Source organism: Anomalospiza imberbis, chromosome 10, assembly GCF_031753505.1.
Source record: "Anomalospiza imberbis isolate Cuckoo-Finch-1a 21T00152 chromosome 10, ASM3175350v1, whole genome shotgun sequence".
Lineage (NCBI taxonomy): Eukaryota > Metazoa > Chordata > Aves > Passeriformes > Viduidae > Anomalospiza > Anomalospiza imberbis.
In genome coordinates this window covers 13,342,996-13,414,666 of record NC_089690.1, presented here as the reverse complement: position 1 = coordinate 13,414,666, position 71,671 = coordinate 13,342,996, and the positions used below count along the sequence as shown (strand labels likewise).

The following is a 71,671-nucleotide window of genomic DNA, read 5'->3' as shown; positions in this document are numbered from 1 at the left end:
GCCTGTCAGAGCCCCACTGGAATCAATGGGTTACTGTATGGGTGTGGATATCAACCAGTTCTGTGCAGTTTGCAGGCTCTTGGCTAAGATGTGAAGCTATCATCACCTTAACCACTGTGCTTGTATGCTATATCACATTTCCCCATCTGGATTCTGTTTTTTTGTCTCTTATACTAGCAGCCTCCTTGGAGCAGGGACTGTCTCTTCTGAATATTTAGCACTTAGCACAATGAAACCTTGATCCCAACTGCAATTTAGAAGAGTAACAATTATTTTTAATGATATAGAGTGCAAAGATTTTCAAAACAAAGCTGAATTTGATCACCAAAAATGCTGGACTGCCCTAATAAAATTTGGGAGGTATTTTAAGAATTCTCTCTTGATATTTACAGACATTCAGCAAATGTCTGTAAGACTTATGTCAAATCCAAAAGTTTCAAAAATTATTTTGGTGGTGTTTGAAAATGCATATGAAAATTTTAATATAATTACTCACTATGATCAAATGATCAGAGTGAAGATCAACTGACCTCCTCTCCTTCAAAAAGGTTTTAGCCAGTCAGTCATGGGGTAGAGATATTGCTGTTTGAATTAGATCTCTTCTCACAGGAAGCCGACGGTGCAGATGACCACTGTAAGCCCACATGCCCCACCTCTTATCACTGGTGCTTATGGTGCCATGAGTGAATGTTTCAAAAAGCCAGAGATGACTTGCAACCCTGCCACTTTTCCCAAAACTGCAAAGAGGGGTTAGTTTTGGGATCTTGAAGATCTCAGGTGACCAAGTTAATATCGATTGAACAAATTTAGGAACAGGCATCTTTGAGCCCTCTCTGTCGGTACAAAGCCACTCACAAGCATCAGTCATTTTGAAAATTTTGGCCCAAGCTTACCACAGGTACTGACAGAATGGGACATACATACAGCTAATTGTAGGAATTTAGATACCTCTGTAGAAATATTTTGTTGGCAATATTGATATTTACAGCACTGTTATACCCTGGACAATGCCACTCTTCTTTGATGCTGAGCATTCCCCATCAGTGTACATCAGAGAACTGAGGTCCTTTTGGAAACTATGGAGATATTTAGTTCAGAGCCATAATGGGTAAAAGAGAGAGCACCTTTTTGACTTTTGAATATAGAGCAGTGAGCTTACATGAGTCCTGAAATTCACATGACTTTCACATCTATTACTACATATTATTCATTTGGAGGTCAACAAGAAATGGTCAACTGAATTAACAGGAAAAAAAATAATTCTTATCACAAAACTATCTCTGCTGCTTTTATGGTTTTACTGAATCCATAAATTTAAATTTAAGAACCAGCAGTTCCTAAGAAAACAGGCATGGAAAGTCCATTCTGAATGATTACAGACCCGATGCTCGCAGAGGCAAGCAGAGTGACCAGGCAGCAGCTCTGTCGAGGAGGTACAATTCTGACTTTCTCTGCCCAGCAGCCATGCTGTTTTGACATACAGCTGTACTAATACTGCCATCACCCCTCAGATCCCTGCAGCTGGAGAAAGGCACAAGCTAGATCTGCTTTGATTTAATACATAAATATCAGTTTTTAAGGTGCTTCATTCACATGGGCACAATACATAATGACTCAACAATGTAAAAATTATCAGATTATGATTTGTGTCATTCAAGACACAGCACACAGGTAATCCTAGAAAGCTGGAGACTGACAAAAAACATATGGGTAACTCTTAAAACTGTTCACTATTAACAAGAGAAACATGGTAAGCCACTGGGGAAACTTGGCTAAATTTACATTTTTGTAGAGTTGTTAAAGATGTGTATCTGGGCATATTGAAGCAAAATCTTACACATACAGCTAGCATATTCACATACACTGGCTAAAATTTTCAAATACCTAGGATTAAAATTTATTCCTAAACTGATATTAAATTTCCTAATTATGCATGGCTGTGGACCCTGTACTCATAATTCTCTGCTGAAGTCAAAGCTTCCAGTTGGGCACTGCCTGTGAATAATCAAGCTATTTGATTTAGAAGCCTAAATTTGGATGTCATAGTTTAATGCTGTAGATAACTACCATGATGTTTGTTTTATTTGCATGTTTCTCTGTTTGAAATGTTAAGTATTCTAATTTATGCTGTGATAATATGGCTTTTACTTTTAAAAAGTCATTTTATTTGGAGAGATCAGTAGAAACATTGGGATTACAAAAAGGTGATTTAAACACTCTGACCAAGCTGGGGTTTACTTACAGGGAGCTGTATTTTTTTTTCCTGACTCAAATCATATGTGAAATAGTACAAGTGGTGATCTACAGTACACCCTGTGCTTCAATTAGTCAAAGACTAATTTGTCTAATGGTAAATAATAGGAGCAAAGTCTTAATGAGTCTACCTACAACTTTGCACATTGACTTCTCAAGGGATTTTCATGGTTAAGTCTCAGGAGCCATGGGCCACACAGGTCAAACCATATCTTGCTGCATATGGGAATCTAAAGCTTCTCTCTTTGTTTTGCTGGAGTTGATTCAAATTCACTGTGGTCCACATATGAAGAGCAGAACTAGATAATAGCTGAGTTGTGACAGGAACCACAGTGAGCTCTGTGAGTGCTAATAGGCACGAGGCAGTGGGGCAGGCCAGAGCATCTGTGTCATCAGCTCTGGGAGAAGGCTGGCCCCTGCTGAAAGTGCCTGGCCACTCGCTGCCTGCACAGCCACCAAACCACTGTCATCATTGCTGAGAGAGCTGTCTGTGGGGGGGATGCTGGAAAATGAAGTTGTTTATATGTTGAAAAAATAAATTCTTGAGAGCAGGTTTATAGAAGGATGTATTATTGCTCTATGAGACCGAACAAGAGAGTCAGGAGAAATGTGGATGGTTCAGTCCTTCTGCAGCAGCTATAGAAGCCTTGTGTGCCTGGGGATGGACTGCCTTAATCAACTGCTGTGTTGGGATGAGAGAAAGGTATTTTTTGCCCTATTCTTTCCTGTTAATTTTCTTTTGTCCCTGTGCAAACCCAGAGTGCTGCTGTGGGCATTGTGGAACAGAAAGGGTGGGTCACAGCTGTGCAGGTGTCAGGGAGAGGGGCACAGACAGCTCCTGTGGCCATGTGCATTTCTGGAGTCAGGGATACCAGTCTCTACCCAGAACACGCTCTATTTTTTCAGAGGTTTACAGAGATGCACAGGGATTTAAAAGGGTGCAAAGCAGGCATGACAATAGCTGCAAGTTGACACTATGAGTAGCAGACCTGACCTGTGCATCACAGAGGCACGAGCCAAGGTTTGTCTAAATGTTGGAGAAGCCCTGTGCTCCCAGCAGCCCATCATCCTCCCTCCTCTGAGGTGTTTTAGCCAGGGTGAATATATTTAAGAGCACCAAGGACACTAATGTGAGCATTTTTTGTGTGAGAGAGCTGATGGGACTGTCTTATTTCTGAAATTTCTGAATTCATGATGATAAACTAAAATCCTCCATTTCTTGCAAAACCAAATCAAGCCCATATACTTTTTCACATTGGATACAGGCAAAATTTTGTAAAATTTAGCTCCCCATTTAATTGTCTAACTCTCCGTATTAAGACATCTTTTTGCCTATTATGCAAACATTCAGGTAGATTTATATTAGGTGCATTATAAAAAGTAGGGATAGGTAGTAAAGATTATATAGATGTACATAAGACAGAAGACAACAACACATGGAGAAAAAAGATATATGACTGGCTGGAAGCATTGCAAGCTAACACTTTGCTAACTTGCCACATGTGTACATCACATAAGCAGCTGAAAATATTTAATAGTGAAGGCTCACACATCTACAGTGCATTCGGTTTGGGGGAAGTGTGTGCAGCTGTTACAGATTTCAGTAGTATTTTCTTTTCCCCTTGGTGACACTGAAGCAAAAAAGTACCTATAACCGAAAGATTATGTTAAAGACAGGCTATAATGAGGCATGACGTGGAAGTAAAAATAAGTATTAAGAAGAGGAAAACTACTGCATTCTCTGAAAGTGCAGACATGGACTTTAAATACAGATAAGCCTCTCTTTTCTCTCTCTCTGGGACTTCCTTTGTTTAAGGACTTGCTTTGAATGACTTTCCAAAATGAGCAACTAAGAAAAAATTTAATTTACACTATTTTGAGGACACAAATGATATTTTGTGTACCAAAACTTTCAAATGTGCTATGTCTATGTTATTTATTTTTAAAATAATGATGGTTAAAGAACAAATGTTGTTGCTTATAATGCTTCCAGTATCCTCAGAGCTTGCTTTCTATAGTCTTTTCATTTCCCATACAATCAGAATCTAGTTTAATTATATAAAAGCATCCTCCATAAAAAGTAGTGCAAAATGCTTTGCAGAGAGAGATAAAGAAAAGAATAAATGTTTTATGCTGATTGCCACAGTGACTCTCAATGAGATGAAAAACAATCTCTGAGGATAGACTACCATGAACATAAGAAAATCAGAAATAAAGAAAAAATAGCAGCAGAATTATTTTTGAAACATAGATCCAGTTTAGGAGCCACAGAAGAAGGAAAAAGGGAAGGGAAAAGAATGGAAAGGAAGTGAGTTGTGTAACAACAAAAAAAGGAAAGGAAATTGGAAAGTTTTCAGATGAGATTTAAGAACAAAGACGTTTCCGGGAGAGGGAGATCGGGCAGCAGCACAAAAAAGGGGAAGAACATCCATGCAGTGTAGGAAATCACAAAAGAGAAGAGTGGCTTAGCTTACAGTCAACCAAGCAAGGATTTGGAAAACCTGGATACTGCTGTCTGGGTGCCTTTTGTCTCTCTGGACTTTTCCTACCTATAAAATGGAAAGCAGGTTAGGTGATGAGGCATGAGGGTCTCAAGAGACTTCTGAGAGAAAAGCCTTGGAGGGGCTATGGAGCAGTTGCATAAAAGTAAGATATGGCCTGTTGATCTTCCCTGGTGAGATACAAATGTTCAAGTGTTCTTTAGAGTTGATAGGCAAATTATTTTGTAGCAAATTACAAGGAGTAGGAAGGAGCTGTGACTAAGCCAACATAGAACAGAGGGGAAAACAAGCAGAGCTGTGATATTCAGTGTAGATATAGTGATAAAAAAGATAGAATTAAGAATAAGAAGGCCTAGGGGGAGAATAGGGAACAATTGATTTTAATGAAGATGAAAACCTCCTCCAAGGAAGCTGGATAGATAACTTTTATTGTAACTGGAGGAAAAGCATACCAGAAACACTGAGCCAAATATAGCCTTGTGTTATGCCAGTTTTTACCATCTTTCTCCACAATATGTATTCCAAAAGTAAGTGAAATCCTCCCACAGAGAAGCTTTGAGAATGAGGTGCCCTGCCGTTGGCCACTGTTGCTGAACCCAGAAGGGTGAAAATGGGAAGGGACCCATCTGAGACAGGCAGAAGTTTTGTTCCTCTTGTCATGAGGAGCAAATGATGAGGAGCAAATGTAGATCAATGATTTGCTCTTTTGCAATTTCCCCTGGAGGTTACTTTCTCCTCCTCCTCTCTGGAGTGCTCAGGAAGGCTTTCCTGCCCCACCTGTCAGTGCCTGCCTTGGCTACATTGACATGTGATTTATGTTTGTGATGTACTTAATAGTGATGCAACCTGTGCCATGTATCTAGTAAGATGAACTGAAGGAAATGGCTTTTTGCCACAAGATCTTAGAATGTGCTGAGGAGATACTGAAACTTCCAAGCAGAGCAGCTAGAGCAGAAGGGCTAAAGCAGGGCTGTTTGACTCAAGAAATAAACATCACCAAGCATTCACAGAAGTGAAGACTCTCTTAAAGCCACTCTTTAACATATACTTCTACTGTACCCACTTGGAATTAATTTTAGTTTGTTGCCCAAAAGCTACACAGTACCATAAAGCCTGCTGTACTAAGATGACATAATTCACAAGCATGGTGGATCTTTCTGGGGACTTTCCAAACTAGCTACTCTGTACTTTGTGAGTTTTTACACACACCTTACTTCTTTTAAAATGATTCTTTTATCTTCTACTTTACATCTTACTATACCTAAAATCTTGAAGGGGATCACATTTAATAGTGGAGTCCATCAAATGTGGAGATGAGAGAAGGAGAAATGGGGCAGTTATCTCTGTGCCACTGCTCCACCCACACTCTTTGAATAAGTCTGCACAATGACACTTGAATGAAAGCCTAAGTAAATTCTGGTTGATAACTGCATGGAACAAATGTGGAACAAAGAAGCTACGCTCTACTCTTTATATGTTGGAAGAATGAACTTGTTGCTGCTTGATCAGTTCCTTGTCCTTCACTAGTACTTGAGTTCCTCTTTTTTGCTGAGAGAGCATGCAACTTAGCAGTGCAGAGATGTGTTATATTTCCTGACCTTTGACACTTCTTTCCCCCCAGAGATTTAAAGGAGTTAATATGGGAAGCAGTTTTTGTCTCACTTTGGCTTTTAAATAGCAGAGTCTATTTATTTCTCATTCAGCAAGCCTCAATTATTTGTTTGTAAAAAATCATTTGGTAACGGGTTTAATTTGTCCTTCATGTAACTACACTGGAAAACAATAACGTTACACAAGAGATGAATTTAACAAATATATAACTCTTTTAGGGACAAAAGGAATTCTTTCTAGAGCTGTGTGAAAGGTTTATTATACATGCCTGATTTAGTGTATTTCTACAAATCTCGACGTTATAGCCCATTTGCCTTTCTTCAAAAGTATTTCATCTGAAGCCAGGCCCAAAAGTTAAACCATCACTTTTGTTTTTTTAGGAAAAAGTGATTTGATTATGCTTGTGCTGAGGTTGTATAATGCTTGCTTGCTCCTGGCAAGTGCTCCATTCAGTGTTTGCAATGCAACACAGAGTTAGGGAAATCCATACAGCTGTACAGCAAGAGGAGAACTCATATCAAGCTGTCTAACTCCAGGTTCTCAAGGGCTGGGTGAAGTGATGGTGTTGGTTGGGAGATGGAGACCGGGCAGGGCTGTGCTCTACCTGTTCTGATATTATGATCGTTACCATAGTGTCTGCCAAGACAATCCACTGATGTGTTAAACAATGTGAATTACCTCTCTAGCATGGTGTTTTTTCTCTCCTCTTCCCTGGAACTGGAGCACACAGAGGCAAACATCTTACTTTTGGAAAAGTTTCTGATTTTTTCAACTGTATGCACCCCCACACACCTGTGACACTATGTACAGTGCACTGTCTACCTAAATTCATGTTGTGTCTGTAAACAAGCTTTGCAGCAAATGTGGTGTGTTTGCTTTGTGTTCTGAGGAGGTTATGCATTTGATTTGTGTTCTGAGGAGGTAATGCCATGCCCTGGAGAGAGCAATAACCCATGACTCAGGACCCAGGATTCCTAATCCTGGCTGTGCTGCCAACCTGCTGCATGGACCTAGGCAAATCACTTGACCCAGATTCCCAAAGAGAGATAAGCACCTAAGATCTTTAAATAGTGACGTCCAGGACTGATTTATCTGGAGTGCTGGATGCAACTTATAAGCAGTTCTACAATGGGCTTCAACTGGGTGACTGGGCAGCTTTCTCTCCTACTTTTAAAGCTGTGTCTGTTCTTCATCTACATTCACTATTTCAGCTCCATCCAATGCTGAGATAATGCATTGTGCAAGGAGCACCAACTTTCTACTGTATATATGGAAAACCATAGAAAAAACTCATCTGTGGTTGGTGGCCTGTAAGCCCTGCAGTGAGAATTTTAAATTAGGTGCTCCACTGCCATGAGAATCTGGAGTTTGAAAGTGTGCCTGTATTCAGAGTATGTGTAAGACAGAGATTTAGGGAAGATGGAGGCAGAGAAGTGGGAGTTACTTGGCTCATTTGGTAGTTCGAAAACCAGCCTGGGGTGGTGAAAATGCAAGTTCAAGTCTCTAATCCAAGCCAGGTATGCTAGGGATGATTTGGCCACAAATCCCAAAAAGTGTCTGAACCAGTAAACTACCAGAAACTCTGAAATACCTTTTTTAATTTTTTGGGAAGTGCAGGGTAGAAGGAAAATGAAGCATGATAACTGAGTTATGGATGAGTTTTTTTTGGCCTAGAGTCCAAGCAGACACCAGAACAGAGCGAACATGCCCAAACCCCATCCTTTAGTCTGGGCATTCCAGGCTGGTGCTCCAGCAGGAACAATAAAAAGTGTCTGTAAGGAGAAGAAAGGCAGCACACAGTAAAAGATGTGATGTCTCTTGTGACTCTGAAGAACCACCTGTGTGTCCTTCTAGGGTCTTCTTTTGTCTCACAAAGGCAAGGGACACTCTCCAGGGCATTATTTGCATGTGTGGAGGTGACCCTGCACACAGCAGAGCATGACCTTGAGCCTTGCTGCCACAACAGCAGGCAACACTTCTACCATTTTTATGGGAAGCTCCAGGAGAGGCAGGGGCATGAGGATGCCAGGCTCCTTGGAAAATCACAGTAAGAACGTATAGATGGTGCACAAAATAAGCATTCATGCCCTTCAGCTCTGGCCATGCTCTGAAGTAAAGTGACAGAATTGTGAGGGGCCTCTGCTTCTCATGATCAAAGGGGTGAAAGTGTTCAGAATTGCTTGATGGCCTGGAGAAGCCTGGTACTGTGCAAGATGGAGTCCAGGTTAAAAAAAACAACTTATTTTATGAGTAGATCTGGAAGCAAAACAGCTGACTGCCTCTTTCAGCCAGGCTTTTATACGTGGTCGTAGGGTATCTGGGAATCCATGAATCCATGCTGACATCTGCACACTGAGAATCATGATGCTGCAGGCCCTAAGTATATATTTAGACTACATCTACAAACCTTGCAGAAAAACATTAAATCAGCAAAATGAAAAAAAAACCCAAACAAAAATGAGACATAAAAATGAGCTGGCTACTCTAAAACACAGATACAGTAATTATTTCAGTCTTTTGCTTAGGGGTGTACCAACTGTTTACAATTTACTGTTTGGCAAGCTGGGTGTTCTCATTTCCCTCATGGTTCAGGAGTCAAAAACATATGCTACCTTTAGTAATGAACTCTTCCAAGATTTGAAACTATCCATATTCATGTCACAAGAAATGTTTACACAAGAGCAAAATGCTCCAACATCAAAATAAATCAGTAACATCTCAGAGTTTATATTTCCATATGCTTCTTTGGCATAATAAAGCAGGCGAAGGGCTGCTGTTGTAAAATGGAGTTTAATTAAAAACAAAAGAAAAAAAAACTTTATCAGAAATCATGGGCATCCAAAAATCGTGTGGAATAATGCACAGATTGAACATATTCTAAAGATTTATCATCTATCAATAGAAACAAGAAAATGCAATATAATCATATCCTCTACACACCTTGCATATTTTCCATATTATGTGCATAAATTATACATTCATTTTCATAATTATGGTAACATTCTAGTTTTCACATAAACTACTATTACTCCTGGGTACCAGTAAGTTTACATCTACCAAGGCTACACGCTAATTACATTTTCTTTTTATAATGTTATCTATTTATCAAGTTTAGTTTCTTAATGGAAATTAATAGACTAGGTCTCTGCAGTAAAAAAAAAAAAAACCAACAGAGGTAACATAGTGTTTTGAATATTTTTTAGCTTTCATGTTATTCAAGTTAGAGGGTTTTGAGTGCTTGATTGGTGATTATGGTGTATGAAATAAGTTATAAATCCAATGTCCAGGACATGGCTGGGAAGGAGTTAATTATTTCCCTTTTGCTAGAGGAGGTCCACAGCTGCCTGAACTGAGTGCAGGGATTTTCAGGGTAGCCAGCTGTGGGGATTTAATTGATTCACCCACCAGTCTATAAAGGGGGGTACCACAGGGTGACTCTAAATCCTGCTGTGATTAAGGGAGGAGGAGGTAATTTAGGGTGGGTATTGTAGCCGTGAGAAGACCCAAGAGGAATGACTAGATGGGTAAATACTGTTATTTTCTTAATGTCAAGGAAAGAAATGAGGATTCTTTTTATTTGTTTGGTCTTTTTTTTTTTTTTTTTACATATGCTTGAGATAAAGTGTGCTCTTTCTATTTTTCTATCTTTTAATGGAGCCCTGTAATATTCTTGCTTGGATCTAAAGTTAGGGCAGCAAGAAAGCTTGAACTGTGGGGACATCAGTGGATGGAAGACGTGCCTCAGCCAATTGCAGCAGATGCAGAAGAGCGGATGGGTGTGGGCAGGAGCAAGGAATAATCCCACAGTGTGTGGGATGCTGGAGGAAATCTCCTTTTCTATATATACAGGAGGGTGAGATCTTAAGAGGTCTTGGCTTTCAGATCTGCACTGTACCTGTTTGCTGTTCAGTTGAGTGCAGTAGAAGGATTGCTTACTTTCCCTGGACACTTGACTGCTTTTAACAACAGGGTTTAGCAAGCCCTGGCTTAGCTCCCGGGTGGGTTTCCCTTTTTCCCTCTCTGAATCAGAGTATTGTCAGAAATCTACAACTTGTTCTACAGGGACAGCAGTGGCACTGTAACACCATCTGCAAGAAGCAGCTTTGGCTCTATTTTGATTTGATCCTCAGCACGTTTTTTTCCTTCCTCACCTGTAGTGAGAGAGGAAGTTTCCTTCCTCACCTCCATCTGCCTTGAGGTTTCCTAGGTTGAAGCATGGCAATTTACCTGAGGAAACAGGCTTTATTCCGGGTAAGAAAGTCTACATAAATGTAAGCCATTAATACCTAGCAGCAATCTGTTTTGGTTATTACAATATGTTTAGATGTAACATATTCTATTTCTAACCTACTTTAGAAATCGTTTATATATTTCAAGCACTATTTCCATCCACTTGCTCCTCTTCTGGCAGTAACTCTGCTGTAGCTGAAGTGTGAATCCAGAGAGAGGATACCACAGGCTTCATTCAGCAACATCTATCTAAAAATAGCATGTTGTATCTGAAGAATAAAAATTAACATTTATATCTAACACCCCATTCTAGCAATTATACACTGCTTATATAGATAGTAAGGGTCTCTGGGATGCTTTGCACAAGTCTAGAAAAGAGCCATGAGCCTGATGTAAGGCATTCAGAAGTTGCTGCATTGTGTCACACTTCCACGGCTTCCAGTTAACACATCCTTTAACATGGCAGGCATGCTCCCAGATCTCACAGGAGAGAAGGCCTGGATGTGTGTGCATCTTCCCTGTGCAACACACAAACTCCAAGACTTTTCTAAGTATTGGTGTATAAAACTTGGCTTTCATTGGTATTTTGAAACCTTTCACAAGGGATTTTTGTAGAGTCCTGCTTCTATAGACACAATGTGTTGACTCAGGATATTGTCATGGTTGAAGTGTTCTCAGACCATTTTCCCCCTAAGATTTGAAAAGCTCACTTATCTTTTGCCCTCATTAAGGTCAGCTACTGCCTATGAAATACCTTATGTATTCAGAATGCTCAGTGAAGTGTTAATCATTGACACAGGAGATGTTCCAAGTGTTGTGAGTGCTGTATGTTAGCCAAAGCCTCATCAGCCCATGAAATCTGCTCCAGATCCTCTGGCTATAATTTATTGCTGGATTATTCTTTATTAATCCCTGATCGGGTGCTCTGCTGTTGTATGCAACAAGAAAGGAGATGGTACTTGTCCACTTAAGCTGCAAACAGAGCACTCAGAAGTGATGTGGCTGTTGATGGCAGCCTATGTTTTTTTTTCATTGGGCAAGATTTTTAAAAGGTCACTGACAGCACTACAGCCTCCCAGGAATGTTTGAGGACACAGGGTAAGCAGAGACTCAGAACCTCCCTCACAGCTCTTCAGCTTTCCCTCAAAGCCAAGGGATTGTTCACCTACATTCAGTGTGTTTCTCAACGATCCCAGGAATAACTTGTCACAAAATTGAGAGCGTGCCAGTCAGCCTTAAACTGTGTAAAACCCAAATTGGATCTAACATACAGGAATGGTTTAGATAAGCAGTCTTGTACATATCAGATTATCTCTAAAATGACTTATATTGTTTGCCTCTTGCTATTAAAATCTCAATCACCCTTGGATCATAGCAGAGCCCAATGAAACATCACCCTCTTTCCTCTCTCCCTTTGTGCTAATGCCTTTTCAAGACATAGCATTGCTTAGAAACATGAAGTGTGTCCTGAGTATTTTTTTCATAATGTTCAGAAACAATTTCATAAGAGCAACTGCAGTAGTTCAGACGAGGGCTTGTCTAATATTACTGTTTTTGTAACAGTGGCCAAAACTGGTTGTCAAGGGAAGATTATACAGCATGCTCAAGGCAAATGTGTAAAATCTGTCCACTGAGGATTTTTCTGGCTTCTAACTATTCTGGCTCAGGGACTTTAAGACCACTGTGGCTTGTCTGTTTACTAACCCTCACCAGCTCTCTTTTCAAGTACTTATTAAGCCTGCCCTTGAACCCAGGAAAGTTTTGTTTCTGCCACATCATTTGGCAAGGATTTACATAATTTTGCTACATATGAATGAAGAACTGCTTGTTTGTTTTGAATTGGGATCAACCGGCTTCCTTTGGCCACCATGTCCTGTACTGAAAAAAGGAAAGAGCAATTCATGCCTATCTCATGGTTTTTGTGGATCTTCATAATTTTTCCCCTAAACTATCTCTTTTCTAGGATGAAAAGTCTTAACTGACTGAGTCATCCCTTGTATAGAACCCATTCACCTTTATTGCTCTTCTCTCTTCTCTGCATATTTTCCACATCTAAGACATTATTTCAAGTGGAGGTCTTATAATTAACACCAGTTTACAAAATGTAGGAGAAGCATGGATTTGTACAGTGAAAAAATACATTACAATGAAAGAATAGATTTTTTTTTTGTTTTCTGTTCCTTATGTGTGATTTACCTTGGTGTTACCAAGTACCTGAGCGATATTTTCATGGTACTATCATAACCTCAAGACTTCCTCTCCGAGTGATGTTGACTACCTCAAAACCAATGTTTTTTTAGACATAGAACAAGCACTCTTTTCCCCAACAAATATTATTTTACCTTAATCTGCATATTAGTAATGCAGCACCCTCAATTATTGGTTTCTTTGTCCTGAAGTATTATCTTGATATTCATTCTCTGACTTTCATTTCAGCATATTTTGTGAGTTCTGTAGTTTCCATGATTGTCTTAAACTATATATCAAACCCAATTTTCACAAACAGACAAAACCCCCAAATATCTTTCTGCAGTATACATTTAAACCTCTTTTATAAGTTTTGAAAAGAAGTATTGTATAGAAATAATTCAGTGGAAAAGACTAGTTGGTGCTCAGGAGCTGGAAGGATTTTCTGTGTAAAAGTGGCAGCATTTAAGAAGAATCATGAGAGAAGGTTATGAAGAAGCATTAGGAAGAGAGGTGTGAGAAGAGCACAGCCAGCAGGAGGTTTACTATAGGAAAGGAGAGCTGACACACAGGAAGGACTGGTAGAGTGTGGTGCCTTGAAGTAAAGATGAAATACTAGAATACGATACAAAAGGTGAAGGGGAAGCCATTGAAGGAACTTGAAAGGGAATTTGTATGCTAAGAAATGGGGAAAGATGATGTAATACCTCTTGATTTCACCAGGAAGGAAACAGAGTCTGGATAATTTTTACGGTATTTTCCCAGTGTTCCAAAGCACGGACAAGAGCATAAAAGTGCAGCACACTAAAGTAGTGCCTCATTGTGTGGGGCCCTTAAGAGCTACTGTGACAATAACTGCTGCTGAAAGGTTTGATGCTTGGCTGTGGAAAACTGATGAGACCTGCAAAATGTCATCTGCTAGAAAACACAGAGATTTTAGAATGTCCTTCCAATAAGCTGGCCACGATTGGAGAGGGCAGAAAACATCTGACTGTTTTTGAGTAGTAGCTAGCTGTCATCTGTACTCCTCATGCTGAGGGTAGATCAGAACCAGGACTCATCCTCATCACTCACAAAGAGAGCCCCATGGAAGATGCTCTCTCTTCCTGTCTTTGCATTCCCCGGGACAGGCTTCCCTGACTTCAATCATCTTCTTTGTGATACTTGGCTCAAATCCTGTATACGTGGACATTGTCTTAGCACTCATCCTCATTTGATGATTCCTACTTATGCTTTCAGTTAGGAAATTTAAAGAGTATTTGAGATTCTCAGCTAGTGTACATTGACGTAGACCTGTAAGCTTGTCATCTTTATCATATCCGCTCCTTGGTTCCTCTATTAGAGGAAGTGGGAATGATGAAACCACCTGTAAAATGCTTTGATGAAAAATGCTTGCAAGAAGTGAGTATTTTATTATTTTGACAACTTTTTCCAGCTGATAATATCCATGAGCATTTCAGTATGTTTCACTTCACCTATTCAAAATGGAGAGAGATCTGGGGTATAAGGAAGGAAGAAGCAATTTATTACTAAATCTGGTCATTCCTACTTAATAATGATATATAAAGGACTGGACTTTTGACAAAGTATAACTGGAGAAAAGACATGTTTTCACCAGATGCATAGAACATAAACCAAGGTATTGTTGAGGTATTTGTCAAGAGATAATTTGGGATACTAAGTGTGCATTTAAGGTGCTTGCTTTTTGTTTGAAGATTTTTTTTTCGCCCTGAGAGGAGAATAAAATATCTTTAGGGACACCTAACTATTTTTAAAAGGATTTCAGACTATTAAGACTGTATTTGAATTATCAAGTTCATACTGCCCCAGGCCTAAATGTTATACCAGGTGGTGAGGCAGGAATCTATAGGAATATAATGTTTTCTATTCACATTTTGATTAAATTTTGGAAGAAAACATTTTTGTTAGAGAATTACTTCAATTTTTTTTAAAATATAAAAGTTTTTTTACAGACAGTATTGTGTTAGAGCTCTCGTATCTGAAATAGCTTGATTTTATTAGCTATTCACTACTCTAAAAATCAAAACCCTTTATTTTGATCTTCTGTAATCTTACTTCTAGAAATGGAACAGAGAAATTACTAGAGCTTTACATTTAACATAAAACATCAACAGATAAAGTGCATGAATAATTGTGAGTGTGGCAAAAAGTGAATCAAGCTGAGGGTTGAGAATATTTCATAAAATATTGAAAGCCTGTAATTCATGCATGCTGCATAACAGTGTATGTAGTTAACTTTCTGTACTGACTGGCACCTCAGACCAAAGTGTTTATATATCTGGCTGCCTTTGGAAAGCATATGAGGCATTAGGTCTTAACCTTATCACAGTTATTTTAATGATGATGTTTTTATGTTTAATTTAACTGTAAATCATGTTAGTGGAGTTTTGACTGCTATGTCAGAGAGCTTAAAAACTGAGCTCAAGTTATTTCAAAAGCTCTGAATTTGTCTAGCCTGTGATGTTTAGTCAATGTGATCCACTCAAGTGTGGAGCTGTCAGAGAGGACACCAGAGGATGGTGCTTAATCTGCTCAGTTTGGAAGGGAAGTCGGACTCTGAGTATGAAGTTAAGTTTTTGATCTGGTTACTGTTAAATAGACAATTTATTGATTTGTTAAGGGCATTAAGGGAGTCACAATGGGCTACAAAACACTGCCATGCCATAGTGCATTTTCTAGTCAGATATCCATGGAGTGTTTACTTTTGCTCTATGGGAAATGATTGTTTCAGTTTAGTTTATTCACTCTGGAGTCTCATACAGTGCTGGGTAAATACTTCAAAAACCACACTGGCAAATGTTGGTTCAGATGAATCCTGCACACCCATGTAAGCTATCATGAGGCTTTCTGTTTGCTTTCTTTTCCACAGGCATTCACACATTCAGTTTCTGTGTAGTCCAAGAAATATAAATTTAGAATGACTCTGTAGTTTTTACTGGAGCATTCTTGTCGATGCAAAGTCACCCTCTGCCTTCATGTCTCTGCTGATGTGCTCTTGATCACCACCCTGCCCGATTCTCCACACAAATTAAAAATAAAAATCTTCCTGGGAAATCCTGAAGAGTTTATGGTCAAGGTGATGACCAGACTGAAGTGAACCTCTGGTAATGTTGTTTACTCTCAGGACTTTCTCACCATGCAAATCACATACTTTCAACAGGAAGATTTTTTTTTTCCCCCTCATAGATCATGAATATGCAAGTCTGTGCAAGAGGCTAGGAAATAAGATCATGTGTAGGACATTGGTGGCATTGCTTGAGCAGGAAAAGCTGTTTAGATGATTGTTTGGGAATGTGTTTTATGTGGGAGAGGTTCAGATTCAAATCAGTTTTCCTGACAAACTATTCATACAATGTTCCAGGAGAAACTGAAGCAAAATCATCATGGTATCTTCAAGAGAAACAAGAAAAAATATGTTCCCTATCTTTTTGTAAAAATTGTTTAAAAGGTCTTGCTTTAAGAATAAATGAGTCAAGAAATGTAATGAGTCTAGATTTGGGTTTTTTTGCTTGATTGGTTGGTTTGCTTCCTTCACCCAACCTGCTCTGAGCCTTTTGAAAACTGCCAGCTCTGAACTCCAAGCTATGGGACAGCAAAACCCCACATAGCAGATTCAAATGGTGTTTTCATCAAATCTTAGTGCTTGTTGAAAGTTTGGTCTGGAAAATATTTTTTCTGAGTTTGGGCAAGCAGTATTTTCACCAGTGAAAGCCATTGGTTTATGGAGCCTAAAAGGACCTCCACCTAGAGCAAACCTTTTGCAAAGGCATACAAGGTTTACTAACCATCCAAGCCACTATCACTAGTTAGAGGTAACGTTACACATGGGGGAATTCAATGGTGGTGCACAGTGCATAAATACAGTGTCTGAAAAATTCTTGCTCCTACCACACCTTGACATAGAAGAGTTTTTACCTGAAAGTAAACAAAATATTTGTTTTAATTTTGATTCATAAAAGTACTTGCAAGATTTTAAAATTACACTTGAATTTGCTGGAAATTGTCCTCTTTCCTGGCCCTGTAACAGTCTTTATTTTTCATTCTTTAAGTTAAATGATACTGTCTAGGAAAAAATTACACACGATCTTAATCTCCAGGCATGTTTTTTCCAGGGAGAAACCAGTAGAACATTTACAGCAATTAAGATACTTCTGTCTTCTCATTTTGTTAATGATATCTCTTTGAAGGCTGTGCAGTAATTACTGTCCACAGAGGTGTGTACTCTGAAATAAATTAAATAAATTAATGACCAATGACCAATAATGATTATAGATGTAATAATCCATTGGGGAATATAGGTTAAAATAGATACTAGGAACAGTTTTGGAAGCAAAAGTAAACTGCCCTGTTAAGCACTGCTAAAATTATTTTAGAAATTGATCAGAAAATTTAGAGTAACTTATTTTCTAATCATATGGTAATTTTACTATTTTTTCAGTTTCTTCAATAGACTGATACAGTAGTAAGTAAAAAGCTAATCTTACACCAGCTATGTTTTTTTGGTGAAACCCATTTTAGAGATATGAGTTTATTGTTAAATGTTCTTATTTGATAGATGAATTTTCAAACCAGATTAGAACTTAAATTTAATTTCATAGAAGCATGAGTTCGAAAATCTCAACCCTTAACTTCTTTTTTGGCAATTTCACTAGTTAAAAAATACTGCAGATGAAAAAAATCTCCTGCCTGTGCCTATTCAATTTTGAACTGATATTTGCATACAGAATTGAAAGGTTTAAAGATGGAGAGTCTCCAATAGACTAATATGTTCTTGCCATTCAAAGAAAGCATAAAACATACACCCAAAGTTTCTTAAAAATTAAAATGTAATACAGCAAGGTCTTGCCTTTTGTTTAAGGCAGCAATTTATTTTTAAAATAGAGTTAAAAAAAAACCCAGTAGCAATTCTTTTAAAACTTCACTGATTGAGAGCATGATTCTTTCTCAAATAGCGTAGTTTAGAAGCCTTGTTGAAATCCAATAATTTGGTTGTTCACCAGTAGGAAATACACATCTTAAACATCTTAAATATTTGACCCTTTGGCCTTGCAAAGCACATTTTCACTTTAGCAAACTTTAATATGCCCAGGGTGGTTTGGATTAACATCTGTAGTGTCCTTACCTCTCTTTAGGCATCTTGAGTTAAAGAAATACAGCTTTAGAAAATAAGCTGACTTGGAGGAGTTCTGTACTTTGCAACATACAGCAATAGGCAGTGTAAAAGTGGCCCTTTTCTTAAATCTTCAGTGTTCTTATCTTTGAAACCATGAATTTTGGAGGTGTGTGTGAAGGAAGAGATGAATACCCATTGAATTTTGACCCGAGACCTTTATGTTCTTAAATTTACCCAAATCAATGGACTTAGCTGCATTTGAGCACTAGTTAAGATACATTATCTTACAGTGAGTTAGATTCTGTTTTTTCTTTCTAAGTTAATGCCAGCATAAATAGAAAACATGCACTGCAAATGAACAATATGGGAGAGGGGGACTCTATAAAATCCAAATGTGCATATGAGCGGCCACAAGTCCATTATCTGAAGTGGTTATGTCATCTTACACCAGCAGAAAACTCAGCCCTTCCACGTTTGATTCCTAAATCTCACCTTACATCAGATGTTCAAAGGTTCAGATGAATAAGATATGTCTCTGTACAGTGTGTTTTAAATTAAAAGCAAGTGAAAAGCATCTCTCTTGATTTCTGGATGACAGTCTTGGAAAATGTGTTTCAACTGGCAGTTGCCCTCTTCCTATTTGCCTCCACCCTCACCTAGAAACCAGCATCCAGCCATGTCAGAGCTGATACACTCCACAAAACCAGTAACCTCTCTTTGCTGCTTCTTCCCTGGTTTGTTCTGGGTGCTGAGAGGTGGCTTTGAAAGGGCAGCATGTACAGGGCAGAAATATTTCTTGAGGGTATGGGAGGTTGTTCTCTCGTTTGAAGGAAACCGAGACTTCCAACTGATTTTAATTTTATTTTTAATGTTCATGGGAACCAGTCTTACATGCCTGACTGAATTCAGAGTTTGGATTTTTGGCAGGTTTTTATTTGAGCCCAGCTTGGCTGTTTTTCAAGATGTCCAGATTGCTCACATTAAATCTGAATAAGCACTACCCACTAGTTTAATCAGAGTCATCTGGTATACCTCTAATTAGCGTTAGTTAAAGTTGAAATTCTTACAAACGCAAAATGCAGCATTCTTGGGATGTATTTTGTAAACTAAGTGTAAAAACTAGGAGAAAAAATATCTTTTGCAGTATTATTCAAAAATTGGAATACATGAATAATGATGACAATAAAAATGGTAACAAAATAAGGGTAAGTTCCCAAAAAAGACCATCTTTATCCATTTAGGCATGCATATACACATACAGTATTTTTTAACACAAATGCATTTATGAACTTTTGTTGTTGTCCCTGCTAATACAATAATTGACTGTAACTGTATATTGTGCACAAATCAGTAAAATGTGTACACATCTGGGAGTATTTCAGCTATTAAATAAGCATGTGACACTGTGGGTTTAGATGTAAATTGTTTCCTGGTCTTAACCCATTGCAATAAATGATATGTAAACAAAATGTTATAAAAGTATCTTTCCGTTTGAATTCAATCTATGTTTTGCCTGAGACAGGAACAGACCATTACTGTGCTACTGTAGGTTGTCAAAAATGAAGCTTGAAAATTATTATATTTGTGCAGTTATTGGCTCCTAAATAATCAAGACCCCCTGCAATTTTTTGTATTATGATCTATACCTATGCGGGTCTTGTTTATGTGGAATTCTTCCCTGAATTCTTGCCTTTGAAGATGTTTTAACTTTTATTATGTGAAGACATCATAAAATTTAAATTAAAACAGCAAGTCCTGCAGTTTGATTGGTTTATTAAAGTGTTCCCCAAATCAGTAATGCCAGATTTAACTTTGATTTTTCAGGTGTCTCTTCTAAATCCTAAAGAACTGGTGAACCACACTCTTATATTTTGTAGATGAGCTATTGTTTTTACATTTGTAATGTAACAATAGTGCAAAAAGCATCTGTTTTCTCAGATTTATGTTTTCAGATGCTCTTGTTTCTCAATCATGCTTCAATTGATATTCTGGACATAGAAATATAATTTGTATTTTTTTTTTTTTTTTGGACACATTTCAGTTTCAATGTTCAAAGATTCAATGGATCGTGATTACAGAGGTGGTTTTTTTTCTTTTTTTCCAAGGGCATCTGTTCTTAGCCACAGCTGAGGATGGGGCCCACTGAGCTGACTGGAAGGATCCACCTAGAATTTGTTGAATTAAGTCCTTGCACCTGGATATAATTGTCATGCTGCTGTGCTGGGGTTTTCTTAAGCTACTGGTAAAACAAATTAGCTCAATTTAAAGTGGCATCCAGTAGGGAAGCAACAACTCACCTCATATAATGTTTTTCAAATAATTATTTTTCTATTGCCAGTTTTGCTTCATGAGTATTTTCCTAAAGGCAGGGTGAATTGTGAGATATTTTTTTAAAAAAAAGTTAAATGCAAGAAACAAAAAAACCCAAAACATTCTATTCTGTGTATCTGCTGAGTTACAAGTATTAGAGTGCTATGTGATTATTGATTTTGTGCGACTGTCTCTTAGATAAATATTTATAAATAATATATAAATATACATTAAAAGGAAGGGAACAGCAGATAAAATGCATTTAAAAATGCAGTATCACAACACCACCTTTACCCTTCCAACACCTCCAAAGCAGTCTCTGCACACACACTTCATGTACTTTTTGCCAGGTTTAGCACTATATTGTTATAACTGCTTCTACGCTTGGGGCAGAGTGATCGCGAAATAATAGAGTTCTCAATAATTGGTGATATCAGCAGGAGCATTAATTAGACTCTTGCATTGGACTTCCGGAGGGCAGACTTTGGCCTGTTTAGGAGACTTATTCAGAGAGTCCCATGGGAAGCAGCCCTTAAAAACAAGGGAGATCAGGAAGGGTGGGCATACTTCAAAACAGAGATCTTGAGGGCACAGGAACAGACTATTCCTGTGTGCCGAAAGATGAGTCGACGAGGTAAACGTCCAGCCTGGATGGGCAAGGAGGTATTGGAGGAACTTAGGAATAAAAAAAGGATGTATCATCTCTGGAAGGACGGTCAGGTTTCTCAGGAAGCATTTAAGAGGGCTGCTAGAGCATGTAGGAAAATAATTAGGGAGGCTAAAGCTCAGCTTGAATTTAAGATGGCGGTTTCTATAAAGGATAATAAAAAATGTTTTTACAAATATGTAAATGGTAAAAGGAAGGGTAAGAACAACCTTTGTTCTTTATTGGATGAGGGAGGGAACTTAGTATCTGCAGATAAGGAGAAGGCAGAAGTACTTAATGCTTTCTTTGCCTCAGTCTTTAGCGGAAAGATGGCTTGTCCTCAGGACAGCTGTCCTCTTGGGTTGGTTAATAGCGTCAGCGAACAGAATGGTCCCCCTGTTATCCAGGAGCAGGCAGTCAGAGATCTGCTGGGATGCTTAGATATTCATAAATCTATGGGACCAGATGGGATCCATCCCAGGGTGATGAGGGAGCTGGCAGATGAGCTTGTGAAGCCACTCTCCATCATTTACCAACAGTCCTGGCTCACTGGTGAGGTTCCAGATGACTGGAAGCCAGCCAATGTGACGCCCATTTACAAAAAGGGTAGGAAGGAGGACCCTGGTAACTATAGGCCAGTTACTGACCTCAGTACCTGGTAAGGTAATGGAACAGCTTGTACTGAGTGTCATCACACAGAATTTACAGGATGGCCAGGGTATCAGACCCAGCCAGCACGGGTTTAGGAGGGGTAGGTCGTGTTTGACCAACCTGATCTCCTTTTATGACCAGGTCACCTGCCTGGCAGATGCAGGAAGGGCTATGGATGTTGTCTGTTTGGACTTCAGCAAGGCCTTTGACACTGTCTCCCACAGCATACTCCTGGAAAAGCTGGCAGCACGTGGCTTGGATAGGAGCACTCTGTGCTGGGTTAGGAACTGGCTGGATGGCTGGGCCCAGAGAGTGGTGGTGAACGGTGCTGCATCCAGCTGGCGGCCAGGCACAAGTGGTGTCCCTCAGGGGTCTGTGCTGGGACCAATTCTGTTCAATATTTTTATTGATGACATGGATGAGGGAATTGAGTCTTTCATTAGTAAATTTGCAGATGACACTAAGCTGGGAGCTTGTGTTGATTTACCGGAAGGAAGAAGGGCTCTGCAGAGAGACCTGGATTGGTTGGATGGATGGGCAGAGTCCAATGGGATGAAATTTACTAAGTCCAAGTGCTGGGTACTGCATTTTGGCCACAATAACCCCCTGCAATGTTATAGGCTGGGGACGGTGTGGCTGGACAGTGTTCAGGTGGAAAGGGACCTGGGGGTGCTGGTTGACAGTCGGCTGAATATGAGCCAGCAGTGTGCCCTGGTGGCCAAGAAGGCCAACGGCATCCTGGCCTGTATCAAGAATAGTGTGGTCAGCAGGAGCAGGGAGGTCATTCTTCCGCTGTACTCTGCGCTGGTGAGGCCACACCTTGAGTACTGTGTCCATTTCTGGGCCCCTCAGTTTAAGATGGACGTTGAGGTGCTTGAGCGGGTTCAGAGGAGGGCAACGAGGCTGGTGAGGGGCTTGGAACACAAGCCATATGAGGAACAACTGAGGGAGCTGGGATTGTTTAGCTTGGAGAACAGGAGACTCAGATGTGATCTTATCACTCTCTACCCCTTCCTGAAGGGTAGTTGTAGTCAGGTGGGGGTTGACCTCTTCCACCAGGCAGCAACTGACAGAACAAGAGGACACAGTCAAGCTGCGTCAAAGGAAATATAGGTTGGATATTAGGAAAAATTTTTTTACAGAAAAGGTGATAAAGTACTGGAATGGACTTCCTGGGGAGGTGGTGGAATCACCGTCCCTGGATGTGTTTAAAAAAAGACTGGATATGGCACTTGATGCCATGATCTAGTTGAGGTGCTAGGGCATGGGTTGGACTCGATGATCTTGAAGGTCTCTTTCAACCCAGACATTCTGTGAATTCTGTGAAAGATTCGTGCAAGTTTGTTTTTTTGTTGAACAGTAGACAAAGGTAGCCGTTTATGTCTGACATGGGAATTTGTATAAATACCATGGGATCTCATTTCCTTATGTATTTTAGAGCTGTTTGAACTTGGCAACAAAATTTACAAGCTTCCTGGAAGGTCCACAAAGGTTCATTGCCTCAGTTGGACTTGCAGTGGCAGGACTTCATATGAATCCCTGGAATGTGTGCATCTGTGCTAGCTTCAGCTTTTCATAATGTTCCCCAAATGCAGACTCTGAGGGGAAAACAATGAAAAATCACCTCTGCAGCTGAACATTTCAGGATGACTTCTGAAATGGAAGAAACAATAGTTTTACTGGTGCTCTAAATATTGCTGTTATTTTATTGGTAGGCGATGTGCTAATTTGGAGAAGAAAGCGATATGTTCACTATGCATGGAGGGTGCTTTTGGATGTGCATCTGGAATAACCCCAGCTTCAGCTGTGACCAAAGATGCTGCTCCTTTGACCTGGTCATGTCACCGTGGATACTAACTTAAATTGCTAGGATGCTTCTCAGTTGGCTAAAAAAGAACATGGACTATAGCTACTTCTTGTTTTTTAAATTTTAAAGTAAATGTAAGAATATAAAAGGAGTCTTGGTCATCCTCGTGGATACTGTGGCAGAAATATAGATGTACATAGTATTATAAACCATCCTCTAAGCTACACTCTCTTTTAATATTGGGAAGACTCAAATGCACCAGGAATGTGAATTAGGAAAGTAGTTCTTTTCTAAAGAATAGCAAAATGCCCAAAGATCAAAAGTCAAATGTAGAAGCTTCTGCCAAGTCCTTCTGCTGTGCTGTGAATCTCAGATTTTGGAGAGTGTATGTACACAGTGGCAGGGCAAGCAGGGATATTTCTGTGGCTCTCAAGAGCAGTTTAACTCATGCAAGCATCAGCTTAGGGTGATCTGTGTGTGTCACCAGTTCTGTTACCTGCAGAGCTGCTGTGTGGCCCCGAGGCCAGTGGGGAAGTGCTAAATGCAGACTGTCCTGCATGAAGGCAACTTTCAAACAGCAGCTGATTCTGAACTCGAGACAGTTTAAGGGTGTAGCACAGTTGGCTGTTTTTAAATTGTCTCTTTTATTAAAATATAATTTGTTTTTTAACTGCTGAGCCTGATTCTTGCTTGCAGTTCAACCTGTTTTGTCCAACCCAGCAGTGTAAAAACCACTTTTCCATGACATGGATTTAGCATTGGTGCTCCAGCTGAAGGCTCTGCACAGACCTGGGGTGCAGAAAATTCACAGAGCACAAGGGGCCAGCACATAGAATAACACTGAGTTATTACCCCCCTTCTGTGGAAGAGCAGGTCATGGGAGACCTTGTGCCGGTGCACACCCAGAGCAAAGTTTTTCTTCCAACTGACACAGCCCTGAATCAACACATACGAGCAGGAAAGCAAGTTGCTTTCATATAATATTCCTTTTTATAATTTCATTTTTCATGAGCTTCAGGGGCAAGAAAAACACCTTCAGTTTTCCCTCAGAGAAGATGTTGTAACAGTTATGGCTGGTGTAAAGGTTGCCTCAATTCTTTCTGTGTTCACTCTCCTGTCCTGGCTTCCAGGGAGGAGAAAGTAAGAAAAAATCAGTAGCAAAATGAGTTTTGTATTTTTTTTTCTTATGTGATGATAATCCTAGGACTGTACTTAGAGAGAAACTTCCAGTGGGAAATTAAACTAAACTGAAAAGCATAACAATACCCAAATGATCTAGACTGCAAGAATTCCTCCAGTGTTTTGTTCTTTAATGCTTATTAATAGAGACAATACCAAACCCTTTTTGTTATAGCATGGATTTTTGTTTAGCAAACTCCATGTTATATCTTCTAATTTAATTATTGAACTCACAATGTGGATAAATGTACAGACATGACTAATAGCATTCTCTTACAATTTCATTATGGAGTAATAGATGTGGTTTTTAAAAACTGATTTTTTTTCTTCTGTTACAGAATGTTTGTAATATTAATGAACTCTCACATCCCATCTTCTTTTTCTCTTTACCCTCTTTTAATTTCTATTTAGATTTGATTCACAGAAAAATGCAAGTGATGGGTGCTACTGATTTAGGTCATCTGCACGCAATTCAAAAGAAAAAGGTGATTTTTTTTTTTTTAATTGCCTATCAAGCAATTGGGAGAGGTATAGAAATAAGTGGATTTATGCATAAACCAGAAAACTTCAGGTGAAAGAATGGACCACTTTTATCATCGTAGAAAGAATCCATCTTCAATAATTAACAGTCAGACTATCCCCACAGTGTTTCCTTGTGATATCTGAGAACTGCTGCACTTCTTGAACCAATAGCTGCTATACAGCAACCAGCATCAATCCTGAATGAAAAAATTGTCCCAACTGCTGGTGAATGGCACTCAGTGGGTTTCCCATTGAACTATGCTGCGAAACAATGATGCACATTGGTAAATCACTGTGTGTGCCTTTCAGTTCTTATGCATATCCCATACTGGACAGCTTCCATTCACTGTGGCACCCACTGCAAACAAATGTAAGTATGCATCAGAGATGAAAGTGAAAATGCATATGTTAAATCCCAAATGGAAGCAGAAGAGTGTAATATATACATAGTTGCTTAGCAACAAACATGTTTTGGCCACAGGAATGGTGACATCAGTCAGAGGAGTGAGAGGGAAGCTGCTCTGCCCTCCTTGTCTCTCTCCCTAGAAGCTTCAGAAAGGTCTTTTCTTATTTCTTTCAGAGCAGAAGGGTGAGGGCCATTTAGACATTTGTTTATGCTATTAATGCCACAGACCGTAGGGCAATTGGGCTGGGAGCAGGGAGATCTGTTTTCCCTCTGGATGTCTGCTGCAATGGCGCAGGCCCTCCTGTGCAGGCAGGTGCTCCCACCCTCGCTGCACGGCTCATGCAGAGCCCATCTCGACCAGAACACTCCAAGAGGAGAAATGAGTTCTGAAAATACAAACTGCTGCAAATAAAATACATTTTTTGTTAATATTCACTTTACCTTTGACCCTATCATGCCTACCATGCTCCTATCAGGGGTCTCCATTGTCACCCTTTCAAGCTCCTAGAAGCTTTTATTTTACTGATATTTCACATTCATCGGGCTCTGAGTTTTTCAGGAAAACAAGAAATGTTGATTTCAGTAAATCACACACTATAACTAGTAGACAGGAATTTATTAATTCCTCTCATTTCAGATTGTTTGGATATCTTTTGTCTCTTTTCTCCCTTCCTGCATTGTCTTGGCCTCTGCAATGGGAGGCAAAGGAGGCAGCTGGTGAATCCTGGTTCCAGCAACGTGCACCCCTCCATGCCAGTGGCTCCTACAGACACAAGTGCCTCACGTTTTCAGCAGCCTGGGTGCTCCCCTGGCCCATCTTGCATGTATAGAGAAATTGCATCTCAGGGATCAAGTCCATCTGCCACTTTGGATTGCTGCAGACACATCCCTGTATGCACTACTATTGAGTGCTTCCTTTTCATTTAAGGTAATTCATGTTTGTTGGATCCCCAGTGGGTGAAAGAACATATCAGGCATGTACTTCCCTTTGCAAAGAAGGCTTTCTTGACCACGTGAGAGATGTGTAGGAATGCAAGATATACTGAAGAACTCAAGTGAAATTAAAATAATAGATGGAAGCAGGCTTAAAGGACAGTTATGGTAAAACAATGTATTTATTTCCATTCATGGAGCTTCTATTGTAGATAGTTTTGCTCTCATTTTTGGTGAATTCATAGAGCCCCCTTTTCACACACTAGCACATCTCAAACTGACAAGGTATAACCAATAATATACCACTTACTATCAGATAAGTTTTGGGAAAAATGTACATCATTCTGAAAATATGACAGAACTTGAGATAAGGTGTGGCAGCGCCTCTGACCAAAAAGGCAAATGAGGTCATTCTGGCAGGGTGGGTCAAAACAGGAGGGAAAGACAAAAGACAGGAAAACAGGAAAAAGTCTTTCATTGATTCTTTCTGGAGAGCTAGAATATTTTCTTCTCTTGAAATGCCAGGAAAAAGCTCCAGGAAGTATATAGTTGATGTCCTCAGCAAACAGCTGAGGTGAATTCTTGTCTTCATTTTCCATCTGTGACTTTAAGCAGTTCTCCTAACATGGCTTTCAGCCTCAGTGGCAGTCCTGAGTGATCCTACAGCAATTGCATTAACATGTGGATCAGAAGTTCATGGCTGGCTCCTCAGTTTCACCAAAGGTGAAACCAGGCTTCCATATCTAAATTTAGTGAAGTTGGCAGCTTCAGCAATGAACTAAAATTGTTTGCCTGAAGTTCCTCCCAAGAAATCTTCCTACCATGCTACAGCACTTTCCCCCTGTATGTAAACTCTTTTTTAATTTGTGAAATGAATGACTGTATAGATGAAAGATAATTAAACTAGAAACCAAAATAGGTGTTTTAGAGGCCTGTTAGATTGCTGGTATTTTAAATGTGAATAATAAAAATTTTTAATGGTAATTGTTGTCATTAAGTAACATGAGATTTTACAATTCATATTAATTACTAAACTCTAATTTATTTTCCAATATGTACATTTTAGTTTATATCTCTGTGACCCTACTCTTTAAACGTAGGCTCAATCAGTTGTCAAGAGTTGGCTTTCTTAGAACTATAATTTATAATTTTCCTAATGGAAAAATAGGACATTTTCCTATTCCTATTTTGTTTTCCTTGTTAAGGAAAGAGTATGACTCTATCCATGCTTTTAGTAGTTGTGTTGTGAAGCTCTAATCAAATGTCTGCAAAACATTCAAAGTTGTTAACAAGTTTGTATCTCTAAGAGAAAAATTAGAGTTTGAAGAGTAATAGTAAGAGAAAGGATGGCATGGAACCATGCAAGTTCAGAATATGAGTCAGTTTTCATGAGTTAATGACACTTTAATTTCACTTGGAGTCATGGGGATGTTCTTAGCAGCTCTGCTGGTCCAGTGACATGACTGGGGAACTTGGCTTTAAGGAAGACTTCTGAGACTGTTTCACTATGCACACAGACCTCATCAAAAATTATTAAATGCCTTATAGAAAAAATTGCAAATACTTCAAACCCCATTTAACCTCTCCCTCTCTTCACAACTCTTGATAAATTAATAAAAAAAAGCTAAGAAAATATAGTTTTGATGAAACCTTCCAAAACAGGGATTTTCCCAGTTGGAAAAATATATTTGGAGATCAGTTATCAATGAGATACTGCTCTAATGGAAATATATCAAGCGGGATCCTGTGCTGTGATCTGTGCTCATGGATTAGTGTCAATAGTGTCTTGGGTGCAAGAACCAATTGTAATCATTACAACCACAAAGACCAGCAGCCTCAGAAAACTGCAGGTATGTTGGAGAGTGGAACTGGAAATCAGACTGGTGAAGTGATTAGAAAAAATGGAGAGAAAATAAAAGATACTTACTGTATATACAGAGGAAAAGTTGGCTGCAGAATGGAGGGTAAAGAGTTGATTGTAAAGAAAACAATAGATATGAGGGGCTCCACCTGCATTTAAGTCTTCAACGATACAATGTTGTGGAAAAGAAAAATGTATTACTGAGATTTTTTTTTAAATGAATGTAACATGCAAGACAGGTGTGTACATCCTTCTGCCTTCCTCAGCATGGGCAAGCTTTGGAAATTACTTTGCAAAAATGACATGAAGGAAAGGAGAGAATCCTGAGCCAAGTGGTCAGAACCAGAGAAGTTAGAAAGATGGGTCTGTTTACAGCATACAGAAGGGAGCTTAAAGATCTTCAAATACTTAAAAAAAGTGCTGGAAAGGAAAGAAATTAATTAACATTTTCCCCCCTGATTTGATAAGAAAATATAAACTTAGATTACTTGAATAAAAATTTAGGTTAGGCATTATAAAAGTCATAATTAAAGAACAGGTCAGATGACATTGGGAAATTGTGTTCATTTCCACCACTGAAGGACTTCACTAAGTGGTTAAATAAACAGCTGTCAAAAATAGCACAGGTACAGTTGATTTTTGACCTTTTAAAATCTGTTTCAGCTCTGCTTTCTATTATTTTCTCAAGTGGATTCTGCCTCTTAGATGTTTGTTGGTAAAGCCAGCAATCAAAATAATAATGTAGAAGCAGAGGCCTGTAAACACAGAGGATCTGGTATGGTTTCCAGTCATGCCAGTCAGCCTCTGGTGGAAAGTGCCAAGATATGTGCTTTGGAAGGCTCGTAGGGCACATAGCTGCATGTCAGCCTATTTCAATTAGCGTGTTGAAATGGCGGATTACACATCTCTATAAAAATTAAATTGGTCTCATCCCTGAAATTATAAAAAGCCTGAGGATCCAATGGAAGAATGAAATCTTGAGCACCTCGATTTCAGGGGCCGCTGGAATGCATTGTGCCACTGTTTCCGTGGCACCCCACTGCCATTGCTTGTCCTCTCTGAATGTCCCCTCTCCCACAGTGTGGGGTCACAGAGACAGGGAAGCATGGATGGAGAGCAGTCCCTAACAGATGGCTTTCTGCTTGGAGTGTGTTAGCTGCTGAGATGTCAGGGAGCCCTGGGAGCCTTAGTTCTGCAGTTTTCTGAAGACAGGCTTGCTCTTTTAAGTGCCTGTATTCAGACTATTTAAATGTGCAGTTTAGATGGATTTTGAGTATTTAATTGTACAACTGTCCTCTCTGCAATATGGAGCTTGTAGCACACTGTAACACACCATCCATTCACTATCATCCAGTGCCCCAGCTAGGAGCTCAGGTGAGCTGCTGGTTTCCCTTGTGTGCTCAGTCACTTTCTTCTTTTTGAGTTTTCTCCTTCCCCCCAACCCGTGTCTCATGCCACCAGCCAACGCATTTGCCTTCCCCATGCTCTCAGGGGATCTATATTGAGATCTATAGGAGACTGAAAAAAACTTCTCCGATTTTCTTTTCTTCATGCCACTTAAGGAGGCTGTCAGTGTCCCTGAAACTTTTGGTCACCACTGGTCCTTCTACCTGTGCTGCAGGTGGGTAGCGGCCCTGGGAAGAGGCAGAGACTCAGCCTTTTGTGTATCCATTCCCAAGGCAGCCAAGTCTTTCCTGGTGGCCCCTCTGTCCCCACTGAGTCTGCAGTGGTGGGTGAGTGGGTCATGGACAGGCTCTGAGAGCCACAGAACTCCACACTGCTGTCCAGAGGGAGAATGACCTCTGACAGACCTTCCCACCCTGTGTTGGGTGGTGACTAATCCTGCGGGGAAAGCAAACGCAGGGAAAAGACTGGGCAAAGTTCACACAGCTTCCCTGGGGAGGGAGCTTAGCCTTCCATGTGTGGATCCATGCTCTGTACATGAATACAGTGACATTTCTATCTCTCTAACGTCTCCTCCTAAAACTGCTCCAGGATGTCTTGCTTGTCGGATGTGGGTGGATCTGGCACTGCATTTCTTGTGGAGCAAGGCACAGAGTTCTTGGGAAATGGTCTCAGGAGTTGTTATTTCCATAACTCTCATTCTCCAGGGACTGGGGGAAGTGGGGACAGGAAGAATTGTGAGACCAGCTATTATAAAAAGAAAAAAACCAAAAAAAAATCCCAAAAACTTTTCTCTGATGCTGCATGCTTGATCTCTAAAAGTACTGTCTTTTAGATGTCTATAAAAGTCACTGACATTACCATGGCACTGAATTTGCTGGCTAGGCTTTTAATTCTTTTTATGGTAAGAAAGACATGAAAGGTGGGGGGACAACTCCAACAGCTTCTACCAGCAGTCCTTAGACCTGGCACACCCTCCCTCCTTCTGCCCCCCTAACCATCCCTCTCAGCCCCAGTGCCACACCAGCCAGCATGGGCAATGCAAAGAGGTTTTGCACAATGCCAAAGTGGCTGCAGTGTCAGGGAGGGCTGCCACACCACAGAGCTCTTCAGATGCAGTTCTAGGTGACAGGTGGGAATCACAAAAGCTGGATCTGCAGGTTGGATTCTCTCTGCTTACCCCTGTGCTGGATTTTGATTGACAGACAAGAAACAAAAAGCAAACATATTTTAGGAGGTGCAAAGGAAGTAGTGGCAGCAGACCTAAGGTTCAGGGGTTTATCTGGACTGCAGTTCAGTTTTCAAGAGAGGAGCAATAGTGGGATGGCAACAGACTGGATTGCCCCCATGCCTGATATTTTTCTTTGCTTTTCTTTGCTCCTTTTTCACCAGGGAGAAATATTTGCAGTGGGTGCTTCTGAAAGGAAAGGCTTGGAGGCCGGTCTTCTAGTCTCCAACAAAATAATTTGTATTTTTAAAAATTTCCTGATAAATGAAACTTCTGCATTACTAAAGACAACATCCATGTTTATGAAACAAAATTAATTTTAAATTGAACTGTTTTGAAATGAAAATGTTCTTTTTAGATAAAGTCAGAATAAAATTCTTTGAAACTTTTCTGTTTGGTTTGGTTCAGGAAGTGCAGTACAGCTGAAATGGACCTATTCCTTCAGGAGTTTTTTATTTTGAAAAAGCAACTTTTTCTACCTGAAAAGCACTGCCCCACCTCCAGTTAGAAGCTTAACAGCCCGGGAGGTTTGTGGTGGGAATTTTCTGAGGTGCATAAATAACTTGGGTAGTTATGAACACTTTACCCAGCACCAGATTTATCATATTTAATGTCTTTAATATTGGTAGAACAACTAGTATTAAATCCTATGTACTATAATTTTTTCCTGATCAATTCCATATTTATAGCATTAATCATTTCTCTGCAGTTAATTAAGAGAATTGATGGCTCTCAGGCTTCCTTAAGCTGATTCTTTAAATAAATATATCAAACAAGATCTCCATTACCCAAATCAGACTCTGTCACAATAGCTGTACAGGGGCCAAAGGGACAGGAGCACAGATCCAGAGAGCATCCACAGGGATTTGACAAACAAAAAAGTGATATTTCAAGCCTGTGTCTCAGTGGAATGGGGAAATAATAGCAATATAATCAAGGGAGTGTTTGTGTAGCCCTTATGGTTTAAAAACCTTTTGCCTCAGCCGTGCTAATACTCTGAAACAAGAATGCTGATTATATGACCAATTGTTTGGCATGTGTTCCTAAACTGGTTTATAATTACCAAATTAATCTCTCTGAGGTATTAAAAGCCTATTTGCACAATCTTTGTAAAACTAAAAGGGAAGTGAAGCACTTTACCTGTGTTGATACAGAGCCCTGCAAATAGCAACTATTTGTTTTTGTAGCTGTTGTGGCTCTGGGAACAAGTAAATATAAACAGCAGGAAACACAAATACAGAGGCAGTGCAATTGGAGGCTGTCAGGAAGCAGTATGGTGGCTTCAGGAGCTGAATTCGGCTTGAAATAAGCTTTGTCTCAGTATGCGTAAGAGGCTTTGGCACTGTATCAGACCTCTGGGGAAGCCACTCAGCAGGGTGGGGATTACTATAGTTTGTGCTTCCCAATTCACAGCAAACTTGCTTCTCTGTCATACCCGTGCATTAACTCTCTCTGTCCCACCTCGGCGCTTTTTGTGGGGGTTGGTTTGCTTTCGAGCAAGCAGCCTGACATCTGCTCAGGGGAGCGGGAGCCGCCCGGCGCACGGGGCTGAGCGGCTGCACAGCGCTCTCCTCGCCGCCGAGGGAGGCAGGCGGGCGGGGAGGGAAGGAGGCACAAAGATGGCTAATTTTGCCAGGCTGGATGGTTCTCCTCCGCAATGCATGTGCTGTAGTTGCTCTGACAATACCATCTAAAATGCAAATGAGTTATGCCTGCGTGGAAGAGCTGGCAGTGAGGGCTGTGTAGACCTGCTGCTGGCATAAACTTCCCCCTAACGGGGTTTTTTCTCTCTCTCTCTGTGTGAACACATGGACTCCACTCTCTCTTTTGAGGTTTCACAAGGGTTAATTCTCTCTTAGCTGTGGGAATATTTTTCGTTAGGAGCAACTCGATGGTTATTCCTAACACATGACTATCAAAGACTCAGATTAGCCGAGGGGGAGGGGAAAGACTCCTGAGTTTGCACTTCCTGTCTCTTAATAAAGCTGAGATTCCAGAAGTATTTAATATCATTGTGGTTTACATAGGAAATTGTCTGAACACTCTTAGTAAGTAACTGAATATATGGCTGCTATGTTGAATACCATTTGTCCACGGTCGTTTTTCTTTCAGTTATGTTAGATATCTAGAAAATGTTGTAAAAGCGGGATCTTGTTACGGTGCACAGCTTAATGAGGAACTATAAAATACAGTTTTAAAAATTTAAATATTTAAAATGTATTGAGAAATGTGAGGTGCACCAGTACTAAAGAAACAACAGCAATTGTTTTATATGTGCTGCTAAGGCAATAAAATGTGGATTCCTTATGTAGGTCCAAATGTAGCAGCTGGATTTGGCTTTATGAACCATGAAAAATAGTTCCCATCTGGAAGTTGATGTTGAATAAAGATGCAACAGTAAGGCTGCATCTTACATGTAACATTTATACGTTTCCAACTCAATACAGCACTAGTATTGGAGAGGAAAGAGTGAGGGAGAGGGAGATGGGAATATACAAATCAGAAGCCTCTGGCCAACATTTTAATGTGCATTCTCTAATTTAGCAGCCTCAGGTTTTGGCTGCTGGGTTAGGGTTTTTGATTTTTTTTTTTTCAGAATAACCCTACCAATAGTCAACAGTGTACAAGTAAAAAAGGCTTCTAACTGTCTTGCACCACATTCACTGCTTCAAAGACCATTGTCTTCATCTCACTGTCAAATAAGTAAGAAAGTGATGTTACTATTCTCTGATATTCATCCCCCCAAACGTCCCTACAGCCTTCCCACCTATCAAATTGGCATTTAAAAGTACGTTCATGGGGCCTGCAAATCAAGAATTCTGTTTCAAAGTGGCTGGCCCCTTGCTCTTTACCTGCACCCTGCCATGAGCAATGTTTGCAACATGCAAATCCCTCATTTTAATATCCCAAACCCCCAATCATAAGATGTCCAGGAGATCCTACTTCCTCTCCCACAGAAATACTAAGGTCGAGTTTAGAGACCTTTTTACAAAATCTGGCCCCAGACAAAACTTTATTAATTCTTAAAAGATTTGTCAGATTTGTGATGCCCCAAAGTTTTTAAAAATTCAAATTGCATACAAGCATAGTCCATGCTAAAACCTTACACTGCAAATTAGGTTGTAAATTCTTATTAATAACATAAGGCAACAAAAAGTCAATAAAGGAATGAAGTTGGAACATTTTATTGGCTCTTTTTTGCTTCCTCGAGCAAGAATTATTTCTAATGCAAGATGAAGTGTTAGGAGACGTGATGATCCCCTTTTTGCCTAGAAGATGTTGTGAGGTTTCTTTAACTGCAAGACTTTCATGGTGGCCCCAGTGCTGCAGTGCATCTGGCTGAAAAGATTTCCTGTATTTTTCTAAAAGGGTGCTGTTATTGTTCCTGCTGCTCTGGTTGTTTCCATGAGCTTTTAAAATGAAACCAGGTCCCACACAAGTTTGTGAGGCAGACATTTTAAATGTTGGGAAAACTTTAAAATCAAAGTTGGATTTTGCAGGTATTCATTGTCATCGCACATTGGAATCTTGAAATACCTTTAATCCACATTTACCTTTCATTTGAAATAACAACACACCCCCGATGCTTGCAAACTGTATTCCTTTAACGTAGGAAATAAGAACCACATATGTTTAATATACTGACATGTGCAACATTCACTTGGTACATGTGGCCCACTGATGTGATCATAGGCTTTCCTCAAGTTAGCTCTTCATATCAGAAGGTAGTGTCACCCTTTGACCTCTGGATATCCTGAGATCCCACACCTACACTACTCCTGCCTACTCTGATCCCCTGCTCAGTGTAGCACTAGAGCACTGGTATCGGAGAGAGAGAGAAAGAGGGAGGGGGTGATGGGAATATATTAGAAGCCCCATGGCAGCACTTTTATGTGTATTCTCTAATTTTGGAGTCTTGGGATTTGATTGCTTGTTTTGTTTCTGTTTTAGTTTTTTCTTTTTGTAGGATAACCCTACTACCAACAGTCACTGTACAAGTAAAAGGCCTTTGAATGTCTTCCACCACATACCTTCCTCCAAAGCCCGTTGCCTTCATCTCCATGTCAGTTAAATAAGAAAGTCCTGTCCTATTTTGTGACATTAAACCCCTCAAGCATTCCTACAGCCTCTCCACCCATGCCTGGGGAAGGCTCTGGAGGTTTGTCCCAGGAAGGTGTGTGGCTGTGCAGGCACAAGGGAGGCCACAACCCCTTTGACAGAAGTTTTGCCACGGCCTGAAATCTGCCATAGCCTTTTTTGAAGAAGTTTCTGAAGCTGAACTGAATGATGTGTTTGTGTGCTAGTGTTTGACTCTAGCAGTCTATTTTCCATGCAGGGATCTTGGAGTTTCTGGCAGATACTCCTCAGGCTGGAATCCAGACAGCTTGTCTGAGCACAGAGAAAACACTCCTTCACTCCTCAAAATATTAGGAAAAGGCACTGTATTTGCAGGTCCTTGGATAAAAGCATCCCTAATGGTGAGTGTGGTCTGGAAACAGCATGATGGACCTGCTTCAAAGGAGATCCATTCAAAGGAGACTTGTAGGTTTAATGTATGAACAGCAGCCCAGCCCCTGAAGGAAGGGGTCATGGGCTCTGTCTGCCACCCGGCGCAAGAGCATGAGGGTGGCACTGGGCTGGGGCAGGTGGGCAGCGGAGGAAAAGGGCAGAGTGAAGGCAGATTTGGGACTGCAGAATGGGAACAGGGAGGTCAGAGGAGCCAGTGAGGCCTAAGGAGGGAGGAGAGACCTAACAGCCTCCCTCACTCCATTCCCTCCATCGTGGGGCTGTCCCAGCTGTGCACTGCAGCCCCTGCACATGGTCTGTGCACCATGGGCTGGGAGGATGAGGGTAACCAGACTGTGGGATGGAAGGAACATTTCTGTTCTGTCTGCCAGTCAGTGGGCTGCAAGTCTTCAGCTTCCCTTGGCCTGGCAGGAAGAGGAAGAGCACAGGGCTGCATCCACAGCAATGGGCTTTTCAGGGCCAAGGATCCAGTTCCTTTCTCTTCTGCCCAAAGCAGAGCAGATGATAACCATTGCCTACTTTGTCTATGCCTTGAGCATGCTCTGGATTCAGTACAAAGACCATAAACGTTCATTAACTTCCCTGTCCAGCCTCCATGAAAAGATTCCCAGCACCTGGAGTAAGCCTATAATGTTGGCTACAGCATACAGGGAGGCTGCCGCCTCTCTCCACTGTATATATGCATTTATTGTTCAAGTTAGTTTTGTAATTAAAATAGCATTAAAGAAATTAAACATCTAGGCTTTCAAGTCACAGACCCATTTTTATCCTTAAACTTGCAGGGGAAAAAAATAGATTTTTGAATGGAAGAGATTTCTATTCTAATTTGCAGAATGTCCAGCCTTTTCATTGTTTTATTCACGTGCATGCAAATGTAGGGATTATGCAAGCCTTGGCAGGGTGTGCTCTGGAAGTTGTATCCACTGCTGAACAATTTAAGGAGCTAGGTTTCATGGAGTTTGGCAATCCCTTCCAAAAGTGCTGAATCTAGGCCAGGATTTAGGATAGACTTGCATGATGATATTAGAAAGCATAGGTTGTGTGCAGTTAGCCTGGGAGCTGAAGAGCAGAGCTACAGTCTTGCTTCTGTCCAGTGGCCTTAATAAAGATTCCCATTTATATTCATTACCACAACCAAGTCCTGCCTCTAATCTATCGCAGGGGACACTACAGATATATTATTTCTTTGTAGTCTCAAAATGCTCAGATGGTTTTTAACCTTATTAAATCTAAACCCCTTAAATACGCTTCTGAAGCAAAAGTTTTAGCAATAAGCCTTCCAAAAAGTGCAAGATTTACAAAGCAGATTTATGGCTGTGTGGTGAGTTAAGTAACGTTTCTTTCAGATTATAATTTGCCAAATTTAGAGGGAATTCCCTACCTCAACTGAACAGGGAGCATTAGGAATGTGTATTGTGCTGTTAGCACTCTAAGAAGCAGGACAACAACGTGTTAATCTACCTAGATGATGTTCTGATGGTTGTTGCAATTCAGGAAATAATAAAACTTTGTTTGAATTACGGAATGCTTGAAAGTCCTCAGGATTTCACATTTACTGTATGAGAATAAAATTGGTCATATCCTCCCAGAGTCTCTAGCTCTGTTTTTTAATAGAACCAAGAAAACATTTTAAAAGGTTAAACCACAATCACAGGTACTGTGGCTCCATGTGATTGTTTCTAAGTGTGCAGGTACTCTCTTGGTGTTTACAAGTGAAGGATCAGGCAGAGTGTTTCAGAGCTGCTGTGGTACATGGTGCAGCATCATGGCAGTTTACTTCACACACAAAAAAGGCACACAGGTGAAGAAGTTGTAGGTATTGGTGAGTCTGAAACTCAAAGACAGATCCTCCTAGACAGCTTAGGATTTTTTTTTTTCTGATTAGGAATTATGTAAATAATTAGCTGAATGAGAATGCTCAGTGTTACTAAAATAATATGCTATCAGGTTTTTGCTATATTGTGAGATAACTAAGCAGACTTTTTGGCTACAGAAAGAGGAAACAGTGCATAGACTGGACTTCGATTTCAGCATTTGGTAAACAGTATGATAATGCAGATGTTTGTTCATTTTTCATCTACATTTTGGGGCCACATGTTTTCAGTCAAGATTTGGAGACTTTTTTTCTGAGTTAACTGTTTTCTTCTAACTGTATTCTTTAAATTAAGATTTTAGACAGAGCCAGCTGGAAACTGAGGGGGAGCTGCCCAAGACTGTCTCTACACTCACAGTCATTAATTTTATTGTATCAGTGAAAGCAAAATTCTATGAGAGTATAGAATTAAAAGCCAATAAATGAAGAAAAAAATGGTCTTAGAAACACCAGTGTCAGCATCTCAGAGGCAGGAATTCCCCTTTCTGTATTCTAAGCAAAAAGAGTTCTAGAGTGAAGCCTTCTCCCAGCACCTAGCCTGGGATAGGATGTGTATTCTGGCAATTTGGCTAAATATGCAAGCTGAAAAATGAGCAAATCTACACTCTAAAATCCTGTAGCCAGATGCAACAGGAAAGCAAATTTGTCTGTCTCTAGGCAGATTGGTACAAAATGCATTTGAGGGATATCTTTTCCCTCAACAGAGAAAGCAAAATTTGGATGAGCGTTTACTCCATCTGCCTGTTTTGGACAATGGTGTTCAAGGTGACCAGGAAACACTTCAAAATAACATCCAGGTGTTCCTCTGGAGGGATTTCTGTAAGCTTTATGTGCATTAAGTTCCTAAATGTGTGGTTACTGATTTTATATCAAGGAATGTGTCTCCTAACAATGTGGTGCTACTGACAACAGGTCTCATCAGTGTCTTCCATACACCAGTCTCTGACAATTTCAGGGAGAAAGGATTTCCTTGAGTAACAGTGATTTATAATATGAATCCATTCAAAGTACATTATTTCTGTAGCTTTTATATTAAGTGGAAATGTGTTAAATGCAGTATGAACCAATTGTTCAAATGGATTTATAATATTCATTTATATAAATATGAAGTGTTCCCAAAATTAATTAACAGAAAGTTTGAGGTTAGGTCTGTATTTATTTGAGATTCTTCTATGTATCTTTAAAGTACTAGGAGTTAAAATTTCCACTTTTGAAATTGTATTTTGGGCTATAAGCTTTTAACTTGGAAGTAGATCCATCTGGAGTGAAGTCTGTATCACTTGAAGGAGAATCCTGTTCTAAATATGTATTGCTTTCAAAGCAATAGATATCATCCTTGAAGTTTTGTTTGTTTATAACTTCTCAAATACTTTGAAGAAAGAAGTCTTGGAGTGCATTTGTAAGCTTGGCACTTGGCAGAAGAGGAATTGTGAAGGCACAAAATATTGTAGTGTCAGGTTCTTGGTCTCGTTTCAGGTGATATCCAAAATGCATGAGGGGTAAATCTGCAGACTGCCAGAGCCATTAATGAGTGGAAGCCAAGGACACGGATTCATGCGTGACTTGCAGAAAATCCATGGGTGTATCCAGCTGCCTTCAAGCAGAAGTAACACCTGGGGGGAAAGGCAGGGCGCATGTCTCTACTGGTCACCCCCAAAGACAGCTTTAAGCTGGTCCCAGCTCCCCTCTGTTGGGGTCTGTGCTTCCCAGGAGAAGGCTGGTTGCACCTAAGGCAAGAAAACCCCCAAAGGCACAGGCTTTGCTGTGGGGATTCCCTGCTGTGGGAGCCCTTCAGACACCAGTATCTGTCTTCTTTCCTATATGGAAACTTAGGAAAGGGTTGAAATATATCTGAGGGAATTCTGCCAGATATTCATGTATCTACATTTTCTACTCACTCAAGGGGAGCAGTGGTAACCAATGTACTAAAAGTCTTCAAATGCTGACAAATACAATTTAGCTTTGAAGGCTGCCAGCAATTCTATGGTAGTAAATCCCATTTGCAATCAAAGGGTGAGTCATTAGCCTTGACATTTGAGAAATGGAGATTACTATGAATTTATGAAAAAGGTTCCCTAAAATGTTTCCTTAGCAACTGCTGCTGAGGAGCCTGGGGCATCTCTCAGGTCCCCAGGCTCAGTAAAGCCAGCAGCGGTAGAGCAGATGGTTTCCTATCCACTTGCTGTATGTAGTGCTAAGGGTTCACTATCCCTTTCCGCTCAAGTCTTGTCTAAGTGAGGAAAAAATGGTGTTTTCTTATGTTCGGTTATCTTTACTGAGCTGACTTAATGCTGCTGAAACTATTGCAATGGGCACAGCTTATTATACAACTCAGGGTCTTGAACTGTATCCCACACAGGGCTACGAGCAGCTTGGCCAGTTCCAAACATGACCCCAAGTGAAGTGATATGACAGCTTGTTACCACCATAAAAAGCATACCATTTTATTTTAAAAGGGTTTTGTTAAAAAAAAAAAAAGAAAAAAAAAGAATTAGAGAAAGCTATTAGTTTTCCATTTGTTAGTCCTCTCTTTCTGAAATGCTCTTAAGTCCTCTACTCAATCTTTTTCTTAGAGCCATGAGTTTTTCTTCTAGGTCAAGAAGGCAGAGTAATGAAGACCTTCCATCTATAGGGAAACAGCAGAATATTTCTTGACCTGCTGTAAAATCACAACCATCGACAATGTCATGTATTTCGTAATTTAGCTGGTTAATTTAATCTCAACACATTTAGTTTGGTTAAGCCAGAGAAAAGTACTTTTCTCCTAGTTAAGTAGGATCCTTAGCTGGCTGCCACATCAACAAAAAAGGTGAGACCTCAAGGTGAGCGGTAGGATGATGGGAATGGGGGAGAAGGCAACGCGGTATATGGAGAGACTTGGATGCTCCTTGGAAAGGCAAAGGGGATGTTCGTTGGAGGTAGAAGGCACTGAGGTTCTACAAAAGGAGGAATCTCTTTGGTGTACAACAGCAGCATCTGTGCCTTGCTTCAGTCAGGTAGGCTGTGAAACCTGAGATAAATCCCAAGTGAAGCTGGATGATTGCAAAGACATGGAGCCTTATGGCATCTGCATAGACCAGGACAGAAAGTTTCTTCTGGACCTAGGCAAAAGGTCTTAGTGAAGAAATGTGCAGCACCTCACCAGCATATACTGTAATTTCTCTTTTTTTGTTGTTGTATTAAATTAATTCCTTTTGTAAATTAAATTCTAATTTTCTGTTTCCTGTAGTCAATATTCTGTTTGCATGACTTCCTATGGTGGTAACATCACATGAGTTTCATGTATATGTGATTTTTTTTTTCTTCAGGGTTTTTCAAATCCAAGTGAGACCAATAAAAACCCCAACAGCTTCTAAGGAAAAGATACTACTGCTGGTGTAACTCACAATCCAAATATCAGCACAGTTCTTAGCAATTCTACTGCAGAATATTTTCAGGGGAGTGGTTGCACTTCATGACATTCTTACAAAAATATGAAGAATATTAATTTTTTTCAATGGAAACAAATCCTTTCTTTTCTCCTCTGTGAAACAAGACACTCCCCATGTTTCTATTGCTCCTGTGCTGTGCTGTACATCCACTGAGAACGGCCTGTCATTCTGCAAACTCTCATGCATTTTACAGAGTCAACATTGCTATTCATCTCATGCAACTGCAGCCAATCTTGGCTGCCAGGTGAAACACGGCGTTGAAACAGAGAAACTGTCTCAAAGAAATACAAGCTCTCAAAGCGTGAATGGCTCTGTGGATCAAAGAAGGCATTTTGAATTACACCTGGAAATGAAACCGAGTGGCCAAGTCCCCGGAGCGCGGCTGCAAGGATGGGAAGGAGGAGTGGTGGCAGGGCCGGTGGTCCCACCCTCGCCTGCTGAGGCTCTCGCAGGTCGGCTCTGAGCACATCGGATATGATTGGGAGCAGCTGCAAGCTGAGCCCAGTGCAGCGCTCCCAATACGTTCCAGATGATGAATATGATGCAGGCTTACTGGAAGAAAAATATATTTCTGAAGAGAAAAACAATTACTTCTCAAAGCAAGACAATGAAGCTGAACCGATGCTACGTGGGCATAAAATAGAACAGAACTTTTGGGCAATGGCTTTAGCTTCTAATAAATCACCCACCTGGAGATACTTTTGCAGAGTGAGCTTGGATGTATCAGACCCCAAGTATTTTCAGAGGTATATAAAGCTGAAAAATTAGGCATTTAAACCTTTATTTCTCCCCAAAGGGACAGATACTTTGTGGTGTCATAGCCTCCGATTTTCATGTCAGCAGAAAGGTGCCCTTGCCAGTCCAAACAGCACGTGGGCTGTCTCATGGAAGTTATATAAAAAAAGGCTTGGAAACACCACTTGATACAGTGGGTTTCACTGGCTGAATCTTCAGAGGGGACTTGAACGAAATTTGCAAAAACATGTCAAAAGTTAAGTGGCGAAAATCAGCTTAAATGCCTAATTTTAATTTTGTTTGTGCTCTTTGTTGTTTCATTGTGGAGGGAGGGAAGAAGCTGTCTTTTTTCTCCCTGTCCTTTCATTTTGTTTGGGAGAAAATGGATGTTGGTGAAAAGAAGAGAGCTCTGGCAGGGACTGGAAAGAGGTTGTTTATTCTGTTTTGTTTTCTTTAGAAAGGGGCAACTCTTCTAAAACTGGTGATGATCCAGTTAAAGGGGGACTCCGGGTGGGGAAGAGAAAAGAAAACTAATAATCAGCCTCTAAATGACAAGTTTTCTCTTGAACAAAAGAGCAACAGGAGGCAGTGCAGGCAGGGGGTCAGTGCCCAGGGGTAACGTGACCAAAACAATGGCTGGAGAATGTGTGTAGCTTTTGCCACTCCAGAAGCTGCTGCCCCAGTGCCTTCGCTGAGGGACTGCAAGGATCAAACCTGATCCAATGCTGGGCAAGTGTGGTGCCACTTCTGGAGTCCTCCAAAGAGGAGGCAATGACTGACTGTGGGTAATGCAAGGAAGAACTGAAGAATTGCGAGGGAATCCCCCCAGTTCTGAATGACAGATGTGATTGAACAGCCCCAGCCAATAAGGCAAGTCCCTACCAGCAACAGGGCTAAAGGTGGGGATTAAAAAAGATGGAGACTGCTTGGCAATATCTGTGCTTCTCTTGCACTTGGTTAATTGCCTGCTGGGGAAAGCCAGTGGTGCTGGATAAACTGATGCAAGAAGATTTTAAACTGTTATGAGTATTCAGGTAGAAGTTCATTCTAGTTTAGACTAAATTGGTTTTAATTTCAATTCGTGTAACTTCTGTGTAGATGAAGCCTATGGCTTGCCATTTTGCAGCAATGGTGAATTTATAGCATATGTGCTGCAAATGGACTATCAAGCAAATTCTCCTGATATTTGCTCCAAGTCCAGTTCCAGCTGTCGGTGGAGATGGAGGAGCAGAATAGACCACTCACATGGCCTCCCATGTAATGCAGATTGGATCTATTGTCAGTCAGATGGACTGGTGTTGTGGGAGCAATGTGAAGCCAGTTCTTTCACTACATGGTGTGTAAAGCAATGAGGCAGACAAAAGCTGGATTTAAATTAGGGAATATTTCTGCCAAATTTTGTTCTCTGAAGCAGAAAAATAAAACACTTAATGTGTCTGGCTATGTTTATTCTGTGCACAGGGTTTTAGTTGATCATAAAAGAAAAGCTACGTGTGAACATTATCTGGCAACTTCATCATATTCTGAGGAGATGAGAGAGTATGATTCCACCATGGTCTGCAAAAGTATTAGACTGAGAAAGCGAAAACAATTTGGCAAGAAAACAAGATGGCAAGAGAAAAAGAAAAAAAATTGGTTCTTTTCGATTAGGTAGGAATTACCAGTTATAATCACAGCAAAATTGTATCTGCCACAAAGGCTCCATTTTGAATGTCCTTGATGTCCTCAATGTCCTGCTCAATGGCCAGAGGCTTCCCACTTTGCCTTCTTGCTGCTTATTCAAAGAAAGGCAAGCTCTGAATGGTTGGAAAATATATGTGCTACTCTTGCTGTAACTGCATGTGCATGAAAATTAAAGAATTCCTTGCCTGTGCACCATGGGTATCTGTGCTGATAAGGAGGCAGTAACTCTCATTACATGCATATTGGCCCTTTGAAGATTTGGCCCTGAATTCTACTGGTGAAGTATTTTCCATGACTTTTCCACTGTATCTTCTTAGAGGTTTGTGCTCCAATTATCCAATACCTTTACAGAAATAGAAGACAGTGTTAAAAATAACCCAAAGAAATAATACTGGACCATTTTTAATTCCAAATGATTGAAAGAGCAAGTATCAGCTAATGTGAATGAAAACATAGTTATGTAGTCCAAGTAAGAAGAATGTCAAGAATAACAACTTTGTAACTGGATTTGGAAAAATAAACAATTCTTTCCTTTTCTTTTGCATAATAAATATGGTGTGGGTAGCAAAAAATAACATTTTATGAATGCTGTAACGTGTTTTTATTTCTTCTGGTTCTAAACATCATTTGCTTCTTGAAATTAAATGGAATCTGATTGAGGTTTGTCCTGTCAGAGCCTTGTCTGTTACAAGGTAATGCATTGACTACCCTATTGATATTGTAATTTTTCTATTATACATAGAAATTCTCATATTGCAAGTTGCTGGGGCCCTTGATATTTCACGAATTTGGGATCATTAAGAATGTTTTCCATGTCAGAGCTATACCAATTGTGACTGTGTTGATGACATCCACCATTCTACTTAAATTGAAAATTGCTGCTTACTAAAGAAGTTGGACTCTGAGCTTAAGTCCTTGGTGACTGATTTGATTAGTCCATTTGAGTGAGAATAGGGCAACACAGGGGCTATGTTAATGGAACTTAAACAATAGGCCATCACTAATCAGAGACCTCAAGGTTGAAGTGAGGTTAATTGTTATGCGGGTGGTATTTGAAAAGAAGTGTTGACTGGTGTAATGCACTATGGGACTGTAGCATTTGAACATGCAGCCCTAAGGCCAGAGGTTTTGTTTAGTTTCCCAATGAAATTTAAAGCTACATTATGTATATCTCTAAACAACTGCCTATATGCTACTGCCTTTTGATACCTCGCAAGAGCAACAGCTAATTCATAACAGAAATGAACCCCCAGGCACAAAATTCAGATCCAAATCTGGTACTAGATTTTAATCCTACTCTAAACTTGGTGAGGTGGGAATTGATTGAGTTTTGATTAAGCCCTTCATGAAATGCACATACAAGATTCAAATGGCTGCCCCGCCCCCAAAAGTTTAGAATATTCTAAATTCAGTTTCAGTTTAGTCCTAGAGTGCACATTTGGTGGAAACATATGAGCTGAAAACTACAACGTCAATGCAAAAACATTTTGGCATAATTGGGAAGAACTGTTATTGGTATTGCTGTGCAGACAGGGATTTTATATCTCAACATGAGTGGCACGAGTTCTAGCTAGATTTCTAAAGAAATGCAGCTTGTATGAAAATATTGGTATTTCATCCTTCCAGAAACTGTGAACCTGTAGAGATGAAATACCAATCTTTGTGAAAACAAACTTAAAGGGCACAGAGATTCATAGTGATCCCACTGAAAGGGAGGCTGCAGACTTGGCAGACGTTACATGTACTATAGACATTAAATTAGCCTGCAATTTACTGCAATAGAAACAGATCTTGTAAACTGGATTGATACGTGCTTAGGCTCCTTACAACTCCATTTCATGTGGTTCACAGGACTTATTTTTAATTAAATAGAGTTTGGACCTCTGGCTTGAATGCCTCCACTACACATGTGATGTAAAATTTTCTGTAAGGAGTGTGTTAGCTGTGCGCTGGAAGACTGGCTGATGGTGAAGCCCTCCTGGTTGTGACTCCAGTACCACTTTGGTGCTGGCATATGGTTTTAGGCTTAGTTTCCTCCAAAGGAATCTGGTTTGCAACCACAGATTAGTGGATGAAGTTGCTCTGGTGTGAATGCTTTCAAGGAAATTAATGAGATGAAAAAGAAAATCAACCAAAATGGGACAGGGTGCAGTGAGGGAAGAGGAACAGCTCCAAAATAATTCAGCAATAAATACGACTATCGTTTCTTGCAAAATGTGGAAAATAATGACAAAGGCAGGGGGACAAGAGGTGGTATAGGTGGGAACAAGAGACTTCTTCCTTCTTTTGCTGTAAATCAACCTTTTCTTTTCAGAATGCAATGTTTTTAGGAAAACAAATTTTCCATTTTTGTGCATGTAAAGTGGCACTGGAGGAGAGGCAGGGAGAATGTGCCAGCACACATAAAACTCTAGTATGAGCATGGGAAATTAAGGACATTTTACACAATCACATAAGGAATTTACAAGGTCCTAAGTCATGAATAAGTGCCTTATTCACAGGAAGCCAATATTTTGATGTATTCCCATGGCAGAAACAAAATGATGGGCAAGAAATGGACAGACACATAATACACACTCCAGTTGTCCTTTGCAGTCAGTGCCTTTCCCTAAAAAGAATCCTTTCTCTATTTTCATTTTTTGTATCTAAATAATCACTCCTCCCAAGCATACTCAACATTAGCAAAGTCTTTCCAATGTGATCAGAAGAGTTACTGGGTGCTGTAGACAGAGCAGCTGGGGGCCTTACAAAAACCACTGATTCAAAGTATTTTAGCATAGTATCCCACACACCAAATAACTACTTAAATGAAAGTTTAATTGCAGCCCCTAGGGAATGATGGAGGAAGGGTCAAACTGTTAGACACATGTGCTTTGTTCTTTGTAACAAAAGCCTTTGAGCATAAGTAAATGAACTCTGAAAAATAAAACGAAATTGTGTTTTGATGTTTTGGATATTGACTATATGTGAGGAGAGCACACAAAAGGAAATGAGGAGCAAGTTTTAAAAAAGCAGTTTGTTATCTACTGCACCATTCACAATTGCTTTAAAAATCCTGGTAGTGTTCAAACTACCTGCTTATGTTGTACTCTGGGCAAATTCTGGGCTCAGGGTTAATCTGGCTGGGATTTGATCGCTTTCCTGTGTATTACTGCATCTATTGCAAAGTTTAAAAAAATAATCTGTTTTGGGTAGTGTCTGAAGCTCCACTCTTCCACAAGGACAGAATGTGCTTGGAGCTGTACAGATGCAGAAATAGGGTCCTATTCTCAAAGAGCTGAATGTTCACAAAAGGACCCAGCAGCCGACAGGTGGTTGCAGACTGGTTTTCTCAACAAGCATCCAGCCCAGCCAAGCGTGCCCTACTGAAGATTTGTCCCATTGAAGTCAGATGAGAGTATTTTCAAGTTCAAATGAGCTTGAAAATTGCAAGGGACATTTCTCACTGTGTGGAGGCGCTTTTTTTGCTGAAAAAAAAGAGAGCAGAACTGTGCCTCCTGAAGACATGAAATCCTTCTCCCCTGCATAAGGCAGGTGGTATGAAGAATGGGGATGAAATGCATTTAGCAGAACAGGTGGCTTGCTCTCATTGGGATTAAATCTTTCAGGTCTGCCTTTTGCTTTGGAAACTACCCTTGCTTTCCATTCACATGGCCTCAGGGTGAGTCTGTCTTCTGTTTCTCTGTGATGCTGTGAATTATCATTCTAAATATCATTAGTGTTTGAGTTTCTTCCACACCTTTTCGCTCTGCCCACAAGTCACTGAGCTGACTTTCACAGGGACATTCAGGATAACTTAGACTGCCTTGGTTTTCTGATCAAGTGCCACTAATTCAACATCTATGGAGATGCCAATTTTATCTCTTTGGAATGTATTCTGAATTCTGTTCCCTCTATTTATGCAATTCCACTCCTTTGGCTTTAAAAATGTATACAAACAAGTGTTATCCATGGCAACTAACGGAATAAATAGACTTTCTTTGGAACTTGGAGCTTTCTCAACTTTATAACATACTACAGCCCTGATGCCAGAGCCTGAATTCAGAAAGCTCCCCGTACATAAGATATTTTTATGGCTGCCCTCTGCTCTCTTATTTTAAGTGCAAAATTTGGGTCCTAAGTTTGTGTTCCAGCAGTTTTACCACCTTTCCCCTGGCAATGAGTGGGGTACAAACCATCTGCCATTGTTATGCACTATGGGTGTTCTCACTCCAGCCTTTAACCTCACTCCGCTTTCAGATGTGGGGATACCACAGGAAAGGTTCTTACCAGGAAAGGTTCTTGGAGCCGTCATTCACTATCTAGATCCATCTCATTACACTGGGAACTCCAGCCTCAGCCAGAGCTCCCACAGGATTCAGGGGGAGATCTGATAGTGCTGAATAACTGCGTGGCTTGGCCCACATGTTCATAGTGAAGGGTGACAAGAGAGGCATTGCATTTAACATCCTCACATGAAAGAGGATTTCTGTAGTGTATATGAGCCATGCTGAAAATTGTGGTCCCCTTTCTACCTGACTTTCTTTTGCAAAGAAGCTTCCAAATAGAATAATTTAAATGTAACAGACATCAGAAGTTTATTTAAGGATTTATTTTAATTTGGGGATAATAAAAATTTTCAGTAGTGTTACATCTTTTAAAAAATCAACAGTAACTTAAGAGAGCTCCTGATTCACAGCTGAACTCTCATTTTCCTCAGTGTACACTCACCAGAGATTTGATTCATTGTCCAATGTCAGTAAAAGCTTTCAGATGTTTTAACTAACTAAATATAAAAATTCTTCTTTCATATTTAGATACCTTTTTTGAAGCTGGTTTTGGCTGAATCATCTTGTTTTTATACCACAATCAACACAAGCCCAGTAATGAAATAATTTTTAGCTGCTGAACTGTACTTGTTGTTACTTTCTTCTGTCTGTGTTTCCAGGTAGAACAAATCCCCTCACTAAGCAAGCCAAGTTTAAAAATCTCCCAAGGTTTTCAAATCAGCCTTCAAAGATACCATTTTTATCCCCAAATTGCAATCTAAAAATTAAACAAACTTTTCCCTGAGGTGAAGTAAGCTCACACTGGACAGCAGACATTGCTAAACACGCCAGTGTGCCTGCTATATGGCCAAAGTGTTTATTCAACAGAAGCTTGGACGACAGCCACCACATCAATGTCACAGCCTCTCAGCACATGCGAAGAAAATACATGTGATACATAGCAAATTAGGTGTCCTGCTCTAGAAGGAGTGGAATGGGATTGATTTGCCACTTTTAGCAATGCTCTTTTACTGTCAGCTTGGCTTTGAGAAAAGCATTAAAGATTCTTGTCACAGATGTTTCTTTCATAAACTGTTGTGGGAGAATGACATTCTGCAAAAATGGTTTACTACTCTGCTTTCTTCTCCTGGGAAAACAAAGTGCGCTAGTCAGCCCAGCCAAATGGGCTCAAGGAACGCTCTTCAGTTATACCACAATAGCATTAAGGATCATGACATTTACAGAGCTGATCTTAGAAGCTCTCTTGGCAAATGTACAGTGTAGAGGTATTTATCCAAAGTGTGTGCCATTGAGGTTTTTTTTTTTTCTTCGTCTTGCATTAGTTCAGTGGGGTAAAACTGGCCGGTTGGGTGTTCAAAACAGGGAAGATAAAAAGGACTGAGCTTACACACTGTGTATTAAGTGAATGGTTCACACCACATTTGAGTAATTAATCACCTTTAAACAAAGCAAGAAAAAAAAAAAGGGAAAGGGAAAAAAAAGGGAAATCTACTACAGTAGTTAACATATGAAGACTCACTAGAATTTACTCAAAGTTACCGGATTGCATAAAAAATAGCTGTGAGATGAAATCACTTTTTAGATCACAGAGTAAGTCTTAGACCAAAGAAGCATAATTTTAATTGCTTATATGTAGCTGAGAGAGATGGGAAAATAGAAAGACAATGAATCTATTATTTTTAGGTAATAAAGTTTACTTGAAAACATTTTGAGAATGCAAATTTTCTTACTAAAAGGCAAAAGGTTTTGTAGAAGTATTTGCTATGCTGTAAAAAAAGAGTTACTATAGCAACAGCAACATCATATAGAATCTATGACTTGTAAAGCACCTTCTGGAGGGAACAAGTTATCCACATGTCACATTAATTTTCATACTTTATATAAATTTAAATAAGCAAAAATATCCTATCATGTCCAGGTTTGTCTTCTTTTGCAGTGTTTACTTAAAGCAATGGTTTTTTCTCTGTGCAGGCCACAATAATTTAAATTCTAAAGTTTTGGTATCTCAAATGCACCCCTGTTTTTCTCTATACAGCTCTCTGAGTTACTGAACTAATTCCTGCTAGAATGAAACACCACTAGGGGAACATGAAAGAAATTCCAAGTTTGCTGTGATTATAAGCAGGGTGACTGCTTTGCAGAAAGGAGCATCCCTTTGTGTTTGCACAGCCTCAGCACAAACCTCAACATGTGATCCTGGGCTGCCCAGAATTGCTGCTGCTGAGCAGGGGCTGTTGCTGGAGTGAGCGTGCAGAGGGAGAGGGGGCAGAGGTTTGCAGTTTCTCTCTTTCTTTTTTTTTTTTTCCTGGGGCAGTGCTTAAATATCATCATTAATGGTGCCAAACTGCATGAGGCTTGATATATAAAGAAATGTTTACTAAAATAGGAGTGCTTTGGGCAAAAGAAGGCTATAGCAGCTGCAGGCCTAGCAGCAAGGTGAATGCTTAGAGGTGGGGTGTTAATTAGGAAGTTGTACAGGTTTAGTGCAGTGTTGCACAGGTATGTGATAAGTTGATGAGACTTGCCTTTGCCAATAATACAGTCTAGCAAGCATCCATTAAAAAAAAAGTGGTTTAAAAAAGGTGATTCAAAGTTTCCAGGAGAGAAAAATTATTGGAAGTAATTCTTTCCCTGCCCAACTAAGTGGAAATCCCAACGGGACCTCACTGTACTCCAACTTCCAGCACTGTACAGGTCTCTATCACCAGCTCTCTAAAAGAGTATCTTTCTTTCTACAAGCAGATGCAGTTTGCCTTGTTTTTAAATGTCCTGCCTGGTTTCCTAGAAAAAGGACAGTAATAGACAGATTTTATTTAATTTGAAGCTGTGACTATGTGGTCCTGTCATTATGAACACAGTTATACTGAAAATATATGTTTTAGTTTCTTAGCTGGCTTGATTCCCAGATTGCAATGTGGTAAGACTTTTGATTTGAGATATTAATCAAATGACAAGAATTTCATGCAAGATTTGCTTCTATAGAGGGCCCGTGTAATCTATATCTTTCTTTTCTACACCATTAATGTATTCAGGGGAGCCACTTTTTTTCTCCATCTAAATGTCAACAAGTCTGATTAAGTGTAAGCAAGAAATCAGTGCTCCTTCTTCAGTAGTATCTCAGCGCAAAGAGGACTTTCCAGAGGAGACAGTGTCATCACTTTTAGACAGACTCTTCCCCAAAACCAGCACTTCTGGAATTCTGTGACAGCTCAAGACTGACTTTCAGACTGGGGTGAGGATAATTCCCTGGCTGCAGCCCACAAAACCCAGCCTTGGTGAAAAATCCCCCAGCCTGAAAATCAGTCTATAAATGCTGATGAAATAGTTTCAGTGCACACTGACACAGCTCCTGGGGAGCAGCAGCAGACAATAGCCCATGTCCTGCCCGTGCCTGCGCCGGGGGCAGACAGAGCAGAGAGAGCGTGTGCATTCCTCCTCCACACGCACGCATGAGATAGCAGCTGACAGTATCTGACAAGCTGCAATCACAAGTACCCCCCAGCACATCGATTGGCTCCCGGGTGACTTTGCCACGGGAGGATGGGCACCACGGCTCCCGTGTCTGTGAGCTGGGTGCACCTGGTGTCACACGTGGCAGTGAGCTGCCCTGGCACCGCGTGCCCCAGGATGGGGCACAGGGCCTTTCATGAAAAAACTGCCAAGGAAGTACTGAATGCCTAAAATATGTTTCATGTGTTTGTGTGGAGAAAAACAAAAAAAAAGAGAGAGAGAAAAGGAAAAGAGTAGAGGCTTGGCTACTGAGCAGACCTATCTGGTGACATGAAAGCTGTTAAAGATGGATTTCTCCATGAAGGTCAGTGATAACACCAGGCTCTAAAAACCAAGGAAACAAAATGCTAGCATACTGCTGTTGACAAACCTGGAAGGAACTGGGTCACTATTCAGAAGTTCTTTTTCCTGCCCCATATTTTGATTTTTCTTTTAGTCTTCCCTTATCTATATAGTGATATTTCCTCAAATTTTTTTTTTTTTGAGTGAGACTGTCTATCTTAAAAAGTGCTTGAAATGATTTTGCTAAATTAGTGATACAAAGCAGACTCTGCTTGTCTGAAATTCCTTTCCTGGTGTGGCTATTTTATCAGGTAACAGAAAGGGGAGAAAATAGCTATTTGAAGGCTCTTGAAATATGTCACCACTGAAAATAGTGCAGGATCATCTAAAATAATCTCAGTAATAACATCTGTCTGGTTGCTTTTCTTTTATTAGTTTATTCCATATCACCATTTTGTCTTCAGATTTATATTTGGTTAGCACTTAACATAACATATGATGCTGATAGAAAATTTTGATCCTTCATTTAGAAGAATGGTGTCTATTTTTAAATAAAGTAAAATGAATTCTGCAAAAACACTGAAAATATCCACAGATGTTGTAAATTGTCTTTAATGAAGTTCATAAACTTGAATTAAAGTCCCAAGTGGCTGTGTAGTTTGTCTACAGTCATTTCTCTTTTTGCCTGTGAATGCTTATTCAGGAGGGATTTTCCTGAAGGTAATATTCAGGAACAAATATTCTTTAGCTGAAGGCCCAAATTCTCACATAGTGGCCTGAAGATCATTCCTTGTAACAAATTACTCATTATTAGACATTAATTATTTATTCATTTTTACAAGTTCCCCTCTGTCTATGCAAACAGCTGAATGTGAATTAAAAAAGCCCATGATGAAACAGATACAAATACCCAGCGGTTGAACTTTGAAAGCTCTGCACTTGTTTACAGATTTAGTGCTGACTCAGAGAAGAATAGACTGGGGGGAGAATTGCCTGTGCATAAATTTTCTTTCAAAACAGAAAGGATAAAGGATAAATGCAGCTGATAAATTGTTCCCAATGAATGATGTAAATATACATCTACCTCAACTGTATCATCTTCATTGTTAATGAAACCAGATTTCAGGGTTTTGTGTCACTATGTGTGCCTTCTTCTTTCCACAGAGCACTCACTACATGGCTGTTGAGTCTAACACTAGCTGGAAAACCAGCATAAACTCATGAGTGATAGACATCTATATTGTAATGAAAAGGTCCAACCAATTGATGAGTGGGCATAATGCCATTCAAGCAGATGGGTCTGAACAGCAGCAGCCAAAACATCAAGTAAGTCCATCAAATGGAGATGTTGAGGCTGGGTACATTTCACAGCCAGCAACATTGAATGTTAAGACTGTGTAATTAGCAGAATACGACACTATTAAACCAGCTCTGGGCTGGATTAATTTGGAAAAATCTAATAAATACCTTGCACATTATGGGAGGGAGGGCCTGAAAAGATGCTCGCCTTTACTAGGATATGACAGATGGAAGTCAGGATTTCCAAGCTGAGAGTTTGAGGTTTCCCTTTCAAGATTCATAGCACAGTGCTGTATTTAGGTATTTCCAAGGCTATATAAGGGCAAACCCTTGCCTGCCTAAAATGCATGGCATGCTACTGTTATGGAAGCGGCTTCTTCCTACAGGAAGGTCACACCCAACAAAAACAAAGCTCTTGTTCCTGACTAACATTTGCAGAGTAACAAAGTGTCCAAACACAGCTTTTAGTGATTAAAGGCTAACTTAATATACATCTTAATTTAGTCATCCAATAAGAGAGTTTAAAATAAGAAAATGGGACTTTAGCTAAATGAATTGTGAAAATTATATCTGTTAACCCTACAGGAATTCAAATTATATTTCAATTTCATAAATTTGCTGCCCCGGAAACTGTGAATTACTCTGCTTTTCTAACACAAAACATATTTTCGATGAGATTAATGGGAAATGTGCATTGTTTATAATAACTCAGATTTCATAAATTAGCAGTGATCATATTCTGATTTCCATTTGCACACTTAGTTTTTTATGCCTCCCAGGGACACAGAGAAAACTACTGCTCAGATACCAGCCAAAATGGCAAAGAGATGCACAGTTACTTTGAAATTGCCACCCTGCCAGGGTTCTTTCTTGGAATGGGAGCTTTGGACTTTGCTTGTGGCTTTCCTGGAGAGACACTAGGAAGAGCAGATTCAGTGATATCAGTCATTGCTGACAGTCCCTGCTGCACTGTCCAGCAAAAAGTCCCAAGGCCTTAGTGAGTGAGTTACAGTGAAACCCTATGGAAAAATCATGAGTGGTCCACTGAAGAGTGCTTTTTAGGAAGAAATTGAGTGCCCAGAGCATATTGGTCAGACGGGAGGGACAGAGCCTTGTGTGCAGTCACAGAACCTCACTGTTGCTGGAGTAGCTGTGGCATGAGGGGAGGTTTTGCAGGTGGAGTGATGTGATGGATGCATACAAACTCTCCAGGAGGAGCAGCAGGCCAGGGGTTGCTTTGATGAGGAGCAATGTGTCAGATGAGAGGATATCCTCTGTGGGATGGGCAACACACTGGGTGGGAGTTGAAGGGTCAGGGGGAGAAGGGAGGTCGGTGACGGTGTCATCATGGTGGTAGCGCATTGCAGACCGACCAGGCCTGGTAAAGGGCTGAAGTGCAGATCAGAATCCAATGTTTTCCACTAACCCAGGAGATCTGTGTGGTGCTACATGGAAAGGAAAGAGGTCTTGGGCACTCTGAGGCATAGAGCAGGCCTCTGTTTCCCTTATGACCAGTTCCCTTATGACTGGTCCTCTGGCCAGAGTGTAGTCAGACCAACAGACAAGGTCTGTTGCAATGGATGCTTGTTCTTGCTGCTCTGAGAAGTTGCTCAAGAGTGAGGGACCTGAGCTACACTGAGAACTAAAAAGGCATCGTTACTGAGAACAGCAGCAAAAACCAAAAAAGCAAAGAAGTTTATTCCTCTTTATGTTTTAATGCCTTTCTCCTCCACCCCCAATGTTTATGTATATCCTTAGTCATTTAATAGGCTTATAATGTCACTATGGGAAAACAAGATGATATAGCCACAGTGCACATTAATAGACCACTAATCACAAAGCAGCAAGAGTTTGGTTGACCTGAGGATATTCCAGCAAATGGTGAATATTTACATTTTTCATTATTTGTATGGCATTTTGTTCACATGTAATTTTCAGAAGCAAAACCCAAGTCCTTGTCTGGCCCTAAAATGACCTGTTGAAAATGAATTAGCAAGGCTGCTCTCAAATGCGGTTTTACAATTTAAGGTGGGATGTGACAAAAACAAACCTAGCACAGCATGGTGCAGTCTTTATTGATGATGGTATGTTAATATTAGTTTTTGCTAGAAACTGGAAGCTTGAGAAACCAGAGAAAAAATTGTATTTTTAAAAATTTATACTACATTGTTTAATTTGCACTACATTGTAGGTGGAGCTGAGGTGGGGAGGGTAAATCTCTTACTTTTTTCATCCATTAAACCAGCCTAAAAATTCCTGAAAAAAGCATAATATCATTACTGTAACCATACTAAAGGACATTTAACCTTTGGCTTTCCCAGTCTACCCTAGGTGTAGTGATATTTTCTAAGTGTCATTACCCAAATTTATCTTCTTAATATCTGTAAAGTTTCATCCCATTCATTGTAGGTTATGCTAATCATGTGGTTTCTTCAAGAAATGTCTCACCTGAATTGTGTGAATGAGGCAGAATAAGGCAGAAGGCTAATTTAGAGAAATTTGAAGAAAAGGAGAAACAAATACTCAAAATAACAATTAAGTAACATATTCAAGATTGCTTTAACAAATGTATTTGGAATGACTTTGGGTTTTGGCAGGATGATACATGTTTTAAACTGAAATGTTGATAAAGTCAGCTTTTATTTTGAATAGTCAAGATGCAAGTGTAAAACCCCTAATTTCTATCTTCTCAAGACCCAAAACACACCAAAGGTGGCCAAAGGTGGCCTAAGGTCTTCTCTGATTTACTGCCACATTTCTCTTGAAATCATTAGTGGAGCTTCTATACAGACTGTTTAATATCTGGCTTGTGAAAAAGTAGCACTGGCCTTCATTTTTTCATTAAGAAAATACCCAGCTGCAGTATGTGAGACGTGTTGTTTGTTTATCTTTGTGGGTTTGGGAGAATTACCTTGCCAGCTGTAGTCCTGGCACCTGGCTGCACTCCCAGGAGCCATCCCAGGGTCAAAGCCTCTGTCCTGCTCTGGTTTGTTCAGCCTTGCCTTTGCCTCCCTAAAGCTCACCTGCCTTGCCCAAACCTACTCTTCAGGATGCAGCTCCTTCTAATAGCACAGTAAAAGCTCATCAGAGACTGTCTTTTGAAAATGTTTAGCCACAAGCACACATAGCTGCTCCATCAGTTCAGTCTTTAACACTTTAACAAAAGTCCCTGGTTTGTATTAATGGACCCATAACAAGTGAGAAGTATTGTGTGAGCAGAGAAACTGTTTTCTGTGTCTCTGCCTTATTATTTCATTTGTGCTAAATAATATGGGGCTAGCAGATGAGTTATTCATATGAAGGTTGGAAGAAATATCACTTTTAGTTCCAGAACCCCTGCAGATATTCACAAATTTTACAAAAATATTTTTGTAGATTCCTATTGTTTTTTTACTTAAAAATATGGCAGAACTGAACAAAATGGATAGGTCTCTTTCAAGAATAAAAAAAATTCAATTTCATTGCCCAGCATGTAACATTTTTCTCTGTGTTTCAAATATGCTGTAAAACTAGATCTCCATGTCTTTCTAATAGAGAAACTTAGCACTTTGAAAAATCACAATAAAATATGAGAACACTGTTGATGATTCAGCTCTCCATAGCTATACTATTATGATATTTTTCTACTTTGTTTGCATTGTTTTGTTTTCAGCAAGTTTTGCTTTAACTGCAGAGAAGATACAGGCTCTCCAGAATTAGCTTGTGATTTAAATCAAATATGGAATAAAAGCCATATAGATAAGGATGTAGGTATATATGGCTGTTAAGCAGATAAATCCCTTCTGCCTTATGTGGTCCAGAGCTGGAGGCCCAGATGACTTTACATTTCCTGTAAAGGTTATTTAGGCTTACTAACACTTTTATCTAAGATCTGATATATCTCCTAACAGGAAACAGCAACAAGCAAGGAGAAAAAGTCCTGAAATTACTGATTTCCTTTGTTGGATACTCCACTAGAGGAACACCCAGATATGACCTTGTCTATCAGAATCTGCTGAGAATTCTCCAATGTTCCATGTTAGGAGTTGCATTTGGACTTTATCCTAGGTCAGGTTGTTATAGTTTTTATGTCTAAAGCATAAACTTTGTACAGTACAGTAGTCTGAGGAGTGGGAAGACATGCTGCTCATATCAAGAAGCAGCAGCTGTTAAGTTTGAATTACCTGGAATTAGCAATGCCTTCAGGTCCATAATCTAGTATCTACAGAAAATTGAGAGTGATCACATAAAAAAAAAAAAAAAAAAAAGCATTTTAGAAAGTAAAACCAGTTTCTCTATAAACACGATGTTTTTACAACCACACTTAAACTTGTTTTCCTGAATCCATGACCTGCTTTATTTAGTGGGAGACACCTATTGTCTGCTGCATTTTTATCTAAAATTTAGTAAGTGACCTAAAAAAAAAGTGTCTGCCTTCATACTTCACATAAAGTTTCTTTGAATATGAACTCTCCTTGCAAGGGGTAAAGATGACATTCACTGAATTTTTAAAGCATAAAAACTCCCTTCAAAACATATTTAGTGCTTCATGCAGCCATGTCCTGTTTAAAATTAAAATAAAATGCAAAATCTGGTTTGGGTTTGTGTTTTTAAAAAGGGTACCTAAAGCAATTGCCTGCCTGTTGTAGTCCTGCCCTAACTGAGGCTGGGCAACAGTAAGTACAAATCCCACTTCGTTATCCCTGCAGTCTCCTCTGAGCTAACAAAATATTATCCAGCAAAATGTGGGCAACCTCCAGACCCACTCTGTCCTTGTCTTGACTGTGGCTGCCAAGGAGAAAGGCAGCTCTTGGCAGCAGTGACATGAGAGGCCCTTTGGGAAATGATCTGAGACCGCTGAACTTGTTTTCTTTTGGCTGTTCCAACCTGTACAACCATACCAAAGCACACATTCTTAACTCGTCTGGCCTCTCAGTCCAACAGGGATTAAAGGACAAATAAGATGCTCCATTTCTTGTTTTTTTGAGGTGAATCTTGTGGTGGGTGCTTAGTTAAGAGTTTGTTTTGCCTGAACAGCTGTGGATACTTAGCTGACTTTCTAGTTGTTTTTTTTAGCAGTCTGCCTGAGGGTTTACTGTAGGCTGCGTGTTTTCGTTTTGGTGGGCTTTGGGATAACTGCCCCTCCCAGCACTGGATGATGCCAGTCTCTCCAGCCCTGGATGCTTGAGCTGGCCCTCTGTGAGCTGCCTGCTTGGCTTTGTGCTGCTTTTCATAGGACTGCCTGGGCTTAGGTTGCTCTGACTGACCATCTGCTCCTTCTCCCTCCATCAGCAGCTAATTTATTCAAATCTCAAGTAAGCCTTGTTTTGCTTGTATTTTCTCTTCCATTGTTTCCATCTCCTCTCACTCCTGCACTGATTATTGCTAAGCATTGCACTAGCAATTGAGAAAACTGGAAGACGCTGCTCTTTCAGTGCCCAGTGAGAAGCAGAGGTTGGGTCCCACTCCTTTAAAAAGAAACACACAGGACATTTCCTAGAAAACATCAGACATTGTCTACTGCCCCAGCATCTCTGCTTGTTAGTGTGTAGTAGCTCCAAAAGGCACAGAGTTTGGATTAGATTCCTGTACCAGAAGCCAACACCAATAGAAAAAGGTCAATGGGAGAAAAGAATAACAAAAGAGTCAAACTCCATATGGTCTTTTTGTGGAGTTTAGAAATCTACTGGTAGTTTCTAAGATATAAAACTCTGTGATACATCTAACTTATTACCCTGCTGATTTACAAAGAAAACCATACTGCTGTGTAAACCTGGGAAATGATGAACTTGCTCTTGAGTCAAACCTCCAGTCTGAGCAGAGGTGGTGACTCGGGCAGTGCACATATGTATCAGTCCTTGACTTGTTCTGGAGAAAATGACTACTCAATGGCATGAATTTTAAAGTGACTGGATGCCAGTTCTCATAGCTAGGACCAAAGATTTCCAGGATGGCAAAATGTGCCTTGGAAGGCAGTGACAGCGAGAGACCTGAGCCCCAGATAACCATGTCCCCATGACATTCAGTGCCATGTACCTCAGCCATGGCCTGAGCTATATAGGTCAAACTAAATGACTGCAATTCTTCTCTTTGTCTCAGGTTCTGTTAACTTTCTACTTAGAATGTGAATCTGATATTGAAATCAGAGGACATTGCATGTTAGCAGGAATGAATAGAGAGAGGGGCCAGAACTGTGACATTTTTGTGGGAAAGGAAAAAAGAACATTTTCCAAATTTTAGGTCTCTATAATGAAGGACCGTATATTTTTTAATGTACAGATCAACTTCCTTCTCTTCTTCCAATAAATTTCCAAAATCTTACAGATACAGAAAACTCATACTGTATATGTGTAAGGATTGTTTCCCTAGTACAGTTTTATTTTATCTACCATTGATCAGGTGGCTGAGATTACCTGAAGCTCCACAATGGTAACATAGAGATATGAATGTTGCAACCTAGACCTGAAATAGACTACAAGTTTTTTCTTATTCCCTGTTTTCCTGTATTTTAATTCCCCACAGGAAGTGGTTTCACTTGAAGCAGAATATTTTTATATGGCCTTATTTGAAAATTTGATGACAGTGATAAATCAGGACACAAAAGGAAGTTTTGAACCAAGGTGCTCAGCAATTTTGTTGATAGTTTGAACTATGCATGAGTGCACAGACCTTCCCCTTATTTTAAATCAGATAATATTCTTGTACTGTGTGCAGCAACCACTTCCATTGCACAGCAAAACCGTGTAAGGAAGGATCTGGATATATGTTTATTTCCAGCTCCTAAATGCCATGCAACCTAAAGAAACAACCATGACAAGGAAGTCTTTTTGTGGACAGACAGTGGCCCCAGACTGCAAACAGAGAAAGCTTTTACAGTGTACATTTAGTTTTGTGTGTAAACTTTTCAAGACCATTTCAGCCTAATAGTCTGAGTTGCATTACCTCGGAGGGTATTGTCATTAGGACTTAACGCGTTCAGCTAATAAATTACAGTGATGTAGCAGCTTTTTGTCAAAAGATCCTGAAGTGCTTTACAAACTTTACAGTCCATGGATGCATGAATCACTTCGCCCACTATTGAAGTATGGCCAGGCCAGGGATGAATTGTGGCAGCTGTTTAACAGCACACAGCAGTTCAACACAATGGGTTTAGGAGAGCAAAGACAACATGCTCTCCCAGCGCCAGTCCAAGTAATTCAGAGGGACAGTGGAGAACACCTTGGGAGAGAAAGGGAGGGATTTCTCCCTCGTGGACTAGTGCTAGGCATTGTTACTTGACTTTAGTGTCTGAGGTTGTGTCTCTCATCTTGTACCAAACCTGTTGTGGGAAAGTCCCCCATTGCAGCTATAAAGTCTGTAAACACACATGTAAGCACGTAGGGTCTTGAAACCATCAAGGAAATTTGTGTAGGTAGAGTTTTTCCAGCCAGACTGGAGCAAATCAGGATTTAGTGCTGCCTCAGTATGGAACATACTAAAAATATGCAGACTTGGTTTAGGCTGTTTAGGCTGGGAAACTGAAGGAAAAGCATCAGTTGCTCTCTGTACGTATCTGTACATCTACTTGAACAGAACCCAGATCTTTAAAGAGTTAGATAGGAAATTAATTTAATTCCCACTCCCTTTCTGGTTACCAGCTGTCTTCTAACATAAAGTGATGGTCCCCATAAAGGCCTTCTGAAGAAACAAGCAATTTCCTGAATAAATCAAATTATCCTTTCCTCCTTCCCTTTTTTCTCCCTTTCAGTGAATAGTATCTTTAGTGAAGATCCTGAGCAGTCTTGTTACCAGCTGCTCTAATCTAGGGGGTTATGTCATTTCACCTTGATATTTCTTTCCCCATTGTTTTGCCTAAGTGCACAAAACAAAGCCTATGAGTGCTGCGTGCAGGGCTCAGAGCAGAGGGAGAATTGTTTGCAGTGACACACATCAAACTAAGGCTGGCTTCTTCCATAGGAATAGATTTGTTTTTCCCTTGGAAAAAATACCTTCAGTTTTTAACTTCTGCAAAGAGTGTTATTTGAAGAATTTATTGTTTCATTTTCCCGTTTCTATGTGGATTCATGGACACCAGAGAAAGTCAATGTGGATGTGTGGGGTAAAAATAGTAGTGATTATTGACTTATTCAGAGTTGTTTGCATTGGGTACTTAAAAGGTTGCTCATTCCTCCTGCTTAATAATGTAATATTTACATGATTGGAGACCCTAAAAGTATAGCGTTGTGAATTTCTATCCAACAAGTTCACTTCAGAAATAGTAATTAAGAGGCCTCTACCTTCACTCTTAGTGCCTAATTTAAAACCTTCCTCTTCCCCCGTGGAGGTTTCTAGTGGGACTGCTCAGATGAGTGTATGCTACTCACAACCACAGAGCTGGACCCTTGCAGCCCTAAACACACCATTATAAGCAAGAAAAAAAGACTTGAGAGTAGAAAGTCCACTGATTTCTTTAAGCTGTGAATTACACCCATGAAGAGTTAAAAATAAATAAGAATCATAGAGTATTATCCTACTTATTTTCTAAAGACTGCTAGAACTAATTCTAAAACTGAATATCTAACCATGATTTAACATATAAAGTAGTCTAGGTATTGAAACTAATTTTTGTGCATCAACTCAGGGCTGAATAGAATCTTTTGCTTGTAAACACACTGAGCCTTAAAAGCAATTTCTATCATATTGCCCTTCATATTCCTATCTACTTCATCACCATCCAAAAAGAAACACTTTAATTTCAGGCAATAAAAAGCTTTTAATTCAGACATAAGTTTGCATGAGCTATCTTCATTACAGTGTACAATGTAAAAAATGAGAAAATTTAAAATCATATTTAAAAATTTAATTAGATAATTTCTGCTGTTTTGCCTATTTAAAAATATATAATAAAACTTCAATAAATTATATTCTGGGTCATATCAGCTTCTTCTCAAGAAAATGAAGTTAAATCTTTGTAGTAACCAGCAGCTTAATTTTCATTAGGCTAGCTATTTGATAATTAGTCATGCACCATAAATCAAGTCCCCAAGTCTTCTCCAGGTTTCTTAATTGAAAATTATTGTTTCTTGGCTCTGTGGCTAAATGTGCAGCAAGTCTGAGGAGTGATAGATGCTGAATCTAGCACAAACAGTTTGAAACAGTCAGAACTTGATAGATCATTGCCCTGAAGGGGCTTGTAATGGTGGAGAGACTGTGAATTTCAAAATTAAAGGTTTGTTCTTAAAAATCACAAGTGTAAAAGCTAGCTGTAGTCTACCAAATAGCTCCTAACCTTCAGCCGCTTTTCCTTTCATTTCTAGCTGGATTTCAGTTGCTTTTCTAGTGACAATTGTCATGGGTTTGTGTGGCTATATTTAAAAAGTTAAAATGTTGGCTTGGAAAGATACAGACCAAGGGTATTTGTGTTCTCTTTTGTTGGTGGTGTTCTTTTTCTGGTAAATCTCATGAACAAATATGGAAGTGGTTTCATTTTTGGCATTTTTAAACACTGAATGAAATGATGGCAGTCCTCGCAGAGCCACTATGAGAGAACAGATGGGCCTGCTACGCACGCCTCAGGTCATAAAATAATTTCAGATATGATGCAATTGTGGCTAAGTAAAATACTTTTGCAAAGTCAGAAATATATTACTTCACTGAAAGAAGGGAACCCTTTGTAATTTTTCTTTGACAGCCCAGCAGACTTTGCACAGAGCTCAGCTTGTATTTGCCATTTTGCAGATAAGCACAGCCACAGGGTTTTCTGCCATTCATGCCTTGCTTCCTCATGATCCAGTGGCCAAGACCTGATGATGACCACAGCAGGAAACAGTGTGAAATGGCCCATAAATTTAAAAGTGGGAATCAATTGATGCTAAAAAAAAAACCAAAACAAGAAAAAAAACACCCCAGGCCTAAGGTTTTTAGGTGAAAATTTCCAAACTGCACTGGAAAATTCATGCTGGAAACCTTCTCACACCTTATTAAACTTGATGAACAAACACGGACTTGGAGCTTATGAGGGCATTTGTTTGTTGTCAGGTACACCAAGACTTGCACTGCAGTTTTTCTACCCTATAGCCCATGACAAAACAAGGCACCGCATTGGTCCCATGGGCTGCAGCCTAAACTGGATGTGTCTGTCCTGCCAGGGCCCTTCTGGGACTCACAGGGCTGCCAGAACGAGCTGCTGAGCTGAGGGTGCAGCACTCGGCAGCTGCTCCCCATGGATGTCCTGCACTGTGCGCTGCAGTGCATTACAGATGTATTTCTGCTGTTCTAGGTTCATCCCCTTCCAAGGTCAGCTTTGTACTGCCTGTTCCAGGAATTTGGTGTGTGCATAACAGCTTTCTCAACGTGTTACTCATAGCAAAGTCAGGGGTGAATGATGAGTAATTAAACTCCGAGGAGGGAGGGATTTAAAAGGCCATATTGTCAACTGGAAGAGAGTTTATTAAAATATATAATCAAATAATTATTGTATTTGTGGATCGTGTTCTTTTTGGGGCCCTGAAATGATTGTGCGTAATCTTATTTTTGTAGAGATTTATTCTTGGAAGGGAAAGTCATTTGCCTAAAGGATATCTTGATTTCATTCAGCTGTCACCATCCCTTTGTAAGATGTTACAGACAGAAAGCCAAATTCAGGCCAAACTTTGTTTTATTTTTGCATTATACCAAATATAAATATGGTGCTGTTATTACAAATGAGAATGGTTTTCCAATCGATTGTTCCAGTTTCACACTGGACTACATTGCATCACCAGCTGGGTGAGGAGCAGCAGAGGATGGGGGACAGCAGAGGACAAGGGTGTGAGCAGTGTCAGAGGGCAGTTTTGGAGCTTGTCTCCAGGGAGGAGCTCCCTTCTGGTGGGCAGCGCTGCTGAGGGGCTTCCCACAGCCCATGTGTGAGGAATGGAAGGCAGCCAAAGCCAGCGTGGAATGAGCTTTCCATGAGCAGCCCCCTCACCTGCAGGCTGGCTGGGATGCAGGGAGCAGGCTTTGCACTGGGCTGTGTTCTGATACACAGAGGCACGAGCTGCAGCTCCCCACAACACAGGGATTGTGATGTTGTAGATTAAGAAACCAGAAAAGAATATCCAGTGCGCTGCTGTGTAAAACAGGAACTTGCCTCACTAATGAATGGGAGCCGATGTGTCAGCGCTGATGTGCAACCTCCATCAGCTCCCAGAGGTGTGGGTGTGCACTGAAGACACGTGCTCTGGCCTGGCCACGGCTGCTCCTTAGTCAGAACCACTTTTAGTGGCTTCTTGTTCACAATCTTTGAGGGCTGGAGTCCCTTTGTGCCCCTCAAGTCTGACAGGAGCAACTAAATATTTTATCTGAGGGGTGGACAGACCAGAATTTATGCTGTTGGCATCTGGACTGAGCTGAAAGTGTGAAGATCAGTGTGAGGATCATCCTGATTCCACTGAGGTTTATGAGAGATCACCAGATTTTTTTTTACACAGAATTGTGGGAAAAGTTTGTGGCTTAATTTGTTGTGAAATAAAATCAGACAAACCTTTAAAATCACATTCTGAAATAAAATTGTAGCAACATCAAACTATCAGTTCTTGGTATGTTTTGCATTTGCATTTATGAAAATAGTTTTTCTAGCTAGTGTGATTTTCACCTGTTAAAACATTGAAATACTAGTATTATCAATTTTGTCCATCTTTTAGACTGGTACAAATAGGTCCAAATTCAGAGCTGAAATGCCTCTTCCTCTCCCATCCTTATTACAAACACACACACAAATAAAATGGGATGACTGATGTTTAATATTATATTTCAGTTGATTCTCAATTGCTATGAACTTCATCTCCATGAGACTAAAACTTCAGGACTACCAATAATATTTTCTTAAGGGACAAAGAACAAACACACTGTGTAATTTTTATTGTGGGATTTGTTTCAGGATGCAGAGTGTGTATATTCTATTTCACTAACATTTTACAGAACTATATATAGATACAAATAAGATAAAATCTTTTTCTCCCTCATACTTCTGTCAGAATCAGAGCTTGTGTACAAAAAACAGAGAGGAGTGTGACTGAAAAGGTAGCCGTACGCCATTAAAATGAAAAAGATCATAAAATAAAAGTGCTGTAGCTATTGTTTCTTACAAGATGTGAGCTCATTGTCAATCTGTACATCTAGGTGGAATTAGTGTAATATATATGATGCAACAGCAACTAGTGGATAGATGAATTTGAGTGGGGCTGTGTTCTCCATGTAAGGAAGAGGCAGTGCTTACTCAAATGCTGTTAAAACTCCCTCATTTACAGCTCCTGGAGATGAAACATACAGCAGATTGCCTGTAACCATAGCAATTGGCTCTGACATGAAAGATCTCCAGCATAGAGGTAGTGGTAATGGCAGAAGCAGCGTGGAAGATAAAGGTGTACAGATAGAGACAGTACCAGGTGGAAGTGTACTACAAAATAAGAGAAGACGAGGTGCCCTAGATGGAATTGGGCAGATGTGTGAGTTTGATGGGATGTTAGGGGAGGGCAGGGACAGCTGAAGAGAAAGGTGAGATTTTGGAGCTAGTCTGGTGTAGAAGACAAAATCAGAATAGGGCTGGCACAGACTATGGGGACGATTATGTGGCTGGAGGCTGCTGCCTCTCAGGTTGTTGCCTTTCAGCAAGGATAGATGGATTTCAGGGATCCCAGTCAGCTCATGGAAGGACTCCACACAAGTTTTTGGCTCTTGATGATGGGCTGTGGTGTGTTCCTGGTGTCAAAGAGCAGCACTCAGAAAGATGTAGATATTCCATATCCCAAAGCAGTGCCAGAATTGTAGACCTCCACTTTGGAGATGTGGAAGGAAAATGTCCAGAAAAAAAAGCTATGCTAAGAGGTGGGGGAGTTCAATTGCCTTGAGTTATGAGCACTGGTATAAATAAAATATCTGGGATATTTACTTTAATATTTTGCTTGATGTCCATTTTTGGAGCTTTTGTTTTGGGAAATATATAAATGTTGTTTCCTCTTATTATTTCTGACAAACTTAAAGGGAACCACTTCTAAGAACAAAGGCCCTTGTACAGCGATCCATAGAATCGTGGATGTGAATAGCTTTTAAATAATGATGATCATAATAATAACAGAATTGGCCTATAGATCCCAGAGAAGAAGAGTCCATTTACAAAAAGAAAACCATATAAATTAACTAAGGACTTCAGGTCAGGGCTTTTTAGCTTCATATATATAATTTGCATCTATCCAAAATGAATTTATGAAATCATTACTAAGATTGGGACCAAACATCTCAAAATCCATTCAGGTAATTTTTCACAAAGACTTTTTCAGTTTTTACTGGGAAAAAAATCTCACTAAAAGGTCTTCATTGTGATTATGGTTTAAATCTCTCTGATTAGGGATAACTTCATTTGAGCAACTGAAATGACATGTGGGTAAGAGCACAGAATCCAGCAGTGAGAGTCTCAGGTTGCAGGACTGTTCCCCAGGACTGAGCTGCCTTCCTGAGGGAGAGACTCAGCTCCCACACCACAGCCTGTAAATTTACCACATTGTGCAGAACACATAACCCCCTTGGTCTCCCTCACCTTGCCTTTCCACTACTTTTTCTTGGCTTATAAAAGTTATTTTTGGTCAGCCAGGCACATCTTTACAGAAGGCATAGTAAATATAAGATTTATACAGCTATGTGTCATCTTAAATCCACTCAACTCCCCAGGTAAAAAACAGGATCACAGCAGTGAACATTTTAATAAACAAGCAAAGACATTGTACAAAAAAAGGAGAACAGATAGAAAAAAAAGATGTTACAGTTCAACACCTCCTATCTAGGCTGGAGAAATGAGGGTGAGGCTTGCATTCATGTTCCCATTCTGGAGTATTTACTGCCAGTGTTTGGTCCCGAATTAGAGCTGTAGGTGATCAGCTCTAATTCATTGTTTCACTCTCTGATTTTGAAGCAATCAGGAACTTGTGAATCTAGCTGACTTTGCAGGATTTGAAGGCTAAAATCTGATTAAACAAGGTTGCTGGTTATTACCCATGGTCAAATCACTGCTTCATCTTTTCAGTGTATCTTTAGGAACGTATGATTGCCTGAGATATCTGCTGAGAGAGATTCTTTTATGTGTAAGAATTAGCTGGCACTGTTATTGCTAGTATCTGGCAGAGTTTCACTTTCTGCTATGATTTGTGCTTCTAAATTAAATTTGGTGTGGTGCTAGCAGCTTGGGATAAGCACCAATTATAAGTTTTGATAAAAAAAATTCAAACTATAAATCTAAACCTGTCTGGATTACTAGCTGAAGATTTATTCCAAAGTTTATCTACACCCGCAATGTATCTCAGCCCTAGAAAATTCCTTTTTACATCATCACTTTGCAAATCTAGATACTCTTCAGATGCTTAAATTTTAACATCTGCTAAATACGGTTAGCATCACTGTCAAATTGGAATGAGTCTTCAGTGACTGGGTCCAAGTCTGCAATCATCAACTGTCTAATTTGGTAATGGCAACTTCAGCAGAAGCAGAATCAAGACAGATAATTTCTTCCCTATCAAATTTATGTATGTTGTAACGTAATGAAAACATTCCCCAAGGGGATTTCCTTTGCTGTGCATAGCACATGATATCAGCTGAACACTTTTCTTACTCCTTTTTGTATCTTACCTACTGATATTAAAGTGTCCTTGGAAAATACCCTGGCTTATATGGCTGCAAGGTGCTTTAAAGATCTTTCACTACCTTGTAAAATGTAAATATATATTTTATCTTAATTATTGGAAATACTATAGCAATCTTCCTTCCTCCACCAGGTACTTTGCTATAAAAATGCATTCTACCTGGAAAACAATATAAGCTAAACTAAAAATTTTCATTTAAATACTCTGAATCCAGACATATCTCAAAGATATTCCAATTCCTTTCAGGTGTTTAGGAAGTCAGTATTTAGAGATTAGGCTTCTGCTGGAAACTGCAGCTCTCTAGTAGAAGAGGTAAATTCCAATAAGGAAAAAAACCCTAAGCTTTTCTGCAAGATGGGGTTACTTCTGAAATCTGTGGGGGCATCAATTTTCCACTCTCAGGTCGAACTGTAGTCAACACTGAATGTCAGCCCATGCAAGCACATACCAGTAATGACAGTGTGGTTCAGCCAGCAGTGCTCTTACCTCTTGGCTGGAAGGTCACAAGTTTAAGTCTCCCACCAGGACTTGGGCTGATTCTTAATGCTGACATGGCACTGCAGCACTGGAGAGGTGTTGAACTGTTTGAGGTGCCGTCCTTCATGAGATGAGATGTTAATCCAAAATCCCTTTCTCCTGTCCCTGCTGCCTGTCTAGGCAATATTGGCGTGGCACTTTTGTGAAGAGAGGCTGGCTAAGCCTCCTTCCCAGCCAAAACTGGCTGTCACACGCCGTCCAAGGCAGAGCACAGGCCATTGTTGTTGCACCACCATTACTGTATTTAGTTAAGTACAATGGAAACATTGTTAAGCATTTTAGGATACACAGGATATGAAGGGCCTAATGCAAAAGCCAAAATCTAACACAGTTTTCTAAATTCTATTGTTTATCATGTCTCTGTACACAGGCACACAAACACATTATATGTATATTTAGAAAGTGGGGCTCTGTTAAAAATTATATTCAGCTTACATCCATTCCATTTATATTATATTGAGCAATTATATTCCTTCCCTCAAACTGATTTTTTACCATTTTGAAATAAGAACTCTGCATTTAATATCACGCATTCTTTATTAAAGAACCATATTGTTTAGCTTGTCATGATATAGAGTTGCTTTTCCATAAGTATATTAAGCGTGGGTACTCAGGGGATATTTTCATCAAAGCAAGTGGAAATTCTGGGAAGAAACGTGTTATAACAACTGTCTATGGTTAAGAATGAGAAATAGTAGAAAGCTTGGATGTTCCCTGAGGAATAGGGTGCTATATGTAGCATTGTGGAAATGCCATCTGAGGACAGTTATGAAGTAAAAGACTGCATGCTCCAATTTATTTAATTTCATTTTATCTTATTTTACTTTATTTCCCCTGACACATTGGCTAGAACTAGAGTGTTAAGTGTTCGTTTTATTTACAGTACAATGCTATTGATGAATATATATGTATGTGACCTAAACCTCAGGAACTACATAGAAAGAATTAATATGGAAAAGATTATTAGGTGGGTACAAGTTTAGGGCATATCATAATAATGTAAGAATTTTCCTCCCCCTCAAATTAGAAGCTCTATGATCTTCTGAAATGAAAGTATCTATTTGAAAAAAAAAATTCAGGGAATAAAACTTCAAACTAATGGAATCTCCCTTTTTTTAACCCCCTTTGCATAATATAAAGTCCTTAAACTCTTTTTGCAGCAGTCCTGCTGGCATTCAGTTGCTTGATATTCTGACCATTTTTGAACCCTTGAACTCTGACAGAGAGGAGGGACTTGGAGAGGTTGTCATCTGATCTATGTAAGAAGGCAAAAGGAATAGCTTTCTCTTTAATAGCACTCTTTTCTGCTTAACAGTTGGTGGGAGATTAAAATGATCTAGGTGGATAAGGCAGGTTAAAGGTCAAGGGACACCACAACTCTCCCTCTTCCCCACATGTCAAAATATAGACAGGTCATTAGAAGTTAAAATTTTGTGCCCCTTTCCAAAATATTTCAGTTTATATATTATAATTTCTATTATTTATGCACTCATTTTTATTGTAAATTCCAATTCTTGAGGGGGACTGGACCCCTACTAGGCTACTGTCCAGCCTGTATAGTCATCAGGTGCTGACATTCTGAGTTTCAGCCATATTAATTGCTGGATAAAGGCTATAATCCCCTCTCTTTGAAGCCCAAGACTGATTTTTAGGCAGTACTTCAAAAGCAGCACACAACTGAAGAGGCATATTTCCTACTAGCACTGAATCAACATGATTTACTCTGTTTGCGTTCGTCTACATACGCCGTGCATATTTGGCTGCACAAAAAAAGGTGTGAGTTGGCTGTAATGTAGTCCAAGGAGAGGTTTTTACTCTCCTGAAGTTGATGCATGACCTCATCTGAGACACACTGTTCCAGATATTTGCTTTAAGCATCATTAGGAAAGTATAAACTCCTATATCATGCTTTTGTTACCAATGAAAAATCTTGCCTTACGTTGCTAGAATTTTTCCCCCCGTAACATCATATTAAAACTATAATTTAGAGTGAGGCTGTTTCTTAGGCTGTGAATAAATAAGGCCTGTGTTTTGTAAAAGCAAACCTTTTTCGAAACATGGATTTTAATATCTTAAATACTGCAGCTTCTTAATTAAATGAAGCTGTGATCCAGCAGCAAATATCCATTATTAAGAATAAATAAACATATTGTTTAGCTTGTTTTCGGGAAAAGGAAATGGGTGAAGAGGCCTTTGAATTGTAAACAAATTTGTAGCTATTGCAGAGCTCATGGCTGAGTGTGGTGTGTTCCTCTCTCGTGGCTGTGCCCCTTTTTGTGGCAGGCTGTGCTTGGCTCCTGGCTGGCTGTCCACAGAGCCGCACTATGGGGACTTTCTCATCCAGGATTTGCCAAGTATACTTAGTGTTATGTTTGAGAAAGATTAACAATATTTCAGATCAAAGGAGAATCCTGCTGCACGGTCTTACAAGATTGTCATTCACTTCCATTATGGCTCATTTGCACAAGATTTTCATGTAATGTGCGCCATTGTTTTGATGGCAGTGATTTGACATAAAGACAGGGCGAAAATGCATCTTGGAGCCCCACTCCACCGGGATGGGGGTAGCTGGGGCGCAAAGAACTTGCCAATCATAAAATGCAACTTTGTCTTGGTTATATTAAAGCCTTTATCAGGTGGGAAACTTTTCAATGAGCGTTGATTCAGGGAGAACAACTATCAATGGCTGGTTTTTATTAGAATGTAGTCGCTGTTTTAACCACGTAAAGTTTTGGTTTATGGGGAATACAAACCTTGTGCAAAAAGCAGTTTCAGTCAGCCACGTATTCTGATGGGTTTTTGTTTCTTTGAAATGTGGAATTTGTTTTGCAAATGTTGGAGACCCCCACGGCAGGAGTGACGCATGAGAAATGTATTTCTCCCAACATTTATTGTTTAACCTAGTAGCTTCATTTTAAAAATCAGATTTCCCAGGTGGATGTTTTTGGACACTTTAGAATGCAGATGCATTAGACTGTAGTGCAATACAGGAGTCAATAAAATTTATTAGAGAAGAAAAGTAAAGTATATCACATAATCTTCTTCAGTTCTTTTCTTTCAAGTAATAACTTTTTAGGTAAGGTCAGATTTTACGGGTAAATAAATGTTGAACTTAATAAAATTGCTTGAGCAGTTCAGTTTGATTTAAAGTCACAACCTGGAACTAGACAAAGCCTGTTGCTTTGGCTTTAATACACCCTGTTGGGCTTAGGTAGCACAGGAAACTCAGTACAGGAGCTGATCCAGGATCTCTGATGCCTGAATCTGTAATTCCCACTGAGGCTGAACTTCCACTGACTCCAGAAAAGGACTGCAGGATGACCATCCTTTCCTGTCCAGCCAAATGCCTTAGCTATAATTATTCAAGTTTAAACCAAAATTTCTGCTGTAACTGTAAGTTTCCTGGCTTTCTGTGGGTCTAAATTGTCATTAGGTTTTTTGCCTTTTTTTTTCCATTCTTTTTTTTAGGCATGGTAGTTTTTTTCTATCAGTGGGGGAAAAGAGAAAATGTGAATGCATGAGAAGATGTAGTACGTTGTATAGGGATTTAGAAAACAATTTACTTCAAAGAACTAATGATATCTTTAAAGCTGTTAGTTATGTGTGTAGAGGTATAATGCCAAGAAATGCATTAGCAAAACTCAAAAGAAAAGTTATTGTGCAGAAGATTATTTCAAGATATAAATGGTATATTCTACTGGTTTTTGTGGGTATAAGTAGTTAATAATTTGTTATGGGCAAAACACCTGAAACAACTAGGTATGAACTGCAAAAAATATTTCAGAAATATTTCCCTTCGGTGAAGAATGGCACTGAAGTGATGTGTTTCAAATTGTTTTCACACTTTGCATTGCAAGTTACACTTAAACACATCTGGCGTGCTTTTAAAATGAAAATAACTGAAATATCCTTATATGAAAATGTGTGATGGAAGGAACCTTGTGGCTGGGTTATGAAATCTTGGTAAATGGACTGTAAAGTGGAAACAGTGAAAAACATTTCACTTTGGTGACGATAGCTGGCATCTCCCTTCTAG

At 39.8% G+C, this 71,671-nt stretch overlaps 2 long non-coding RNA genes across 2 annotated transcripts in view; one reads left to right on the top strand and one right to left on the bottom strand.

Annotated features, from left to right (window-relative positions):
• Positions 1–17,554: 17,554 nt before the first annotated feature.
• On the bottom strand, positions 17,555–25,701 carry LOC137479986 (uncharacterized). The gene is made up of 3 exons (XR_011002628.1): positions 25,095–25,701; positions 22,832–24,119; positions 17,555–20,598 (listed from the first exon to the last, which is right to left on the bottom strand). It is a non-coding gene; the product is annotated as an uncharacterized lncRNA (long non-coding RNA).
• A 44,474-nt stretch (positions 25,702–70,175) lies between these two features.
• Positions 70,176–71,671, top strand: part of LOC137479985 (uncharacterized) — an 11,978-nt gene continuing 10,482 nt past the window's right edge. Inside the window, exon 1 of the long non-coding RNA XR_011002627.1 lies at positions 70,176–71,028. This is a non-coding gene — a long non-coding RNA (uncharacterized lncRNA). The remainder of the gene's footprint in view (positions 71,029–71,671) is intronic.